Source organism: Macadamia integrifolia, chromosome 12 (genome assembly GCF_013358625.1).
Source record: "Macadamia integrifolia cultivar HAES 741 chromosome 12, SCU_Mint_v3, whole genome shotgun sequence".
Classification (NCBI taxonomy): Eukaryota; Viridiplantae; Streptophyta; class Magnoliopsida; order Proteales; family Proteaceae; genus Macadamia; species Macadamia integrifolia.
Genome location: NC_056568.1, coordinates 9,090,465 through 9,162,553, shown reverse-complemented (window position 1 = coordinate 9,162,553; position 72,089 = coordinate 9,090,465). Strand labels below are relative to the sequence as shown.

The 72,089-nt window shown below is 42.6% G+C and overlaps 1 protein-coding gene across 1 annotated transcript; it reads left to right on the top strand.

Annotated features, from left to right (window-relative positions):
• The first annotated feature begins 12,744 nt into the window (after window positions 1-12,744).
• Window positions 12,745-56,407, top strand: LOC122058004 (protein PFC0760c-like). The gene is made up of 3 exons (XM_042620377.1): window positions 12,745-12,963; window positions 55,700-55,863; window positions 55,939-56,407. Exons 1-3 carry the CDS (start codon window positions 12,745-12,747, stop codon window positions 56,405-56,407), a joined length of 852 nt encoding a protein of 283 aa, XP_042476311.1.
• The last annotated feature ends 15,682 nt before the right edge of the window (window positions 56,408-72,089 follow it).

Below are 72,089 nucleotides of genomic sequence, written 5' to 3'. Positions count from 1 at the left end.
ATGGTAGCATCTAATGTCGGAAGCTTGACATGTACCTTCAATGGAGTTGCCACTATGAGAGTTGTGGCTGAAAAAACACCTTTACCTTTATGGAGGGAAAAAGACTTGCATTTGGACTTCTCTTCTCTCTTTCTCTTTCTTAGGGAGGGGTGTGTCATGTGTGCTTACCTGCAAGCCCCGCACTGCTGTACCACCGCTCAGAGATACATGGAGGCCTATTTCGTAGAAATGTAAAGGTCATTACTGAGACGAGTATTTGATGATGGTCCGATATGGGGGACTGGGATCATACAAAAGGGGTTTGGAGCCGCCACCTAGGATTATAGGCCTAAGAGGGTGGGCCCAATTCCTAGGAAAAGGGCCTGAAAGTTAGTCTAGTCTAAAGATTTAGGGTACTTTTTAGGTTGTAGAGTTAGGAAGGTGTTAGGCACCGAATCTACCCGGTTCAACCAGTCTTCCTACTAGATGCTTGAGAACGAATATTTTCTATAATTATTCTTACTCCACATGCATGGCTAAGTTATCGCACATATATACATTAAATGAATTTAATTAATTATATACACAAGAATAAGGTTAATAAAAAGCCTACATTATGCTAATTTGGGTGAGAAATTATACCTGAGCTTGACCCCTGTTTCGGGTCAAGAGGGGTGGACCCCCAATTAATGCTGGCACGAACTTTCTTATGGATTCTCCCGGCTCAGGGGAAAATGGTCTTGACCTCCAACTTCCTTTTTCGAGAGATGCTGACTATGAAAATATTTAGACATAGTTCCTGCTTGGAACGGTTACTTTCGAATTTGAATTTTGGCGGAGCTTCAGCTAGGGAAGGCTACTTCTGGGCTTAGGTTGAGGTGTCACTTTGGCAGAGCTTTTGCTAGGGATGGGCTACTTCTGGATTTTGGCTGAGGTGGCACTTCGACAGAGCTTCCACAAGGGATAGGCTATTGGAGGGCTTGGATGAGGTGGCACTTCGACAGAGCTTCCACTGGGGATAGGCTATGGGAGACACTCCGGTAGAGTTTTCGCTGGGGATAGGCTATGGGAGGCACTCCGACAGAGCTTCCACTGGGGACAGGCTATGGGAGGGCTAGGAAGAGGTGGCACTCCGGTAGAGCTTCTGCTGGGGATAGGCTATGGGAGGGCTAGGATGAGTTGGCACTCTGGCAGAGCTTTTGCTAAGAATAGGCTATGGGAGGGCTATGCTAAGGCTTGATGAAATTCAAATGATTGAAGAACTTTGAAGGCCTGAAGAACACTTCGAATCTATGAAGATCACTTCGAAGACTTGAAGAACCTCAAAGGGGGGGAAACAAGGATAGAGTTTCTCTTACAATGGATTCTCACTTGAAAAATTTGGATGATTGAAGAACTTCGAAGGCCCGAAGAACACTTCGAATCTTATGAAGATCGCTTCGAAGACGTGAAGAACTTCAAAGGCGGAGAGAGAGCAGAGCTTCTCTACAAAGGGTGCTCACTAGGAGCCTTGAGTGTGAAAAACCAAAGGGAGGGGATATTTATAGATTTTTTCGGCCAATGGGGTAGTAATGGAGATTTCCTTGGCCAATGGGGTAAAAAAGTAGATTTTCTTAGCCAATAAGGTAATAAAGTAGATTTTTGGGCCAATGGGGTGAAAGATGAATTTTTTTGGCCAATGGGATGAAAATATGGTTTTCTTAGCCAATGAGGTGAAAAGATGCTTTTCTTGGCCAATGGGTGAAAGAAGTGATTTTTTGGCCAATAGAGTGAAAAAATGCTTTTTTGGCCAATGGGAGGTCGCGGTGTAGGGTATACTAGTAGGGGGCTTGAAGTACGTAAGCGGGTGAAGAGAGAATCTCATCAAAAATCCAATCATTGGAGTGAGGGAGCTCGTCAACGGTGGGGGTGCACGGGTGAGCACGGGACCGTATAGCATGCGAGTAGGGGTGCTTGCACATAGGCGGGGGCACCTGCATATAGGCGAGGCCACCGACATGCAGGCAGGGGTGCACACAGTGAGGGGTTATGGGGTGTGAGGCATGCATAGGAGGGGCTTATGGGGTACGAGTCACGCATGGGTAGGGCTTGGATGCTCATGGCAAGCTGTGGGGGTGCATGTTGTTCGTATGGGGCTGGGTTTAGGTGCTCATGGCAAGGTGTGGGGGTGCATGCTCTATCTTCTGGGAATGGTTGTGAGGGATCTGACGGTCCAATTTTGATGTATCATATATCCTTGGAATCATATTCCGAGTACTATCCATCTATATGGTTGATTTGGACTGGATTCCTTTGTATATGAAAAGTCATAATTGGACCCTTCTTTTCTCTCGCATGGAGTTTTTAGGGTTCTTGGGTGAGTGTGGAATGTTTCTGGGTTGGGTTACCTTAGTCAGTTGTCATCTCTATCGATCAAAAGCGAGAGGTCGCGTCCACGATCCGTAAGATCATTGCCAGGGGAGGGTGACAAAATTAGGTGTCTACATTTCTATATACTCTGATTCTGATCTATTTGTTTGTATGGTTTGGTGTTATGATTGTGATGGTTAAGGTACTGCTTTTGAGATCCTGGTAGAGATGTAAAACGGGTAAGCATCTTACTCACACCTCTAGTATCCTAGAATGGGGAGCAGGGTGTGATAGCTAGGTATCAGAGCGAGATGCTCTATCTTAACTCACAATCTACCCAAACCTTTGATTTTGGGGATTAGGATAAAAAAATAAAAACTTTAAGATAGTTAATTATATTAGTGCACAAGTTAGTAGATAAGCATAGGTGTAAAAGTTGTTTCATTAAATAAGGAACTTGAACACAAAGCATTTACATAGTTTACCAAATAAAATACTGAAAGTAGGGAAATCCTAAGCTAAACTCCTAAAGACTCATCACTGAAATAACATGAAGACAAGACATAAAAGTGCAAAAAATAAACCTAGAACATCACAATAGGAATGTAAAGCCGGCTATACCGGAAAGCATGAAAAGGGAAATCTTAAGACTACTGGGGCACACTGAGGCTATTACTCTTGACGGGTTGTCTAGTCCTTGTGCTGGTTCTGGTCCTGTGCATTGATCTGTCCCATGGGAACCCCGAAGTACAGAGCCATTTCCTTCATTTGTTGCCCCACTGCTGGAACGTGACCATCGATGAGGCAATAACTTCGGTCCACATTTTACAGCGGCTGTCCATTCTCCTTAGAATATTGTTGGTGGCATCTACTTGAGCCATCACATCATTCAGCTCATATCCTCGTGAGCCCCTAGAGGATGATGCCACAGAAGTCCCCATGGTCCTTAGGGGTGGTTGTGGAAATACCCATTGGAGCAGGTGGGGTAGGTGGATCAACATCATCCTGACCAACATGTCAACCCTCCTTGTTACCCTCTTGGTTGCCCTCCACATCCATGGGTTGTTGTTGTTCCTCCTCCTCATCCTCCTCAATCACTTTAGTGAGGTCAATGGTCATCTTTTTCAAAGACTCCTGGTTGAAATCAATTACATCAACCCCCAAGCCTTCCTCCTCCTCCAGATTCACCCCAAAATAGCTGAAGACTCTGATCAACAACTTACTATAGTAGAGATTGCCGGCCCTACGGTCTTTAGCCTTCTCCACCATATTGCATATGAGGAGATAGCAGAGATTGAGTTAAACCCCCATATAGGAATAGTAGGTGACATAAGCTTATAATATGGACACCTCATCATAATGCCCACCAATAGGGAGGATGTTCAGCTGAACAATCCTGCAAACAACCATAGGGGTAGCATAGCAGTTGACGATGCAGTGCAACCTAAAGGCATTCGTGGTGAGCATACAATATATATCCACCTGGACATCAGCATTTTGGAACTCGTAGGATAAAGTCCTAGGATGTCATAAGGCTAACTCCACATCATTAGGCACCCTTAGTATCTCTGCTAGCTTTTCCATGTTGAAGGAGATGTCGACCCCCTTCACCCTCAAAGTAATCCTCATGTTCTTGGTGCCATGGTTCTCACACTAAAGGGCACAATAAAAAAATTTCACTAGCTGGGGATAGTACAACCTATCTGGCTTCAGAATGTGGTACCAACCGAGGGCATCAAACCTTTGGCGAATACAGAATTGAAAGAAGTTCATCACATGCATGTACTTGCTTGGGTCGACATTCTTGTCTTCAAAGGAGTCCCAACAGTCTTGCTCTACCACTGACCGGAACCATTAATGATCGTACATCTCCTCCGGTGGGAAAGCATGTTATTGTGTAGTGGCACGATGGGGGAGAGCTCAGCGTCCCGACATTGTTGCAAAGAGAAGAGTACCTAGGGTTTTTGTGGTCAAAACCTAGGTTAGTGAATGAGAGGATAGAAAAACCCTTAAATCTTAGGTTAGAAATGAAGGAAAACTCATCGTGAACATGTAGGTGGTGATGATTGAGCGCGAAAACAAGTGCAAACGGCAAAAAATGGTTGGGCCAACCTTCCTTGGCCATTTCCTGTCCTTCTCCACAAGAGACAATAGGGTTTTGTGAGGAGAAAGTGACCCACAACCATATATATAACATGTTTTTGTCCAACAGAAACAATGTCACTAGAAACACTAGGCTGAATCCGGTAGCTATTTCCAATGAAATTTTTTTCAGGAAATTGGGCCTCCGTGATGTTCACTGGAAGCACCACTGATATTTCTAGTGGATTTCACCCTATTTCTGGAGAACACCCTCCCTATTTCTATTAACAGTATAGTGTGGGTTAAAAATAATAACTTATTATTTATTATTTGTTATTTATGCATGTACTTAATTATGCTTCCATGTGGCCCTCCTATGCACGTTTAAATATAACATGCTATTTGCACATGTATATTGGCTAATGGGAAATTCCTTAATAGGAATTATGTCACCATGCAGTACTAGATCCAACTCTAATGCATCTGTAGACATCCAATTTTGTCACCCTCCCTGGCTATGATGGCTCACAGATCATGGACACGACCAGTTACTTCCAATCTACAGAGATAATTGACTAAGGTGGCCTAAACCCCAAAACCCTAGCAACCCTAGAATTGGAGAAAAGAAGGGTTTAATTATGATATGGCATATACGAAGGAATCAGGTCGAAAGTGACCATATGGATGGATAGTGCTTGAAAATACGATTCCAACAATGTATGATACGTCAAAATCAGACCATCAGCTCTCCCACAATCACCCCCAAAAAATAGTACTCCCAGAGCACCCTCAATTTAGGATCATCTGTTGTGGCCCTGTAAATTGCCTATGGCCTCGTGAATGGTCCATGGCCTTATGAGACTCGAGGCCCAGCGAAGAACTCGTGGCCTCGTGAACTCCTCAGTAGAAATCTGAAAATTACTCCTTAGGATCCAAAAACCTATAAAATAGCACACTATTCACGTCCCAAAAACACACTTGGCTGGTATACCTACCCCTTCCCTTGGGTGAGTTAATCCCATCTCCCTCTTGCCCTTGTTGGCACTCCTCTAGCCCCTTCCCTTGCCTTGCTTGGCCTTTCTTTTGACGGCTAGATTTGTGGGAACCATGCTGGGATGCCAGTTACTAGACCTATGATCTAGTCAAATTTTGAAGTGCCTCCCAAGCCTTGGTCTCTTAGTAGCCCTTCCCTAGCTGAAGCTCAGCCGAAGTGCCACCCAAGCCTTAGCTTCCTAGTAGCCCTTCCCTAGTTGAAACTCTGCCGAAATATTGCCAAAATCTCAACCTTTTATTACATTTTCCTAGCTGAAGCTCTGTCCAAATATCTGAAGATCATCATAGTCGCCATCTCTAAAGAAAGGAAGTTGGAGGTCAAGACCACCTTCCCCTAAGCCGGGAGAATTCACGAGAAAGTCTATATCTACACCAATCAGGGGCCCACCCCTCTTGACCCAAAACAAGGGTTAAGATCCAGTATAATCTCTCACCCGAATTAGCATAATGAAGACTCTTTATTGACCCTGTTTTAGTGTACATATGTAATTAATTTTTTTATAGTGTATATATATGCCATAATTTATCCATGCATGCATTATAAAAATAATTATGCAAAATGTTCGTTCTAAGCATCTAGAAGGAAGACCGGTTGAACTGGGTAGATTGGGTGCCTAGCACCTTCCCAATTCTACAATTGACACATACCCTATTCTCTAGACCAAACCAAAGGAATCAGGCCCACCCCCGGGTCCTAGGCCTATTACCCTAGGTGGTGACTCCAAAACCTTTTTGTATGATCCCAATCCCCCATATTAGACCATCATCATCCATGGTGGATATACCTTCGAACCACTCCTCTCAAGAAAGAGAAAGAGCGGAGCCCTGCAAAATAGCCTCCCACGTATCTTTGAGCGGTGATGCGATGATGCAGGGCCAATAGAGGCCCAATCTGGAAGAGAAAGATATATAGAGAGAGACAGAGGAGAGAGGGCCAGGAAGGATTCTCTGGCCGCTACCCTCACAGTGGCGATTCTACTGTGGACTGTCAAGCTTCCAAAACTAGATGCTACCTTTAAATGCAAGAACTTTTTTCACCACACTTGTTTGAGAACGAGCTGGCTAACCCCATGTTTGTAAATGTATTCGCTAACCACATCATACATCGTGCTCAAAGTGAAATCATTTAGTGAGGGACTCTCTATCATGCCAGCACCCTCAGGTAGGTCAGTGCATGCCATGGAGAGTACTCTCAGAGCAAATGATAGCTACTTCTTGTACAAGGGTGTGTGGGATGCTATTAAATGATGAGGATGTTCATAATTGTGCCAGCACCCTCGGGGAGGTCCACACACTTCATGACATTTTGAGATCAGACAATAGTTGTCACACAGTCACAACCCAATTCCAGTAGTCCCAACTTATCAGTAGGAATACCAGTGGTGTGAGTAAGACGTGTGCCCCCTTACAATCTCACAATACAAACCAACCAATTTGTAGTGGAATCAGAGTATAATAGAATATCATAATTAAAATGGAGGAAACATTTAATATATAGATAACCAAGTTATTCAAATTACAAATATCCATAACTTAAAAGTAATAAGCCCAAAATATAGAATTCACCAGTTCTGTATCAGACTAATCAAAATATGCCAAGCATCTCATGGTGCCGGTATGCACAGAAGTCGCAAGCACAGTCCTAGTCATGCTCCTCGGCTTTTGGTATCCACCAGTCACTCACTTCGTACTCAGATCTGGAGGATAGAGAGTCACAAGCTATAGGCACGATCGTACCTGCATCATCATCTAAAACGTGGCATATACGTGAGGTGAGCTTCCATCTTTCTCAGTGAGGGGTGGGGTTCTTGCACAATCAAGCACAAGCATTCATACATAATATTTCATGATGACATGAATACAAAAATTAAACTCATAGTCCATGATGCGAATGATGCAGTCCATTTGATTATTAATCCACCTAACAGTACAACTAAGTCTGGTAAATGCTACTACGGCACATTAGGCTGTATCCTTGGTCTTAGAACTTCCATCAACTACACAATGATACAACCCCTAGCCATGATTAGAAGCCTGCTGAACCCAGGATGTGACCATTGGTCACCTAGCAAACCCCTGATAACCCCCTCTTGGCAATCACGACACTGGTATCACCATCGGCCATGCCAGACAAGTTCCTACCTTCTATAACTATCACATCATACCGCGGGTGTAGCATTCTACGAAGGTTCCTTGAACATACCACCATTGGGTTATCCAACACCTTACCCCCTATTGGCAAGGGGACGTAGCATGGGGAATGTCACCTAACCACAATATCCTATATGTGTTTCATAATGATATAGTTAGTATGGACCACGCAACACCGGTATCACCATTGGCCACAAAGCGGGTCCATTTCCAAGTGTAGTCCCAGGGTACACGATACCAGGAAGACATCGGCCATAAGGTATAATCCACGACTATATGCCTATCTAGCATGCATAGCAGTTAAGTATGGACTACGCAACACCAGGATTCCCATTGGCCACAAAACCTATCCATTTTTAAATGCAGTCTCAGAGTACACGATACCGGGAACACATTAGCCACAAAGTGTAATCTGTGACTACAACTAATTCTAATGCACATAATTAATGCATGAATGCAATGCACATACGAAAATCACGGTATCGGTACCACCTCAACCCACCAGATTCTGTCTCACAACATATATCTCATATCATTTCTATCAAAATATAACATATTATAGAACATCATCATCATTTAAGCAATTTAAATAATCATATGAAAATCCTACAAATATAAACAGTTCTATAATAATTAAAATTCCCAAAATAAAAGTCAACCATCCCTCACCTTAATAGTGTTTGTCAAATTATGTTCCGAGTGTGTTGAATGGTTGTTTAATTCACTATTGACCTTGAGGAACGTGCGCATCTCTGTCCTAGGCACAGAGGTAACCGAACATCAATACGTGTTAGAAACATCGGAAGGAACTCACAAGGGTTACCCCCAAAGGGTAGAAGACTATCAATTCTTAACAATCCAGGGTGTCACCGGATTCAATCATCGGAAACAGGGTTAGAACCCACCGGGTTCATCAGATGTGAATCCGGTGGCCCTGGCAGAGAGCTCCTAAAGCTCAGACACTTTAGTAGAAATAGCCACTGGATCCTGGCCTAATGTTTTCGGTTGAAACATAGAAACTGCCCATGGGTTTTGGGGCTTTCTGGCACGGGTCTAATCATTGGGGTTTGTTTCATAAAGCTTGTAGGGGGTGGTCCTAGCATCATTTTAAGCTAAAGAAATCTTGATTCCATCATGCCACTTGGGAGATACATCGATCAAATGATCAAAACCCTATATGGTCATTTGGTCACAAGTGTTGCCAAAGTTCATTAGACTTGGTTTGAGCTCGGCAATCACACTAGGGAGGTAAAATGATTGTTCCCCAATCTCCAAGAGGTGTCGGGTCAATGATCACCCCTTATACAACTATCCTAGGTCAAAATGAAGAAAGAGAATGTAGTAAGAGAAGTGGAACCTACATCTGGTAAGGATTCTGACAACGACGCGGTAGATGAGAACCAAGGTGAGCTCCAACTCCTTCTTCCCTTTCTTCTTCTTCTTCCTTCCTCTCCCTCTTTCTTCTTTCTCTTCTCTTCCTTCCCTCTCCCATGACTTGTACAAGTAAGAAATGAGGAAATGATTCCTCATTTCCACTTATATAGAAAGTTAGGTCCTTAGGGTCTGTTTGGTTGGGTCCCTTCTTGTCCAATTGGGTTAATCCAGCATTCGGGACATGTGGACCCGTCTCCTTGGACTCATAAGACCACAAGTCACAGGGAAAGTGTGGGAGGGTGCGTGTGCTCATCCGGGGCTATTCCCAATGCGGGAGGTGGGGTCCACAGGCATCAAAACTAGTTCAGCAGCATAGATGGCCATTGGATTCAGCTAACCGAATTCAAACCCAGGTGCTTCCGATGGCTTATTTTTGGTGGTCAAGATAGTTTGTTGTCTTGACTGCTTGTTGTCCAACCATTAGTCTTGCACAGGTAGTTACCCTAGGCTATGCTCATGGTCTTCTGAAAGTTTTGGTGCATGCCGGGACTTGGGGTGGGGTGTTGGATCACTTACCGTATGGGATTGGAAGGTCTGAATCCCCTCCAATTGGATTGGCAAGCAATATACGAGCATATGGGGTCATCTCTCCCCCTTTTGCAATGGGCAGCCACGAGCCAAAACTCGGTGGTACTTTCCACCTCTGGTCTGAGACCTATCATAATAGTTCAAATTAGACTGGGTTACGACACGGGTGTAACAATAGTAATCCCCTCATTATACTTTTGCACACAATTACTCACGGTTCCACCACCCCCGTGGCCAATTGTTTAACCTCATGTGTAGTCACAAGTAACGAGCAAGGATGCTACCTCCTTGATCTCGTACCTTCGGGTATATCAAAAGGATCACGTACCTTGCATATATAGATCCTATCAAGGAAGCCTGTTCGGCCCTATTGCATCCACTGCATACTCACATCATGTAGGAAATAGATGGATATCGCTAGGAATGCCACAAGCTAACTTATAGAACTTGTTTGAGGTCTTGGGAAGGAATCTCCCTACAACGCATTCTAGTTGGAAGGAAATGCTCTCCTATGTGGGTTTCGGATAAAAAGGTGTCCTTCCTCCTTAAAAATGATATGTGGATAACTTAGTAGATATGACTCCGGCGTCAAAAGTCATGCAAAGTCCCGAATTATTCAAAGACCCAAGGAAACTAGGAGGAAGGTCACCTAGTGGGCAAGATTAAGGAAAGCATGACTTTATCGACATAGAACGTTCTATAGGAATATTTTGTCCAAGCCATTTGTGTGTATTTTCCACTTAATAAAATTGAGTGGACCAGGGGCATCAACCCTGATCCACTCACTATTATCAAGTGGACTAACTTTGAATGAATTATTGGTTGATAAACGAATGAATAAGGGAATGGGAATAAAAGAATCCTAAAATAAATCTCTCATGATTCAGGCACAATTCCATGTCTCAAGGACTCTCCGTGGTCTGTCTGGACGCGACAAGGTGATCGGTTGACTCGCTTAAGTCTAGTGTCACCTCCATCATCTCTCTAGAATTGTCTTTCTCCTAGTGATCATGGATCAGTCCATAACGATCTACCCAACAATGAAACTCCTGAGCCAACATGGGTTCGTCTAGTAGAGATACTAAAAGTAGAAATGGCTGAAGTCAAGCATGGGTTGGCATGAGTGTTGCGCCTATTGAACCCTCCAAGAGTTGACACGATCCCTCACATAGAAGAGTCAGAGCCAACTAGGCCAATCGGCCAGCGGGGAGTCTCACCCATCCTAGTCAGCAAGGAGCTTCACCAACTAGACCAACTGGCCTGCGAGGGGCTTATAACTGATTTCCTCCACCACAAGTCATCATAGAGGATGAAGATGTAGCACATGCTCAGATGGAGCCTCCCGAAACTACAAGAGAAAGGCCAAGAAGGCCAAGGAATAGGATCTAATGATATGAGTTTCTTTTTCGGAGCAATAATTCCCAAAAAATTCAAGTGGTAGATAGATAGGTTTGATGGTTCAAGAGATCCTAAGGCCCATTTGAAGGTATTTATTAGCATTGCACGATCATGGCAGCTCGCTGACGATCAGATAGGGCATGCATCAATGTTGACATTATCGGGAGCCACATTGAGATGGCTCACCTAATTAGAGCAAGCATAAACCCAGAATTGGTCAGCCATTGTTAAAGCCTTCACTAAGCAGTACTCTTACAACATTGAGGTAGATGAAAAGCGAAGGAAACTTAAAATGTTGAGATAGCAACCCAAGGAGGGGTTCACCACCTTCTTAATGAGGTTTAGAGAAAAGGCTGCCAAAATGATAGATCAGCCCTCAAAAGTAGAAAAAGTAGAAATGTTGATTGAGAATATCTCCAGACCTTACTATGATGTTTTGCATTACTAGCACCTTCAAACCTTTGAGGCATTGATCACCACAGGAACTAAAGTTGAGAACAAGATCTTGAGAGACACTCAGTAGTAGGGGATGCCTTAAGATTCAAGGTAAGGTACCAAGATGGGATGAGGTAAGAGCCTTGAGACCAATGTGATAGGCATGGTCGAATAGTCATCAGAAAACACTTCACAGTCCCAGCTATTTGTATTATAATCAAATGTTCCCCAGAAGGCTCCCCACCCAAGAAGACAGTTCACAGAGTTGGGAATGCTTTTGACATCAGTATACGAGAAGTTGATGAAGCAAGGCTAGTTGGGAACCATAGCTCCAAGAGTAGTTAGTAACCCTCCTCCAGCTTGGGATAAGGATTATGAGTACCATGCTTACCACATTCAAAAGGGGCACACCACTGAAAGATGTTTGAGCCTGCAGCATGCGATCCAGGATTTGGTGGACAATGAAACCATTGAGGTTAAAGTCCAATAACCTCCCAATGTCAATACCAATCCACTTCTGGATCATGGTACAATTAGTATGTTGGAAGAAGAGTCAACGGAAGGTTAGCCCACTCAGCTTATCAGGCCAAGGATGCACAAAGGCCATTTAGATGCTCGCACTTACAGGAAAATCATGGGAGGAAGGGCCAAAGTCAAGAAGATCCCGAACAAAGAAGAATCATTAGGAGAAGAGTCAGAGTATGAAAACCAAGCACTCACATTTCCTCATTCATCACCAACTTCACTGGAAGAATCAACCGCCTCATATGATCCACCCTCGCCATTGTCCTCTTTCTCACCATATCACCAGAGACCGAGAACTCCATCATCATCCTATCACCCTTTATCTTCATCAGAATATCCCACCTCCTATCCTCCATCATCATCTTACCACCCTCTATCTTCATCAGGGTATCCTACTTCCCCATATCACATCTCCTTCCTACCATCCCACTTCGTATCCCTTATCATCCCCAACCCAGTCTTATTCCCTGGGAGGGGTAAATGATCCAGAAGAAGGGTGGATAGGTGGATATGATTGGAAGGACATGCTCACACTATCAAATTCTCTGGAAGCGAGTTCATCTATAGGATTAGTAAATGTTTTGGAAGAGGATCAAGAGGTAGACCCTACACCCCTGATCTGGACACCCCTCTCTGGAAACTCCTAAGGAAATTAAAGAAGTTACAGATGACATTATGAAAGCAGTAATCGCCTTAGCAGTGGATGAATAGGTCAAAGAGCGTATCTTTCTACTCCACATAGGGAGTGACACAGAAGATGATGAGTTTGGTATGGTTAAAATCCAAGCCAAAGAAACAAAGTTTGATCCTATGGAGATTTTCCAATCTATATGTTTTGAATACTATAAGCGTTTGGATACAAGGGAATTTGATGGCAACAAAGAATCTGATAAAGAGCCCAATGAGGGAGAAATCAGTGAAGAAGATGATGATGATGAGGATGAGAACTTAGATGACAGTGATGACTTTAAAGCCTGGAGCAATGATGAAGATGATGAGTCTGGATACTATGTACCTAACGACCCAAAGGCATACTCAATATATGCCATAGGGGGGATGACCCAATGATCATCCAACAGATACTATTTATTCGGCACTTTCAATAGTAGAAGATGATTCCACAATTGATGTAGATAATGATGAGGATCCGAAATTACTTTTTGAATGCGATGTAAATTCTGTAGCTGAGCTTGAAGAACAAATAGTCGATATCTATAGATGGTTGGGTGAAATGGTGCAACATTTGGTTGAAACGAGCAAGATGTTAGGCGAGGTTGCCATCAGTGAACGTTATTATAATAAGACAATGGACCTTGAAGAAATAGGAGAAGAGGTATTGGATGCAGGATTCCAGCATCTTTCTAACTCAGCTAAGAAAGTGCGAGCTAGAGCCCTTGACATTCTGTGGGGGACCTCGGCTTCCTACTCCCAGTCGAGAAGGAGAATCTAAAGAAGAGAATGATCCCATGGTTGGAGTCATCACAATAACAGATAGTGATGATGAGGATCAATATCTTACATAAATTGTTGTGAAAAAGCCTCCGAGTATAATGGGAACCCAAAGCGGGAAAGACTACAAGGGGAAGTCCTTAGTGGTAGAGCAACTAAAAACCAATGAAGCCGGGTCGAGCAACTCAAAGAAGGAAGTCAAAAACCCCATTTTGGCCCAACTCAAGAAGGCACAGGCCAACATTTCTATTTGGGGATTGTTGATGGCCTCTCCCTCACATCAGGAGGCTGTTTTCAAATCCCTAACCAATGTGCAAGTACCTATTGAGACCGATCTAGTGCAGCTCTCACAGATAGTGGGGGTGGCATATATAGTTCAATCACTAATGTTCACAGAAGCAGAGTTACCAGCAAAAGGAGAACAACACAATAGAGCTCTGCATATAACGGTCTAATGTTTTGAAAAGATCGTCCCATAAGTGCTTATTGACAATGAGTCCGCTTTGAATGCCCTACCCTTGAGGTCAGCTAAGAGTATCGGTATCAATATGGAGGATATGAGGCCGTCCAACTAGATGATACGAGCCACGGAGGTGTTGATTGGGCCTGTAAGGTTCAACGTCGACTTTCAGATCATTGAGATACCTACATCCTTTAACATGCTTCTAGGAAGGCCATGGTGGCATCAAGAAAAGGCGGTATCATCCAATCTCCATCAAAAAGTGAAATTCATATAGGAAGGAAAATTTATCACTATTACAAGGGATCCCGAGGTGGTCAATACTTTGGCTAACATTGAAAAAGGGGAAGTAGAGGACAATAAAGTCCAGCTTAGCGGGTTTGAGATAGAAGGAACCTATGCGATCCTCACCAAAGGAGCCCCTGAGGAAAATATTCCAGCCCACTATGAAGCCATTTAGAGTCCCCCGATTAGTCGAATGATGAAGAACATGTAGTATTTCCCCATAATGGGATTGGGAAAATATCACCAGGGCATCTCAAAGGCATCAACCTTAGTTATGAGAGAAGGAAAAAGTGGTATGGGATATGTTCCTCAACCTCCTGGATCGGACAACAATAGTACAAGAAAGGGGTAGAAGGTACTAAGGATGACTAGAAAGATAGTTGCGTCTTACTACCCCACTCTCAATGGGTACTTCGTAAAAGAAGGAGAAAGCTTTCCCTTCTATGGCAATGTTGAACCATGGTTTGAAGAGACTGTCGCCAAAATGCAACTGGGATTTGATGTCTTCTTCCAAGATGAGTTCAATTGGGTTACTTATGAGCTGGAGAAACTGTGGATTCAGGAAGGCAATAGATAAATCTACATCACTGGAATGTCAGAAGTGGCATTGGTTAAAGATGAGTTCTCCTCTGATAATCCTGCAATGTCAATTCGACCTAAGGAAACACCAAGCTTTCGAGTCCTCTTGAAAAGAAAATGGGAAGAAAAAGTGAGAACTATTTAGTCCTTGCATCTCCCTACTGATTTGAAGAACCATATTTGTCACTTCTTGCGAGTAGCGCATGTGCAGGAATTTCATGAGCTCAAACCAAGGCCTTTCTAAGGAAGGAGTGTGCATGCCAAGGAGAGAAGGGCACGAAGAATGATGGTGTATATGCACTACACCAGGTTCAATTATCACCGAAGAATCCATGCCAAAAGTCAAGGATGTGACCAAGGGGTCGGAATGGTTTTGCATAAAAGGTTGGAAAGACTAGATTTCATCGAGAGAGGATTAAGCAGCCTGCATTGTTTGTCACCTCTCAGGAAGTTCGGGTTCAAGGAACATGAGACCAATCAATTTGTCTTTATACATAAGCAGCCTAAGGAAGAAGTAGGTAACCACAACAGCATTGAGGATATAGCCATGATAACCTTGGAAAAAGAGGAGGGGTCGTTACCTCATCTGCTCATTCATCAAGCCAAAGAGCCACTCCTGAACTAGACAAGCATGGGAGAAAACTTTAAGTTTACTCATGCTACTGAGTCAACCAACCTGGATACCACTAATAAAAGCATCAAGTCAGTCGATGAGCCAGTCATCGAGTCTATTTTAAAATCCTCTATTTATGAATATGTGTCTGTTTTCCCTTCTGAGGAAAGTCCAAAGTCTGTGTACGTCTGAAACTCTTTCTTTCGTTAATGAAATTTCTAATTCCGAGTACGACTTACCTCCTTTCTCTGATAATGATCTTAATAAATATCATAACTTAATAAAACAATGCAAGAAAAAGAAGCCAACCCATCCATGAGGATATCCGGGTCATTAATTTGGGAACCGACCAATGCCCTCGAGAGGTAAAAATTGACGCTACCCTAGATGATCAAGAAGTAGAAAAAATGATTAGTCTTCTGAAGGAATTCATAGAAGTCTTTTCCTGGTCATAGGAGGATATGCTTGGGATAGATCTCACCATTGTACAACACTATCTACCAACCTACCCTGGTGCAAAGCCAATCAAGTAGAAGCTAAAAAGAATTTGTCTAGAATGGAGTGAGAAGATTAGAGAAGAAGTTATGAAACAATGGAATGCAGAGTTTCTACAAGTAGTGAAGTACCTCCAATGGTTGGCAAACATAGTGTTGGCTCCTAAGAAAGATGGAAGGGTGCGTATGTGTGTCGGTTTCTGGGATCTCAACAAAGTGAGCCCAAAAGATGATTTTCCACTGCCTCATATTGATTTGCTAGTCGATAACACAACAGGGCATGCTGTGCTATCATTTATGGATGGATTCTTAGGATACAATCAAGTGAGCATGCACCTAGATGACCGTGAAAAGACAAATTTCACCACTCTATGGGGAACTTATTGCTACAAGGTGATGCCCTTTAGATTAAAGAATGATGGGGCAACTTATCAAAGAGCAGCTATAACCATCCTACATGACATGATGCACAAAGAGGTGGAAGTCTACGTAGATGACATGATAGTAAAGTCAGTAGATCGACAGGGGCATGTCCTAGCACTAAAGAATTTCTTCAAAAAGATCAAGAAGTATCAACTGAAGTTGAATCCTCATAAATGTGCATTTGGGGCAATAGTAGGGAAATTGTTAAGATTCTTGGTAAGTGAAAGAGGCAACGAGGTTGACCCCGTCAAAATCTAGGCAATCCAAGAAATGCCCACACCTCACACTAAGAAGGAGATCCGGGGATTTTTGGGTCATATTCAGTACATCAGCAGGTTCATAGCTCAGCTGACTATGATTTATGAACCAATCTTCAAGCTGCTGAAGAAGGATCAACCAACAGAATGGAATGACCAGTGTCGACAAGCTTTTGATAAAATAAAAGGATATCTCATGAACGCACCAGTATTAAGACTTCCGATGGAGGGTGAACCACTTTTGTTATACTTATCGGTTGGGGAATTTTCAATAGGCTCCCTACTGGCACAAAAGAAAACAGAGAAGGGGGCAGAGCATGCCATATACTAACTCAGAAAAAATTCTTGGAATATGAAACGTGATACACGTCTTTGGAAAGAACTTGTGCCACATTGATATGGGTAACAAAAAGGCTACGACACTACATGGTGGCATATCCAATACGGTTGTCCTCAAAGATGGATCCAATCAAGTACCTCTTTGAGAAACCAGCTCTCACCGAAAGGATGGTTCGATGGTTACTATTACTATTAGAGTTCGACATCACCTATGTTTCCCAGAAGTCTATTAAGGGGCAAGCTATAGCCAATCATTTGGCTACTCACCCCATAGTGGATGGAAGAATTTTGGACAATGCCTTTCCAGATGAAGAAATCACAGCAGTTGAAGAAGAAGATACAACCGATGAGTGGCAATTACACTTTGATGGAGCATCCAACTAGAAGGGATGCTGTGTGGGAGTATTACTTACCACTCGAGATGGTCTTTATTTGCCTTCTTCATTCCGTCTTGACTTCCCTTGTACCAACAACATTACTAAATATGAAGCCTGTGCATTGGGGTTGGAAGTAGCTCTAACCATTGGGGTGAAGAGGATCAAGGTATATAGAGATTCAGCCATTGTCATCTATCAAATGCAAGGGAAGTGGAAGACCAGAGATGAGAAATTGAAGCCTTACCAAGAGCACTTCGAGTAAGTGATTGAACACTTTGATAAGATATCCTTTGAATATCTCCAAAGGAATAATAATGGTTTGCCGACGCCCTGGCAACCTTGGCTTCTATGGTAGAATGCAATCCCATGGCCCGAATTTGACCCTTCCTAGTAGAACACAGGAGCAAGCTTATTTATTAGAATACAATGAATTCTCTTAGCATAGATGGATGGCCCTAGTTTGCTCACACAATGGACTTCATTAGGGAAAGGAAATATCCATTCGAAGCTACAAATGGGGAAAAGAAATTCCTAAGGAGATATGCCACCCATTTCATTCTCCAAGGGGACTTATTATACAAGAGGTCTTATAATGGGATACAATTGTTGTGTGTTGATGAAGATCAAGCAAGAACAATCATGGAGGAAATTTACCAAGGACTTTGTGGGCCTTATATGCTTGCCAAGATGCTAGCCAAGAAGATTCTTAGACTAGGATACTACTGGAACACAATGAAAGTAGACTGTGCAAATTTTGTCAAGAAATGCCTTAAATGCCAAATATTCGCCAACATCATACATATCCCAACAATAGAATTGCACTCACTTAGTTCACCTTGGTTGTTTTCTATTTGGACATTGATGTTATAGGAAAGATCAACCCCCAAGCATCCAACGGGCATGAATTCATCCTAGTGGCCATTGATTACTTCACCAAATGGTTAGAAACTCAGTCATATACAATCCTCATATCTGCCAAGGTGGCACAAGTTATCCATGAAAATATCATTTCCTGATATGGAGTGCCACAAGAGTTGATATCAGATCAAGGATCCCATTTTTGGGGCAAGGCTGAAAAAATCTGTACAAAGTTCGACATCAAAGAGGCATCGCTCTACCACCTATAGGCCATAAACCAACGGGGCAGTGCAAGCAGTGAACAAGAACATCAAGGTCATCCTCTAGAAAATGGCTGAAACTCACAAAGATTGGGTAGACAAGTTGCCACTTGCCTTATGGGCATATCAAACTTCTATAAGATCCTCGACATAGAAAAATGTAAATTGGTTCTTCGAGAATAGAGGGCTCCCATTCATGACCCAAGGGGAAAGTTTAGGCCAAACTGGAGTGGCCCCTTCACTGTCAAGGAAATCCTACCAAGTAAGGCTGTGAGACTCATGGACCTTAATGGCGAGGAAGTACCTGGATTGGTCAACATGGATCAACTTAAGAGACATTATGTCTAAAAAGGGTGTACAATCTGAACTACTCTAGACCTCATTCCTTCAAAAGAGATATGTAGGCACCTTGACATGTGCAAGTGCAATCTCAATAACCTCAGGGCAATGGAAAATTCCTAATTAATGATCAGGGTGCCAAAGAGGTCATCATGGTTCGTTTCCCCAAAAATTACACTTAGCATTTTTTATCCTTGGGTATCTGTCATCCACCCATCAGCCTTCCAATCATTATCTAGAATTGAACCTCTCCAAAGATTGCCATTTAGCCCCTAATGTCAAGGCCAGTTCATTACCCTCCTTGACCACTTCTTTTTTTGTAATTTCTTAAAAAAAAAAAAGGAAAAAACATAAAGTGATGCAACAGTGGTAGAGCTTGGTAGAATCAGTAATTAATGATCAATACCTCGAGAAATTATCCCCTATTTATAATGATTTTAGGAAAGGCAATTGTCACACCCCGTTCACATAGAGCCGGACAGGTGACTGGGTTCTCTCTGGGTAACTGAAAACCACTAGGATCATCTGATAGAGTAACCACAGCACAACAAGTCAAAAGTAACATGGAATATAATAATGTAATTCAACGAAAGTCATGTGGTATATAAATACCTGTAAATCCCCATATACTCTTGATATCCAAATTATTATACATAGTATATTTACATGTAGGCCCGTAGGGATGATATTTACACAAGAAATAATAATTTAATTATCGAGAATATAAAAGGGGAGTATACCAAAAGAATAAAAAAGGAGAACTACAATTAGAAATCTGCCATTGTTGCCCTGCAAAACAGTTCTTGCACGGGCATCTGTCTCCGTGGTCAATTCCTTCTGGGACCCACCAATCCCCCACTAGAGGTTTATTGGTCGACCCCGATATGGGTTCCTCTACGGAATATCCTACAAAATCATCTCAAAAGATGTGTGCATGAGGGGTTAGCTCAGTAGCTTAGTAAATAGAAAAAAAGACTCACACAAACAATTGCAATTCAAATGGTACTATATGCATGAGATTCATTTTAATCCTATTTCACCTAAGCAACATTATTAGGTCATAGGTTATGTGCTACTCACAACCACAGTGAGCGTATGCCCAGGGTACGAGATGTGTTCTCCATCCAATGATACACCCATAGAATTGTCGGAGAAGGCCAACTGTGAGCACTCAAAAAAGTAAATCATGGCTGAACCACAACAGAAATGTAAATCGTGGCCGAACCACAGCAAAAAATAAAAACAGTACGATTGGCCCTCTGAATATATCACCAAAGTTGCCGACTGTCCTAATGATTCGCCAGACATACTTCTAACCGCCACAGCAGTCTATGACCGGTGTTTCCCCTAATGATAACCCAACACATAAACCCCTGTTGAGAAGGGTCGTAGCACGAGGGAATGTAAAATCCTAACCCCATGCTCCTATATGAGATAGTATGACTACATAGTACTTTTGCGTCCCATTCCATGGTGTACCAATGCATTCATTTTTAAGCCAACTACGGCATCTATTCTAGGAATCCCATATATGTTCGCCAAATTCTCATCATAATCCATCCATGAATAAATCCATGCTCAAGAATTCACAATAAGTAACAAATAATTGGAAATCTAAAGATACCACATGTTCATTTCTAAATGCATCCAACAACAATCAAGCATATGCATGAGAATGGCATTCGTAATGTCAAGATATTATATAAATGAATAAGATGTGAAAATCACTCTCAAAATAAGATCAAAGTCGTCTCTCCACTTATCTATTATTATAGGAAAAAATACACTCGTGGTATGGGTAAGATCTAGAGTGAAGATGAATGTCTCAAACCTAACATAGATAAGAATTTTGAATACATCTATTTCAGAATTATAAAAAGACGTAAGATATGGTAATGATGCATTTAATAGCGTGAAGAAGGTTATCAGTAAGTTTGAGTTCCATCGAAGCTCATTTGGGCTACAGATGGGTCATACAGGCTGGTAGGTGAACCCACATGTCCAGTCTTCCCAGACCGGTGGGTCATACCAGTGGGTCTAGCACCCGCCAGTACCTACCCAGACCAGTAGTCTGCCCAGACCGATGGGTCTGGTACCCACCGATCTTACTCTCCTGTTGATCTAGATGCCCAGGTAAGACTGGAGGGTCACATTGGTGGGTCTAACTACCTGCCGGTGGTACCCACAAGTGTTCTACGGGTTTTTTTATTCTTCTTCCCTTCTTCATTCCTCCTCTTGGGAACCTAAGGGGGGTAGTTCCAACTTCATTTTTCACACATTTTATGCTTCATCTACTTGAGTATTCCATGGATCTATGTTAACATCAAGGTTTTAGGGAATGAAATCATACCTTGGCAAAGGAAACCCCAAAAATTAAGATCCTCTTTCTAACTCAAAATGTCACCTCAATACCTCCAAATCTTAGTTTCCCTTCCTCAAACCTTCAAAGAAATCACACAAGGATTCCATTATCTTTTTGATTTGACCATACACAAAAGGGTTTCATCACATTCCAAGAGTTTATGGCATTACTTATCTCAAAATGTAGATCTCAAGGCACCGGACACTATTCCGACAACAAAAAGGTAAGATGCGGCTTCGGAAACCAAGGGGGGAACCTTCTTCCCTCTTCCTTCCCTTCTTCTTCCTCTTTTCTCCCTTTTCTTTACTCATCTCACCAAACTTGCTGAAATTATAAATGGGAGAGAGAGAGAGAGACATAAATGCTATTTATACCTTGGTTAGTAAATATCTTCTAAGGCTTGTTTGGTTTTGTCCCTTTATGGTCCAAAACACATTAAACCACGACTCTAGATGATATAGCCGACATTACCGAACACACATGACTTCATTACTACACGGAATCCAAAATACACGTGCTCACCCAAGTTGGGCTTACTGGGACCCATGTTTCCTTACAGGTGGGTCACACTGGTGGGTCTCGCACCTACCAGTGACCACCCACCAGTTGGCCAAAATAAGGCCAAGCTGGATATACTTTGGTGGGAAATGAAATCTTAACGCATATCTAACTCTTGCCACTTGTTGTGGACTAAATTCTCATCATCCAATAAGATCTCATACCTTTCCTAATTGTATATGGCTTTGTGATACGTGCAAGGGCACAACTTTGGTGTTGGAATCATATCTAGTACCGGCTCAATCTTATTCGACCACCCTGCATTTGACGTCACTCTTGCTGTCATGCACCATAGCGTACCTACGTCAACCCTATCCGATTTAGACCTTGTAAAACCAAACCGAATCAACCGGTCAATAAACTGGGTTTAGGGAGCAGGGCTCCACAACCATGGGCTCCTTGGATGCAATATTTTAGAAGATGGACATTAGACATCAACATGGAAGCACCAGGGTTGCGATCCTTAAGAGCAAGTCTCCATCAATAAAATTTCCAAAAATGGCATACAAAATAAATAAAAAGTGAAAAAATAACAAGATAAAAGGGGGAAAAAGAAAGAAGAAAAACATGTGTTTGTCATGCAGGAATGACAAGAAAATTAAGGAAAAAGGGAAGAACTCTAAGGGTGGGATCCACCATGATCTGTGCCAGCCTCATCATGAGCCTTATCAAGGCCATCCACTAGAACCATTATGTCACCTATGATTACAAAATCGTACTTCAGTTGCAGTAACAGCAGCTGTTTCTTGAAGTCAATAATCCGATCTGCCTGAGACTTGAGTTGTGCATCCTAAGAAGTAAAAAAGGAGGTTAGAATGGTAACAATAAAAATAAAGTAGGCAAAGGAAAAGAATCATACATACACCTCCAGGGAGACTTGAGAAGAATTATATTAGTAAAAAAAAAAAAAACCCTTACGCAGTCATATTGAATTGGAAGGCCAATAGAAACATCCCAGTCCAAGTTCCTTAGTAACATCCTAGGAGCAAACGGGTAGGCCACGTTAGGATAGGTCCAAGAAGGGAACCCTGGGAAAGGAATAGTGGCCATGTTGTGGACTGGCCTACCCTCGGTGGACAATGACTCTATGGTAGAAGAACCAGCAGTGGCTAACTATGACTGACCAGGAAGAGGGAACTATTCCCTAAGTCCTCCACTGCAATCATAATCAAGGAAGTGAGAATAGAAAAGACCCTAGTATCTCAGAGAAGGGGAGAAGGTACACACCACGGGACCCTCAGAGGTCACGGGAACACAGACTGTCTTTGTGTCCAGGAAGGGGTCATAATCTGCGGTCAGGTCCAAAAAGTCATTGTCCCATACTCCCTCAGAAACCTACTTGGCCTCACCCTCAGGAATGTCCTCTGAATGGTGCATGGTAGGAGGAGGAAGACAGAGGATGACATGTTGATCTAAATCTGACCACTGGATAGTGAAACACTCCCCTAGGTACCAAGTTTTACCCTCATACCCCTAGAATAAGACCCTCCACCTAGTTAGAGATGTGGCTTGCTCCAACTTGTCCTTATCAAGGAACTTGATCTGCTGGAAATGCTTTCAGTCCACCTGCATAAAGCATATGATTAACATTTCAAAAAAAAAGTGAATAGAGAAACCAGAAGAATAAAATAAAACTCATCATCATGAGGCCATTCAAAAGAGAAAAGGGCAGTGGATCAGCTCGGAAGGGCAGATTATCCCTTCGAAACTCATTTTTCCCCCATCTCTTGCACGCTGGGAAGAAAAGCTCATGGGGACTGTGGAGATCCGGGCATATGAACATCAAGTGCTCATAAATCCAAGGCTATTCCATAAAATTGAGTGGCAGGTTAGCAAAAGATGCACAGTTAGGAAGAGGAAAAACATACGAATAGAGGAAGATACTTAGATGATGTAGCCCACACCGTAGATACCGTGGTCCCCATATGACAAGTGATCCAGGGTCTACAGGAGGTAAGCATAAGCTGCTTCACCCCAATCAATGTGGTCAATCTCCTCGATGTTTTGGAAAACCTGTGCCAGGCAAATGTCCACATCACTGCAAAAGTTGCTAAACAAACATTGCCCCACAGCATAGAGGAGGAAAGAGTGAAAGCACTGGAAAGTCTCAATGGGATTTAGGAAGCCCTGGGAAGTTGCAAAGCAGTCCACAATTGGTCTGGAATGTTTGCCAACTGGATCATGTTCTGGGCCATCCTAATCCTAGTCAAAGCAAAGAAGTTATCTAGCTCCAAGGACTTGGACATAGTAATGGGTCAACTACCAAAAGGGACCCCTGTCAAGGCATAGAAGCAGAGGGGTATGATTGTCATCTCACCAATAGGGAGGTGGAAGGAATGTGTACTTGGACACCATCACTCGATCAGGGCCTTCATTAGCCCCGAGTTTAGGTTCTTGGTCTCCAATTGGACTAAGCAACGCAAGCAAGTGTTGTTGATCTTGCGTCTCATCCCTACAGGGAGCACATCGAACCAATCCCAGACCCTGTTGGGGTACCCATACCTCCTAAGGTTTGGGAAACCGCCTCTAGGGGCACCTAAATAAAAGACAAATTTCTAGTAAAAATAATAGTAATAAAAGAAATAAAATGACACAAGCAAAAAAGTAGAGGACTTACCCACATATCCCACGTAGAGTTGAATATGTGCCCTTGCGTGCCTTAGAGTGTATGCCCTGTGTACCAAAAGGCAGGCTCCTCTGCTCCCTGAGCCTGGATGAACATGCCTCTTAAGACCCGACCCCCATGGCTCCTCTTCCTCCCTCTCCCAGACATGACTAAGGATAAAAAACAAGAAAAGCCCAAAAAACTCAGTAAAAAAAAATCTCACTGAACAGTAAGTCATAATGAGTCAAATGAATGGGGACCACTCTTTCTACAAGAAGACCTCAGCCTTTGTGGCCCCATAACACTGGCGGCCCCATAAAGAATCTACAACCCCATTGGTATATGGAGAACCTTCACCCATATTTGGAAAGCTCGACGATTGTCCCATGAGATCCTTGGTTGATTGACATCATGATCATGCACGATGGCCAACTTGACTATCATGGATAGAGTCATCTCCCATACTGAGAATCAAATTCAAGAGAAATTCAAATCTCGGAGTTCAAATTTCAAATTTTATAATTCAAGATTCGGTTCAAATTTCAAGAAATTAAAAATCAATTATTTTGAAAAAACCCATTAGATTGGCCTAAAGCGACCCAAACCCATTACATTGGCTCCAGGTAGCCTCAATTCAACCCAAATCTATTACATTGGCCCTAGGTGGCCCAATCAAAAGACAAATCGGTCCTATGGTCCGAGAAGCCTAAGACCAAACCCCTAGACTAGTCTGTGGAGACCTAGCCTGGGAAAACCAAGACCACGACGCTCGATCCTAGGTTCTGAGGGACCTAAGACCAAACCCCGAGACTACTCCATGGAGACCTAGCCTAGGAAAGCCAAGACATGTGTTTGCCAACATCATTTGCAAGGACGGCTCAAATCTCTACAGATGATGACCCAAGAACAAAATAGACGCTAACACCTTTTGTAGGGAGGGCTCAAATCCCTGCAAACAATGGTTCAAGAATCGAATCAAATTTCAAGAATGGCATGAAAAGGGATTACTGAACCAAATCAAATTTTAAGAATGACATGAAAAAGGATTTCCGAACCAAATCAAATTTCAAGAACAACATGAAAAAGGATTGCGAAACCAAATCAAATTTCAAGAATAGTATGAAAAAGGATTGCCAAACCAAACAAAATTTCAAGAATGACACGAAATAAGGATTTTCGATCAAATTGAAGGATAGGGAGGGCTCAAATCCATTTCCTATAAAGTAATGATTCAAGAATGGCATGACCAAGGATTGCCGAAGATACTAACACCTTTTGCAGGATTGGAAGGACTCAAATTACTTTCCTATGATTGATAGTCTAGGAATGGCATGAATAAGGATTGCTTCCCAAATATTCCATGTAAATGCTAACATCTTTTGTAGGATTGGAAGGGCTCAAATTTCTTTCCTATAATCAATGGTCTAGGTAAGATGTTGAGTTTAAAAAGTAACCGCAAGTGTACGGATCAATGTAGCTAACCGGTCAAACACAAGGAGAGCAGCCACTTTATTTTTTGGTTTCTTTAATAATGCAAAAGTTTACAGATTAATTAGGGATATCTATTTCTAACTATCGCCCTAACACAAATGCATCTAAAAACATCCTAACCAATAGATCTAGGAATTTAAATACTTCAAACCACATAGATAAAAAGGAACTAACTGAAAGTAAGAGTGCTGAAATAAAAGCAATAAAGTGAAGGGCTGAAGTAAAGTAATAAAGTAAAGGGAAAAAAAAAGTGCCAAAATTTAAAGTGCTGATATTAAAAGTGAAACTAGAGAAAGGCACACAAGTAGGTTTCTCTGCTTAGTCCGAGGGATGCACTGCAAATAATGCAAGCTTTCCTACTTGACTAAAGAGTAACTCTTATAAGGCCTTTTCTACTTAGCTTAAGGGGAAGGGATGATTGAAAATTAATAACTGAAATAAAAGGATGGTTCTATGGCTAGGAGGGGCAGAGCTGACGCATCAGCTAGCCATAAACCATAGGGGAAAGGGAGAGCAATATAGTAAAACTGAAATTAAAAACCTAAGTTAAGAATGAATGGGTAGCAAGAAGGGGGAATGAGAGGGGGAGAAGACTTATAATAAAGCCTACCTACCTTACTTCAATCCTTGAACTTGAAAACTTGGTTGAGATTTGAAATACTACCAACCCTAAAAACCAAATTTGAAATAAACCAAATCTGAAATTGCTAGGACTAGTGAAGAGAAATCTGAACTTGAAAAGAGAAGCTCCACACTTGGTTCTTGTCACCTAGAACTAGAATTCAAAATTACAATTGAATACCATAAACCATAAACATGAACGAAAACTTACATTCATTAATTAAAACTCCATCACAAAAGTGTTTAACCAAAAAGTAAGAAGAACTAAAGAGAGACTAAACCTAAAGAAGAGAACTAGAGAAAAAGATAAAACCTACAATAGAAGTGCCCCAAGGAGAGAGAAAAGAGAGTAAAAAAATAAAACTAGCCATTCTCTCCCCTAGAACGTTTTTTATTTATAGAGAAATAGGGAGAGAGACCAACGATTAGGGTTTGGGGGGCCCACAATTGTGAGGTGGAGGAGAGAGAAGAGAGAAAGGGAGAAAATCGTAGGAGAGAGAGTATAGCCCATGATTTTCCTATTTTTTTTCTATTTTTCTCCTTATTTTCTATTTTCTCTCTCTTCTTCACGTTGGCGGCTCTCTTGCTTTGAATTGATTAGGGCAATCTTTTAATTGAGTTGGAAATTCCGTCCATGCCCCTTGTTCTTTAAGTAAGTGGAAAGCAGGAAATCTTCATCAAATCTCCACAAAGAGAAAATCTTCAATCCCTCAAGGGGGGTACATCGATCCTTGTTGGCATCTTGGAATGTCTCTGTTATCCATGGGAAAAATTCAGAAAGGCTGGACTGCATCTCGGTTCTGTTCTGGTCCATTATTCTTTTTTTGGCCCAAAACGAATAATCACTTGTACGGGTGCCAAAATAACTGTGTACTTTTAATGCAGCACATCCATCTTGCTCAAAATTTCATCCTCTTCGCAACCATAAGAAGAAACAAGACCCCTTCATGTGTAAAATTGGAGATATGACACCCGACAGTCCTTAAGGCCTTTAAAATACAAAACCTACAAAAAGAGAGTAAAACCCAAGGTAGCTCTGTTCTAAGCATGTAAAAATGCATGCTTTACTACCTAGATTTCACACATAAATGTGCTCATCACAAGGCTCTAAGACCTTGAGTAGGTAAAATAATATTACCTGTTGCATTTGCACCTATGTCACTCATGAGCAAGGTGATAGCAATACATGCTCCGAGTGACAAAATGTTGTTTTTCTTTTCTTTGCCATACGACTGTGGCACAAGACTCTGTAGACACCCAATTTTGTCACCCTCCCCCTACTATAATTACTTATGAATTGTGGACATTACCTCTCGCTTTCAATGGACAGAGATGACAATTGAATGAGGTAACCCAACCCAGAAGCATTCCATACTCACCCAAAAACCCTAGAAATCCCAGGCGAGAGAATGAAGGGTCCAATTACGACTTATCATATACGAAGGAATCTAGTCCAAAGTGACCATATGGATAGATAGTACTCGGAATCATGATTCTAATGATATATGGTGCATCAAAATTGGACCATTGGATCTCCCATAATCAATTCCAGAAGTTACACCTTGAGCACCCAAACCTTACCCATTCAAGCACCAAAAGGTCACCCATGTAAGCATCCACACCTTGCCATGAACACCCAAACCCCACCCATGCAAGCACCCACACCTAGCCATGAGCACCCAAACCCCACCCATGTAAGCACCCACACCTAGCCATGAGCACCCAAACCCCGCCCATGCAAGCACCCATACCTTGCTAAGAGCACCTAAACCCCACCCATGTGAGCAACCACCCCACAGCCTTGCATGCCCTCACGAGCACCAACCTTGCCCAGCCTTGTGCATCCCGCATGCACCAGCCCTAGCCTTGTGCACCCCCGCGTGCACCAAACCCTGGCTACTACCTGGCGCCCATGCCCACTGCCCGACGCCCCTACCTACTGTCCAGCACCCCGACCCACTGCCCGATGCCCTCGCCCATTGCCTAGCACCCCCGCCCACTGCTCGGTGCCCCTGTCGGTGATTGGCATCCTCACTCTGATGATCGGATTTGTGAGGAAATTCCCTCTTCACCCACTTGTGTACTCCACGCTACCCAGCTAGTGTACCCTACACCATGATCTCCTATTGGCCCAAAAAAGCATCTTTTCACACTATTGGCCAAAAAAGCATCGTTTTCCTCCATTGGTAAAAGATTACCTCTTTCACCCTATGAGCCCAAAAAAGCCTCTTTTCACCTCATTGGCCAAAGAAATTCACCTTTCAGCCCATTGGCCCAAAAATTTACTTTTTTTATCCCATTGGCCAAGAAAATCACTTTCTAACCCCATTGGCCAAGGAAATCCCCTTTCCCCCCCATTGGTCCAAAAAATCTATAAATACCCTCTCCCTTTTGTTTTTCACACTCAAGCCTCCTACTGAGCATCCCTCATAGAGAAGCACTGCCCTCTCTCCTCCCCTTCCCCCTTAAGGTTCTTCAAGTCTTTGAAGAGATCTTCTTAAGATTCAAAGTGTTCTTTGGGCCTTCAAAGTTCTTCAATCATCCAAAATTTTTTGAGTGATCATTTGTGTAGGAAAAACTTTGCCTTCATTTCCCTCCCTTTGAGGTTCTTCAAGTCTTTAAAGTGATCTTCATAGATTCAAAGTGTTCTTTGAATCTTCAAAGTGTTCTTCGGGCCTTCGAAGTTTCTCAATCATTTGAGTTTTATCAAGCCCTCCCATAGTCTATTCCTAGCAGAATCTCCGCCAGAGCGCTACCTCAGCCTAGCCCGCCCATAGTCTATCCCTAGCGAAAGCTCTGTCGGAGTGCCACCTCAGCCTATCCCTCCTATAGCCTATCCCCAGCGGAAGTTTTACTGAAGTACCACCTCATCCTAGCCCTCCCATAGCCTATCCCTAGCGGAAACTCTGCTAGAGTGCCACCTCAGCCAAAATCTAGAAGTAGCCCCTCCCTAGCGAAAGCTCTGCTGATTTGTCACCTCAGCCTAAGCCCGAAAGTAGCCTTCCTTAGCTGAAGCTCTATTGAAATTCAAATCTAAAAGTAACCATTCCTACCATAGTCAGCATCTCTTGAAAAAGGAATTTGGAGGTCAAAACCATCTTCCCCTGAGTTGGGAGAATCCACAAGAAAGTTTGTGCCAGCACTAATCGGGGATCCACCCCTCTTGATCCGAAACGGGGGTCAAGCTTAGGTATGATCTCTCATCCAAATTAGCATAATGTAGACTTTTTATTGACCTTGTTTTAGTGTACAAAATAATTAAATTCAGTTATTGTATATATGTGTGATAACTTAGCAATGCATGCTGAATAGGAAAAAATTATGGAATATGTTCGCTCTCAAGCATCTAGTAGGGAGACCAGTTGAACTGGGTAAATTGGGTGCCTAACACCTTCCCAACTCTACAACTTAACACGTACCCTAAATCTCTAGACCATACCAACTTTTGGGCCTTTTCCTTAAGAATTGGGCCTACCCTTGGGTCCTAGGCCATAATCTTAGGTGGTGACTCCAGACCCTTTTGTATGTTCCCAATCCCCCATATTGGACCATCATCAAATACCTGTCTCAATGATGACCTTTACACTCTTGCGAAATAGGCCTCCACATATCTTTGAGCGGTGGTACGGTAATGCAAGGCCCGCGGGTAAGCACACATGACACACCCCTCCCTAAGAAAGAGAAAAGGAGGAGAGAGAGTCAAATGCATAAAGTCCTTTTTCCCCCCACAAAGGGGAAGAGATTCTGGCTGCTACCCCCACAGTGGTGACTCCACTGGGGACATGTCAAACTTTTGACACTAGATGCTACCATTAAATGCAAGAACATTTTCCACCACATCAGTTTGAAAACATGTTTGGCTAATCCCATGTTTGTAATTGTATTCGCTAACCACATCTTGTTTCATGCTTGAAGTGAAATCATTTGGTGAGGGACTCCCTGTCATACTTGCACTCTCAGGGAGGTCAGTGCATGTCATGTAAAGTATTCTAAGGGCAAATGGTAGCCACTTCCTATATAAGGGTGTCGGGTATTGTTAAACAGTGAGCATGTTCATAATTATGCCAGCATCCTCGGGGAGGTCCGTGCACTTTATGAAATTCTGAAATCGAATAATGATATTCCCACATTACACTTTTGTACGCAATCACTCACGGTTCTACCACCCCCGTGGCCAGTTGCTTAACCTTGTGTGTAGTCATGAGTAATGAGCAACGAAGTCACCCCTTTGATCTCATACCTCTGGGTATATCAAAAGGATCATATACCTTGCGTATATAGATCCTGTCAAGGAAGCCTTGTCGGTCCTATTGCATCCACCACATACTCGCATCATGTAGGAAATAGATGGAGAATGCTAGGAATGCCACAAGCTGATTTATAGAATTTGTTTGAGGTCTTGAAAAAGAATCTTCCTATAATGCATTCTAGTCATAAAGAAATGCTCTCCTAAGTGGGTTTCGGATAAAAGGTGTCCTTCCTCCTTAGAAATGAGATATGGATAATTTGGTATATGTGACTCTCCCGTTAAAGTCCCACAGAATACCAAATCATCTAAAATACATGAGGAAACTAGGAGGAAGGTCACCTAGCAGGATAAGATTAAGGAAAGCATGACTTTATTGGCAGAGAATGTCTTATTGGAGTATTTTGGTCAAGCCATTTGTGTGTATCTCCCACCTATGACATTGAATGGACTAGGGGCATCAACCCCTATCACTCCCTATCATTATGTGGACTAATTTTGGATGAATCATTGGTTTACAATTGAGTGGATGAATGAACAAAGGGTTGGGAATACAAGAATCCTAAAATAAACCACTTTTGGTTCAGGCACAATTCCACATCTCAAGTATTATCCACGATCCGATTGGACACGTTAGGATAACCGGTTGACTCGTTTAAGTCCAATGTCACCTCCATCGTCTCTCGGGGACTATCTACTTCCAAGTGATTATAGTTTAGTTCACATGGATCCACCCAACCCTGAACCAATTGAGCAAGCATGGGTCCACCCAATAGAGAACTTGCAAACAGAAATGGCTAAAGTCAAGAATGGATTAGCCTAGATATTGTACATGCTATGAAACTCTCTTAGGAATGATCCAAGGGCTAAACCAGCATAGGCTATAGGAGAATTAGAATAGAATGGACCTACGAGTTATCATAGAACTTCTTCCCGAGTTAACTTAGGAGAGCTAGAGCCAATCAGGCCAACTGGTCAACGAGAAGTTTCACCCACTCATCCAAATAGCCAATGAGGAACCTATTCCTGAGTTCCTCCACCTAGGGTAGTGATTGAAGATGAGGAAGAGGATTTTATGGCACATGTCTGAATGGAACCTCCAGAGACGAAGAGAGAAAGAAAAACCAGAGAATAGTTGGAAAAATTGGAAAATATGATCCGAACAGGAAAGAGTTCAGAAAGTTAAGTGGTGGATTCTAATGAGATGAGTTTCTTTTCAGGGCAAGGATTCCCGAGAAGTTCAAATGGCAGATTGATAGATTTAACGGGTCAGGGGATCACAAGGCTCATCTTAAAGTTTTCCTCATCATCACCAAATCATGGTAGCTTGCTGATGAGCACATTTATGTGTGAAATCTAGGGTAGTAAAACATGCATTTTACATATTTAGAATGGAGCTACCTTGGGTTTTACTCTCTTTTTGCAGGTTTTATATTTTCAAGGCCTTAAGGACTATCGGGAGCTACATCTTCAATTTTACACGTAAAGAGGTCCTATTTCTTTTCATGGTTGCGAAGAGGACGAAATTCTGAGCAAGATGGACGTGTTCAATTAAAAGTACACATTCGTTTGGTCACCCGTACAAATGATTATTCTTTTTCGGGTCAGAAAAAGAATAATGGATCAGAACTGAACCGAGATGCAGAACCAGCCCGTTTGCAATTGTCCCAGAGGTACAAGGAATACTCCAAATGCCAACAAGGATCGATGGACCACATCTTTAAGTGATTAAAGATTTGTTTTTGGTAACAACAACTACCTAGCTTAGTTGGTGAGCTATGGTGTACAAAATTCTCTTGCTCACCAAGAGGTCTCAAGTTCGAATCTTATGGTTGTTTTTTTTAGAAGATTTTGTTGAAGATTTCCTGCTTTTCACTCACTTAAAGCACTAAGGGCATGGAGGGGATTTCCACATCAAGTTAGAAGCAAGCAAAATCATGGAAGCAAGAAGAGAAGAAAAAAAAAGGAAAGAGAAAAAAAGGGGAGAACCAAAAATTGTCCAAATCTTCTCTCTCCTCCACATCATCACCAAAGATTGTCCAAATCACACAAAGGAAGAAAAAAAAATCGTCCCTAGGAGAGAGAAAAAAAAGAAGAAAAATAAATTAGAAAAAAAAGGAAAGAAAATAAGCAAAAAATTTTAGGAAATTTCTCAAAATTTATTTCTCTCTTCTCTCTCCTCCATCTTAGCACTTTTGGACTCAAAAGATCTCACAATCAATTGTGGGTTTCTCTCCTTTTAGGAAAGAGAAAATTGTTACCCTACCTCTCCATTCCCTATAAATACAACTCATGTAAGAGGAGGAGACACAATTCATTCTTCTTCTAGTTTTCTTTAGTTGCTCTCTCTCTTCCTCTTTCTCTCTTTAGTTTCAGTTCTTCTCTATTTTTGCTTTAATTACTTTTGTAATAGTTTTTTTATTTCAATTAATGCAAGTACTCTTTTATTTTTATTCAGCCTTTTTATGTTTACGATTTATGCAATTGAGTTGTAATTTTTTAAGTTATAGTTCTAGGCTTAGATCTAGGTGACAAGATCACGAGCCGTGGAGCAATTTTTTTTCAAGTTCAAGCATTGATTCAAGTAAGTAGGCTCCTTCAGTAGTCTTCTCTCCCCCCTCTCATTCCCTCTTCTGACTACCCTTTCTTTCTTAATTTAGGATTTTTATTTTCAGTCGTTACATTATTGCTATTCCTTTCCCCCAAGGTTCATGGCTAGTGTATGTGTTGGCTTTGCCCCTCCTAGCCATAGAACCATCAATTTATTGCTTTTATTTTAATTGTCTCCCTTTCCCTAAAGCCAAGTAGAGTAACCCTTGTAAGAGTGACTCTCTGGTCAAGTAGGGAAGCTCATATTATGATGCATCCCTCGGGCTAAGTAGAGAAACCTACTTGTGAGTCTCTTTCTAGCTTTATCCCCTTTCTTTTACTTTATTTTTATTTCAGCATTTTTTTCCTTTATTTATTTATTTATTTTTTTAATTGCGTGGGTTGTTTATTTTTAGTTATTTATTTATTTAATTTTAATTGCGTGGCTTGCGTCTTTAAATTCTTAGATGACGAATGGTTAGGACGTTATTTTTAGGACGGTAATTAGAATTAGATCACAACCATTAATCAGTTCACTTTCGCATTATTAAAAGAAATAAAAAATAAAGTGGCTGCTCTCCCTTTGTTTGACCCGTAGCTACACTGATCCGTACGCTTGCGGTTACATTTTAAATCTCAAACAAGTAACAATAAAAATAATAATAAAAAAATGAATGAATGAGCAAACAATAAATGAAATGTAAAGACTTACCTAAGAACCTCATGTGGAGTTGCAGATATGGTTCCAGGTGTTATGCAAAGTCTGTCCGGAGTACCAGTCTGCAAGGCTCTCATCCCTTTGAGAAGAACTGCTACAACCATCCAGTTGGATTTCTCCACAAGTCTTTCTCTTTATTCTTTCAGCCATATTTTCCAAAATCATAAAAAACCCCAAGAAGTTTCCCAATTTGCATAAAGCCCACAAAAATGTCAAATTCTCCAAATAACTCCCTCCTCAAGAACTATGAAGATCTTCAAGGAGAAGATAAAGAACTTTAAGGAAAACTCGAAGATCTTCGAAGACATTTAAAGAAACCCGAGAAAATGCGAAATGGTTCGGATCTTCGAGAAGATTCTAAAAAACCCAAACTCACTCACTCACAAATTGTTCCTAACTCAGAAAAGTCAGAATGGGGAATAAACAAAGGAGTGGGCTCCATTTTATGGAGAAAATTTGTTTTCCTGAAAAAAATAAAAAATAAAAAATAATAAAAAAAATTGATTTCGATTCTAAGGTACAAATAAAAAATTCTTACCAAAAAAAAAAAAACAAAATTCAAAATAATTTGTGGTAGGTAAAAAATCAAAATAACATGGAAAGTAAAATCTACTTGGTAGATAAAAACACATGAAAGTGGAAGGTGAAAATTATATCACATGGAAAAGAGGAAGGTAAAAGTCAAAATTTTTTTGACGGGTAAAAGAATTTTTCATAGTCAAAATCAAAAGTAAAAGCAAGATTCCAAATCAAAAGTAAAAAATTCAAGGTTCAAGATTCCAAATCAAAAGCCAAAATTCAAAGTTCAAAGATTTCAAATCAAATCCAAATCAAGAGCAAATCAGGATTCCAAATCAAGGAGCCAAAAATCAAGAATCAAAGAAAGAAAAGAAACAATTGCATTCACCCGCCCCCAGGTGGCTCAATTGCATCTACTCGACCCCAGGTGGCCTAGTCTGTTTGAATTGGTTCCGAGTGGACCGATCTCATTATTGATTCCCTAAACTGGCACATGAAAAGCCCAGCTCGGGAGAATCCAAGAATCAAATATTTTTGTCCGCTACTAGATTGGAAGTGCAGCGAATTTCTCTCTTGTAACCATTGGTCCCAGATAGTCCAGATTAGCTCAAAAGACCCCAGCCTGGAGACAAATTTCCATAAACTGACACATGGAAAGCCTAGCTCGGGAGAATCCAAGAATCAAATATTTTTGTCTATTGCAAGAGTGGAAGAGCAGCTAATTTCTCTTTTATAGCCATCAGTCCCAGATAGTCCAGATTGGTTCGAAAGACCCAGCTTAGAGACTAAATTCCTAAAAGTAGCACATGTAAAGCCCAGCTAAGGAAAAGTCAAAGATCAAAGTACTAACATCTTTTGTAGGATTGGAAGAGTAGTGAATTTCTTTCCTACAATTGGCAGCCCCGGTAAGTCCTAAAACTCTAAAGTAATTGAGAGATATTATCTGTTGCATTTTCAATTCCATCATCAATGAGAAAAATGACGACAGTACATGCTTTGGGTGACTAAATGTGGTCGTTCTTTACTTTTCCCTTCGGCCATTGGCATAGGCCTCGACCAAAGAGGGGCATTCTGTAGACACCCAATTTTGTCACCCTCCTCTGGCTATGATGAATTACAGATCTTGGACGTGACTTCTTGCTTCCGATCGATAGAGATGATTGATTAAGGAAACCTGGAAACATTCCCCACCTACCTAAAAACCCCAAAATCCCATACGAGAGAATAGAGGGTCCAATTTGTAACATTTTATATATGGACGAATATGGTCAGGATGACCACACAGATGCATAGTACTTGGAATTGTGATTCCAATGATATATGGTACATCAAAATCAGACCATCGGATGTCCCACAATCATCCCAAAGGATCACATTTTTTTGCGTGGATGTCGCACGTGCTGGCTAGCTTGTTGGAAACCATGAAACATTCCCCACCTACCCAAATACCCTAAATTCCCTTAGAAACATCCCCTACCTAAAAAACCCTGGTCAAAATTGGACTGTCAGATCTCCTACAATCGTCCTCAGAAAATCATATTTTCTACGTGTATGTTGCGCGCGCTAGCCAGCCAGCCAGCTAGGAGGTTAGGCTGCACGCTTGCTGTGTGCACTAGCCAGCTAGCCACCAGGCTAACAGGTAAGCCTTATGCACCCCCGTGGACCCCTATAGCACACCCCATGTACCCCCGCCGTAAGCCCCGCGTGCCCCCGTAGCACACCCTACGCGTGCCTGAAGGCTAGCCTGCGCCTACGTGCATGCAGGCCAGCTTGTGTGCAGCAACAGGGCAACCCACGTGCATACCCTGTGCACCTCGACCCCGCCTCATGTGCCACCGTCAATGACTGGGATTTGTGTTCCACTGACCCGGTTTCTCTCTTCACCCACTTGTGTATATACACTACCCCACTAGTGTGCCCTACACCACAACCTCCCATTGGCCAGGAAAAAGAATCTTTTTACCTTATTGGCCCAAAAAATTTTGCCTTTTCCCAATTAGTCTAAGAAAATCCCCCTCCCTCCCTTTGGTCCAAATTTTCATACTTACTTTCCATTGGTCCAAAAAAATCATTTTTTGCCCCCTATTGCCTAAGGAATTCCCCTTTCCCTCCCCATTGGTTTAAGGATCCTATAAATACCCCCTCCCTTTGGTTTTACACACCAGAATCACAACCCCACAACCACCCTTAGAGAGAGAAGCTCTGCCCTCTCTCGTTCACCCCTCCCCCTTTGATTTTCATCAAGATTCGAAATCCTTTTCGAATCATCAAAGTATTCTTCGGGCCTTTATAGATTTTCAATCCAAGTTTTTAGTTCAATCCATTTTTTGCCAAAATAATATTTTTTTAGCTTCCCTCCTTTGAGTATTCTTAGTTTTTACCAAAAGTAGAAATCCCTCCCCCCTTGAGGTTCTTCGGGTTTGCGAAGAGATCTTTTTCAAGATCTAGAGTTCTGTTCGGATCTTCAAATTTTGGAATCTTCAATCCATTTTTAATTCAATCTATATCTTTCCAAAAATAGCCGTTCCTAGCGGAAGCTCTGCCCGAGTGCCCCTGGAATCTTTTCAAAAATAGCCATTCTCAACGAAAGCTCTACCGGTGTGCCACCTCAGTCTAGCCCTTGAATAGCTTATCCCCAGTTGAAGCTCTATTAGAGTGTCACCTCATCCTAAGCCCAGAAATAGCCTTCCCTAGCTAAAGCCCTGTCCGAATCCAAATCCAAAAATAGCCTTCCCTAGCTGAAGCTCTGTCCGAATTCAAATCCGAAAGTAATCGGTCTTAGACAGAACTCTATCTGAATATCATCACAGTTAGCATCTCTCCAGAAAGGAAGTTGGAGGTCAAGAACATCTTCCCCTGAGCTAGGAGAATCCAAAAGACAGTTCGATCCAGTACTAATCAGGGGCCTACCCCTCTTGACCCGAAACAGGGGTTAAGTTTAGGTACAGTTTCTCAACCGAATCATCATCATGTAGACTTTATATTGACTTTGTTTTAGTGTATATAATTATTTAAATTCAATTATACATATGAGTGACAACTTATACATGCATGTGGAATAGGAATAATCATGGAAAATGTTCGTTCTTAAGCACCTAGTAGGAAGACCATTCGAACCGGGTAGAATGGGTGCCTAACACCTTCCCAATTCTACAACCTGACACTTACCCTAAATCTCTAGACCAGACCAATTATCGGGCCCCTTTCTCAAGAATCGGGCCCACCTAAGGTCCTAGGCCCATAACCCTAGGTGGTGACTACAAACCCCTTTTGCATGATCCCGATCCCCGTATTGGATTGTCATCAAAACCCAATCTCAAATGATGAATTTTACACTCTTGCAAAATAGGCCTCCACATATCTCCACGCGGTGATGCAGTGGTGTGGGGCCCACAGGATAAACACACATGACACTCCCCTCCCTCATGAAAGAGAAAGAGAGGAGAGAGGACGGGATGCAATTCCTTTTCCCCCCAAGGGAAGAGAGATATCTCATCTCTGGTCGCTACCCTCACAGGTGGCTGGACGAGGAGTATCTTGCTGAAACTATGCCGGTAAAGGGACATGTGGCAACATAGCATAGGCGGGGCAAAAGGTTGATTGATGCATGGATGGCTAGGGTAATTATCACCCAGAGTCCAAAAAATTTTGAAAAAAGTTCCACCAAAGGCCATAATCTATGGTAATATGATCCTAAAAAGAGGCCTATACACGTGGGGCATTTAAGAGAGACCACGAGATGATTTTATCCGATGGTATTCTGGTTCTGGAAATCTGGATGTGAGAACCGTTACCAAGTGGCTGTTGACTATTGATAACAACATAATCCACCCCCACTTTCGGCCAAGTAGTGGCATCATATGGTGGATTATGAGGGGAAATTTTTGGCACCAAAAATTTGAAAACTCACTCCAAATGACATGGCAGTCCATGCATGAGAGAGAAACGTGGGCTGGCCAAGAGGTCTAAGGGGGTTTGCTACCCGCAATGACATAATACTGGCACGTGAAGGCAGTTATAGTCATGGGGACAGGTCTCATGAGTGCATTGGGAACCCAGCTTAGTGAGGAAAGTGGACTAATGGCATATGTGGAGGGATAGATGGATCCACAAGCTATATAAAGTAGATGGAGTTGGCTAAAAAGGGGGACAATCAACAAATTATACGCAAGCCTAATAACAATGCAACTCTTTTTTCCATTTATTTTTCATTCTCTAGAGTCAGATGTAGCATAGAACTCTTTGTTTTATTTCAAATTATCTTCACAACGTCCATCTATTGGACCCTAGTATCGTATATTTGAAACTTCCCTTAAGGAATATACCATTTGTTTTATTCCTTTGTCCTATTGGTGGTTTTGTTTTGTCAAAGTCCCTGGAGCAATCGAGGCAAGAGGAGAGCTCAAATCGCTTGATCGAAGTCAGATTTATCAATGAATCCAATCAAGAAGGATTCTAGCATGCCCACACACTCACCAACATGCTCAATTGGCCGTAACGTACTAGGGAGGATTTCTTGCCAACAAAATTTACTGCCCAATGTGATTTAGGTTGAAGCTTACTGGATGAATTTTTAAATCCATTTGTTCCTTCGCAGAAGCCAGTGAAATTTTTTTTTGTATGTAGCATTGATCAAGGAAACCCATTCCTCTTTCTTTTATACATGCTGATTATCACTCCACTGATAAGATTAAAAGAGCTACATTTTGTAAGGCTTTATATGGTGCTTCTCTAGCCTGAAAGAATTTCTATAACCTTAAAATAAACTTGTAGGGATACTGTTGGCTAGGATCTTCTAATTAGCAGTTGTAAACTTCTTTAGTAAGAGATGTCTCATGAAAGCCTAGAAGGCTAGGTTTTGATTCTCAGATGGATGAATCTAGATTAAATCAAGCATCACAGGTTGAAACAGTTTCAATCAGATTTGGACCAACCTAAAACCAAACCATTAAGGAAGTTTTTGGTTTCAATCGGTTGAGGTTTTCATTTTTGTCTGAGTTGATCCAATTTCTTATCATTTTTTGTTGATTATGGAATACTTTCGGTCTAGTCCGATTTGGGGTTTATTTTAAGTTTTTAGTTTCTTATCAGAATTCTATAAGTCCAATTTTCAGTTTCGGTTTGTACATTCAGTCCATCCGGTTTGAATTCAGTTCCTACTAGTTCCATAAATTCCTTATCCGAAACCAAAATGGTTTAGTTTGGGCTGAAGTAGTCAGTTACAATCTATCCAATCGATGCGGGTTGAACTTTGGCACTCTTATTTGATGTAATCCAATTGTATATATATCTTTAACTATGTCTACATAGTTACTTTAAACATTTTCTTTTCTAACCCATGCCAAATTAAATTTTTTAGAGGCTCTAGTAAAGAAAGACCATATGGAGATCCTTCTAACATTCTCTTAAATTTTCCATTAGAGAGATGCCCTCATGTAAACATTATTCAATGGGGACACGAACCACCCATTGATGCCCACAATTTTAGGAATTGGTATCGATATGGCTATATTGGTTAGATTTGTATAGTTATCAGGATTGATACAGATCAACCAATACGATACTAATGTAAAATTTTTATAATAAAATGGCGTTTTGATCCAATATTGGGTCGATATACGCATTGTTGCCTCAGAATTTGTTCTGATGGCGTGGATGGCCTGTACTAGGAATATTGCACAAGAGAGACCCAATGCGTATTCTGAGGAGGGACGCTGATGCTTATGTAGGATCCGTGTAACATTAAAAAGTAGAAAAGAAGAGAAACTATTGCCAGTGAGTTGTCGAATGCCTTACCTTGGGATTTACACCCCTCTTTATAGCATGAGGCGTGGTAGTCCCGCTTAGAGATGACTTCCTTGCTGAGGTCGGTCATGAGATATGTTGCAGTAAGAAATCATCTTAGGCTTTCAGTACATCCTGCAAAAAAGAATAAACATAAGAGAGTGATTGCTGAGCTGTTCCAGCAAGGGACTCTCCGATGCCTAAGTAAGATCTCTCTGCAAACAGTATTTCCAAGAAAGAATGGAAAATATTTCGATCCCTTTTAACGGGGGCTTACCTTGGTGCTTATAGTTGTGGAGTGGCAGTAGTGAAGAGTCTCAATTAGGCAATCTCCTAGTTCTACCAGGAGTCCGAGTATAGTAAGAGTTATACTTATAGAGTGCGTATCTCCCAAATGGGAACCTTATATTTCTGCATGATAAGGGGATCTCCTTCCTTCTGGGGAAGATTAGGAGTCCTAGTAATTGTCTTTTCTTGATCAAGATAGATCTTCTTATGGCTTGAGGTTATGTGTTTGACTAGGAGTGAGTTTCCTTTAATCGACTAATAGCCCACCAATGAGGGCCAAGCAAAAGTGGTTCAACAGCTCGGTTGCCGAGCTACTTCTCCAAGTATCGCATTGATGATTGCCTTTTTAACTGCTAGTACCATTGACGCAGTGGCATCTCGCTAGCTCGTTTGTTGCCCCTAGTGAGTCTGATGTGGCCCATTTGCTCAGATGTGGCTCGAATGGTGGTTCCCTGGCCACACGTGGGGATATACCTTGGTCACCCTGTAGTCGGCCTATGACCCGGCTTATGATCATAGGAGTGTCACTCGGTCACTCAACAACAGATCCTTCAACATAGATAGATATAGCTCCGCCATTAGAGGGCTGAACCCAGCTGGTTGACTTTCCTGATTTCGAGACTAGTTGATCTTGGAATGACTCAAACCAGCTGGGTCTTTGTGTCATACCAATATTGGGGGTAATTGTTTTTATAACAGAATATGTTGGGAAACATGCCCAGGCTCCTAATCTTCATAAACTGGTTTTGATGATAACAAGAAAATAGTATATTTCTAACAAGTGACTTTTAAGCATTAATTAGCATGTTGAAAGTAAAGAATGGAAAGATCAACTAAAGAAGTGAATATCAAGTTCCATAAACAATGCACGTTCAAGCAAGGCTTAAGTCTTAAAAACAAGATGAAGAAATGACGTCATTAAAGGACTTGGAGCTAAGAAGAATGAAGACTATACACATGATGTCTTTATTTGTAGTCCTATTTACTTGTAATTGTACACACACACACTCATGCATCATACATACATGCATCATGCTTAGGATGACCCTAGGTCATATTATTCTAGCAAGGACCAAGACCCGTAGCTATGAGGAACACATCGGATTTAAGAAGCCCTTTATTTACTGAGAAAAATAGTACTTTTGAGTTCAAAGGCATTTGGGGTATTTAGGGAGCTGGAATCAGTGTAATCAGATTTATATTTTTGCGAGTTATGGAACCAATGGACCTGGAATCAGACTAATCGGAGTCCGGATGACCAAGTTATGCTTATTAGAAGTTCGCTTCATCAAAATCAACCCAAAAGAATGACTGTAGAAGTGATTCTGGAAGAATCCTCAGTAGGTCGACTGTAATACCCCGCTTCTTAAACCCGGTCTGATTTCGCGGTTGAACCGGTTTAACCATGCAGGAACCGAGCCAGAGGAAATTAGAGCGGGTTCCTTATGGGCTATGATGGCACGGGTGACCTTAAACACCGGCTGGCCCGACAAGTCCGAGCCAGTGCCAGAAGAGACGGGAGTGCCCAAGCCGTGTACATGCACCTACCATAAGGCCATGTACAGATAAAGCAGGTATTATATCCGTATTTTTAGGTATATATGTATGCTACATCGTATGCCAGGGGTGGGGTTCGTGCCGAGGCCCGAACCCTGTCAAAATCCCAAGTTTTGGCCCTCAGGTGGGCGGACAGGTGGGTGCACCCACCCACCTGAGTGACCCATCCATGTGCACTATTCACTTAATTAGGAATTATATATATAGCTTTATGTTTTTTTCTTTCTTTCCATTTATGTCACCCGTACGTTGGTGAGGATAGTAAAGAGGAGAGAGAAAAGAAAGGGAAGAAGAAGGGAAGAGAAGGAAGAGGAAGAAGAGAAGGATTTCAATGGTGCCGAAGCTCGATCTTCCAATTTCGGCGCCGGGAGAGTGATCTTCAACTCTAGATCTACAGTTAGAGGTAAGCAAAGTTGGGTTTTGTGAACATTCACCATACCCAAGCTTTAAACCCTTGATTCGGGTATGGTTTCTTGAGATCTTGTAAATCCCCTTTGAAATGATGAATCTAAGGTTTAATAGATGATTTATGTGTTGATCTTGAAGGATTTGAAGAGATATTGAAAAGGTGGAAGAAGCATGGTGGGTTTGAAGTGATTTGGAGGGTTTGAAGTTGTTCTTGAGCAAAGAAGGTAAGATGGTTTCCCATTACTTGAATCTAACCTAGATCTAAGTTAGAACCATCCTATAGGACCTTGAAGGTGTGAGGAATGGGTTGGGAAAAGCCCCATTTGAATCCCCAAAGAATGGAGAAAGTTGGGAAGAAACAGGGTGTTTCCCGCCAAGACCGGTGGGTGCAACCGGTGGGCCCCTATCCGCCTGTGGGCACCCACCTGAGAAGGCAGGGGGGCCTTCGGGCACAACCGGCAGGCCCAATCGGCGGGCCATCCTACCCGCTGGTCCTAGCAGGGGCCCCTGGCCCAATCGACGGGTGGAACCGGTGGGCCATACCAGTGGGCCCCTACCCGCCGGTCCCAACCGGTGGGTAGGACCGGTGGGCCAGATAGCCCACCTGTCTGACCCACTCGTGTGGCCCCGAGGGTGATCCTTATGTCCGATTGGACCCAAATCGGACGTGTGACCTTATTTTGATGTTCTAAACATGATTTTGTCATCGGATTTCATTAATTTTGATCCTAAAAGGGTGAAGTACTAACCCCGCTCAATTATGTGAGGTTCACCAAATCCTACCCGATTCGCACCGGATCTCACCCGTCCCGAACGGGAATCCTTGTACACTACAAGTAAGTGGGGAGAGGACGTTTGGCCTTGTTTCAAGGCATTGTTTGGCATTCATTTAATTATATCTAGTCTAGTCATGCCATCATGAATATGCTATGTAGACTATTCATTCCACACATTGATGTGCATATGTGCTATGTTTACTTTCCAAATGCCAATTGAATGAGATGTTTATATGTTGAATGAGGACATCATTGCGCATGTTGCATGGATAGACTAGATGCCGTAGTCGGCTTGGAGACGAGTGCATTGGTGGCCCGTGGAATGGGACACGGGGGCACTATGCAATCGTACTATTGTCATATAGGAGCATGCGGTATTAGGATTTTCACCATCCCGTGCTACGACCCTTCCCAACAGGGGTTAAGGTGTTGGGTTATCATTTGGGGGGAAGCAGTGGTCGCGGTCGTCGGGTCACTGTGGCGGTTAGACATAACGCCCGACGGGTCATGTAGGATAGTCGGCAACCCCGGTGGTACATTCAAGAGGGCCAATCGTACTGCTTTTAAATTGTTGGAGTCAGCACCTTTATTTTCAGTCATTTACATTTCTATTGAGAGCCGGTGGACGGCATTGTCTTTACTTTTCTGAGTACTCACGGTGGGCCTTCTCCGACAGCCCTATGGGCGTATCGCGGGAGGGAGTTCGCGGCTCGTACCCGGAGTATACGCGCACTGTGGTTGTAGTAGCACTAAAACCAAGGACTTAGTAATGTTGCTTAGGTGGATGTGATTTAAAATGTATAGCATGGCATGTAGTGCATATGACGTGTTGTGATGTGTGGACTGCTGTCTGGTCCAACTTACCACTTACTGAGCTAGTGAGCTCATCCCACGTATACGCCCCTTTTTAGATGATTTTGCAGGTCATACATCTGAGGAGCACGGGGTGGGTCCCACAGTCGAGTTTCCTGAAGAGGACTGGTGGACCCCTGAGGAGTTAGAGCATGGCACCGACTATTCATGCGAGAGTTGTGCTACAGGATAGCAGTTCTGAGGCCGTGCTGAGCTCCACTTCTGAGGCCGAGCTGAGCTCTACTACGTGATGCCGAGCTGGGCTCAACCCTTGATGCCGAGCTGAGCTCTAGCCTTGATACCGAGCCAAGCTGTGTACTCTGATTTTTTTGTGGATTTCCTTACGTACTTGATAATTGAATTTTATTCTTTTTGTGTAAATATCATGCCTTCGGGCCCAAATGTATATAATTATTGTATCACTATCCGGGTATCAAGTATTATGGGATTATTCACAGGTAAAACTTAGTCTTCCACTGATCTGATGAGTTTGTATTAGTTGTGTGTATGCTGTGGTGGAATACAGTATCTGATGATCCTGGTAGGTTTGGGTTAACCGGTGTTAACTTGGTCACCGGCCCGGTTCTGTGAGAACGGGGTGTGACATCGACTGCCACAAGTGGAGGTCGATCGGCTGATCACTGGTTTGTTTGGATCACCTTCCAACGGCTAGTGCAACAACTATAATTTGCAATGGCTATTTTTTGGAGGTCCATAGGCACACCTAAAAAATGATCGTTTGGTAGAGAATTTTCAACTATTTTAGTTCCCTAATCTCACCTATAAATACCTGTAATGCTAGTAATTAAGGATAATAAATTCCTAAGAAACTAAAAGTGAATATTAAAGCATTTGAGTTGTCATTCAAACAACTGTCTCCTAGAGCTATTGGGTGAATTATGCTACACAAGAAAAATCCTAGGGAGAATCTTTTTCATCATCAATTTTCTTGCATAGAGATTAAAGATCAAGTGAGGGTGCATCATTCTTTTACTGTATTGCATATCATTTGCACCGCACAGAGGTAAATTTATTGCACTACTTCTTATTTCTTATCTGTCCCCAAGTTAGGTAACTCTAGGTTGGAAAGCTTTATGTACGCAATACGATAGTTGTAAGTATGCAATACACTAGATTATACTTAGTTATTGCGAGAATCCTCTTATTCTTAAAAGAGTAGTAAGGTCCCTCTCTACCTAGAAAGAGATTGTAAGGGTCTCTCTTTATCTGTGAAAGAGATTGTGTCACACCCCACTTCCAATAGACCCAACCTACCATTAGGAATACCGGCGGTGTGAGTAAGACACGTACTTGTCTTACAAACCTACCAAGATCTCTAATAGCAATACCTTAACATCTCACAATCTCACATCACAAACCAACCAAAAGCAATGGAATCAGAGTATAGTAGCGGAATCATAATAAAATGGGGAAATTATCTAATGATAACATTGTATCAATAATTGAGTTATTCTTTTTACAATCCTTTAAGACTTATACATATCGAATTTAAAATATACTATTCACAGACCTGTATCAAAATAATAAAAAATATGCCAAACACCTCATGGTGCCGCGTATGCACAAAAGTCACAAGCACAATCCTGGCTATGCTCCTCCGCTTCTGGCATGCACTAGTTGCTTACTCCGTGCTCGGCCCCGGAGGAAAAAGAGTCACTAGCCATAGGCATGACTGTACCTGCATCATCATCTAAAAAGGGTGCATATGTGGGTTCCATCTCATACTTACAACCAAACACACGTCGATCACGGTACAGGTACCACCTCGGCCACACTGGATCCCTCCATACATATCTATAGACATCTCATATCATAACTGAAAAAAATGTAACATATAACATGTCATCATCATACTTGAGCAATTAAAATAACTATGTACCATCTTACACATGTGAGCAGTTCTATAATAATAAAACAATCTAAAAAAAATAAAGCAACCATCCCTCACCTTGTTGATCTTTGCTTGTGTTAGGGTTCAAATAAGGCCATCGATCAATCCACTCAGTTTTAGTCTCGGGGATCGTGCGCTTCACTATCTTAGAAACAAGGGCAATCGTACATTAGTATGTGTCAGAAAGATCGGGAGAGACCCCCTTGGGTCACCCCCAAAAGGTACAGACAAGGTTTCCAAGTGAAAGTAATGTCACTGGAAACATCCATCAGAAACAAGGTATTTCCATTGGAAATATCAGTGCTGTTTCCAGTGGTGGTGACAGAGAGCTCATTGAGCTCTATGGTTCACCAGAAACAACCCACTGGAAGTAGGCCCAGTGGATCCGGTGGCTTGCTTCCGGTGGTAGTGCAGACTGTACACTCGAATTGGGGCTTTTTGGCTCAGACTCGATCGTTAGGATTTGTTCCATGGAGGTTGTAGGGAATGGTCCTTGCATCATTCTAAGCCAATAAAATCCCAATTCCACCAAGCTATTTGGGAGATACATTGATAGAATGATCAAAATCCTAGTTGGTCATTTGGTGATACTTATTGCAGGAGCTCACCAGGCTTGGTTTGAGCTCAACAACAACATCGGGAGGGTGGAATACGCATTTCCCAACCTCAACATGGTTTGTACACTAAGATTCCATCCAAACCTAGATTAATCTAGGTCATAATGAAGAAAGAGAGTGGTGAAAGTGGGTGCACTAACCTCAGGCAACAACTCTGGCGACTAGGCGGCAACCGACACCAAGGTAAGACCTCCTCCTTCTTCTTCCCCCTCTTCTTCTTCCTACTTCCCCTCTTTCTCTCCTTTCCTACATTGGACACAAAGGAAATGAGGATTTCAAGAAATGAAATCCTCATTTCCTTCTTATATGTTAAGTTAGAGCTTAGGGTCCGTTTGGTTGGACCTTATTCTGACTGATCGGGTTGATACAACTTTTGGAGCCTGAGAACCCGACTACTTAGGTTTGTGAAATGCTCATGACACAAGGATAGTATGAAGGATGATTTAGGATCATCCGAGACTGTCGATGATGTGAGTGGCCAGACCCACGGGCATCAGAACCTTGAAGCAGCCTGTATGGCTCACCGGAAATAGACCACCGATTTAGGCCCAGTGCTTTCGGTGGCATAGTTCTGGTGGTCAAGATAGCTTTCTGTCCACCAACTAGCCTTACACGAGTGGTTGCTCTCGACAGTGCTCATGGTCTTTTGGCAACTTTGGTATGTGTTGAGATTTATGTGTGAGGAGTCGGGTCACTTATCGTCTGGGATCAAAAGGTACGAACCCGCTTCAGTTAGATTGACATACGATGCATGAACGCTTAGGGTCATCTCTCTCCCTTCGATAATGGGCGGCAAGCCAAAACTTAACCGGCACATTAGGTTGTATCCCTGGTCCCAGAATCGCCATCGATTACATAGCGATACAAACCCTAGCTATGATTAAGAGCCTACCGGTCCCGATATATGACCATCGGTCACCCAACAAACCCCTTATAACCACCTCCTAGTAGTCATGACACCGGTATATCTATCGGCCATGTCGGATAAGTTACCACATTCGAAAATAATCACATCGTATAGCGGGTGTGGCATTCCGGGAAGGTTCATCGAACATACCACCATTGGGTTATCCAACAGCTTACCCCCTGTTGATAAGGGGACATAGCATAGGGAATGATACCTAACCACAAATATTCTACATGCCTTTATAAATATACAATTAGTATAAATTACACGATACCGGGAACACATCGGCCACAATGTGTAATCCATCTCCAAGTACAATCCTGGGGTACACGATACCAGTAACACATGGGCCACAAAGTGTAACCTGTAACTATTTACCTAATCTAGCATGTATAATAACAATTGAGTATGGACTACAAAACACTGCTATATCCATCGGCCACAAAGCATATCCATTTTCAAATGCAGTCCCGGAGTTTATGATACCGATAACATCGGCCACAAAGTTTAATCCACAACTACAACTAACTCTATTGCACATAATCAATGCATGGATGCAATGAACATACAACAATCATGGTACCAATACCACCTCGGCCACATCGGATCCCACAATACATATCCACAAACATTTCATATCATTTCTATAAAAATGTAACATGTGATAGAACATCATCATCATTTGAGAAATATAAATAATCATGTAACAATCTATACATGTAAGCAATTCTAAAATAATTAAACATTCCCAAAATAAAAGCAACCATCCCTCACCTTGATTAGGCTTGTGCAGATTAGGGCTCAAGTATGGCGACCAATCGTTTGATTTAATTTTGGCCTTGGGGTAAATGCGGATCACTGCCCTAGGGACAAAGGTAACTGAACATCAATACATGTTAGGAACATCGAGAGGGGCCCACATGGGTCACCCCAAAAGGGTAAAGGCAAAGTCCCACAGTGATAGTACTGTCACCGGAAATAGGCATTATCCACCGAAAATATCAGTGTTGTTTCTGGTAGACAGGACAGAGAGCTCCTAAGGTCAATATGTTCACTGAATACAACTAGCGAAAATAGGCCCAGGTTGTTTTCGATGGCTTATTTCCAGTGGTAGTGCAAATACTGCCCGTGAGTTTTGGGGCTTTCTTGCTCGAGCCCGATCACTGGGTTACAGTGGAGTTTTTAGGGGATGTTCCTAACATCACTATAAGCTATTAAAATCCCAATTCTACCAATCTGTTTGGGAGATATGTCGATAGAATGATCGAAACCCTAGGTGGTTATTTGGCCAATCTTATTGTCGGAGCTCACCGAACTGTGTTGAGCTCGGAAATGGCACCTGGGAGATGAAATACACAATCCCCGAGCTCTAGAAGGTATATGACTCAAGATTCCACCTATACCTAGCTTGAACTAGCTCAAATTGAAGAGAGAAAGTGGTAGGAGAGGTTGCACTTACCTCAGGCAAGGATTCCGACAACGATGCGGTAGCCAGGAGCCAAGGTGAGTCCTTCCTTCTTCTTCTTCCTTTCTCTCCTCCTTCTCCACTCCCACATTTGTGCATAAGTGAGAAATGAGGAAACGAATTCCTCATTTCCACTTATATGGTAAGTTAGGCCTTAGGAGCTGTTTGGTTTGGTCCTAGTAGGATCCGAATGGGTTAGTCCAAATTTCGAGGCATGTGGACCTAACTACTTTGGTCTGTAGGGTGCTCATGTCATAAGGAAGGTGTGGGGGAAGATTTGAAATCATCCAGGGCTATTTACAATGCGAGTGGCAAGACCCACGGGCATTGGAACCCAACCAGTAGCCTAAATGGCCAGGGGAAAAAGCCAGCGAAAACAAGCCTAGGCTGTTTTCAATGGTCAAGACAGAAAATTTTCTTGATTGCTTGTTGTACACCAGATGGTATCACATAGATGGTTGCCCTAGTTTGTATTCATGATCTTATGACAATTTTGGTGTGTGCTGGGATTCAGGTGTGGGGTGTCGGGTCACTTACTGTCTGGGATCAGAAGGTATGAATCCCCTCCAGTTAGATTGGTAAGAAATACACAAACATATGGGGTCATCTCTCCCCCTTTGGCAATGGGAAGCTACGAGCCAAAATCTGGTGGTACTTCCCACCTCCAGTCTGAGACCTACACAACAGATCAAATTAAACTAGGTCAGGACACAGGTGTAACATCCGATGCCTGTGGGTCCCACCACCCACATCAGGAACAACCCTAGATGATCCTATACATTCTCCCACACCTTCGTCATGACTTGTATTCCATATGAGTCTAAGGAGGTAGGCCCACATGTCCCAAATTGCGGAATAACCTACTTGGACCAGACAAGGATCAACCAAATAGACCGTAAGGAGATGACTTACTATAAAAGGAGTGAGTTCATTTCTCACTCCTCACTTATCCAAAACGTGGGAGATGAAGAGAAGAGGAGAGAAAGGAAAGAGAAGAAGAGGAAGAAGAGGGAAGTGTAGACACCCAATTTTGTCACCCCCTCCGGCTGTGATGAATTACGGATCTTGGATGTGACTTCTTGCTTCTGATCGACAGAGATGATAATTGATTAAGGAAACCCAGAACATCCCCTGCTCACCCAAAACCCAAAAAATCTCATACTGGGAGGAAAAAGGGCCCAATTATGACTTTTCATATATGAAGGAATATGGTTAGAATGACCATACGAATGGATAGTACTCAGAATCATGATTCCAATAATATATGGTACGTCCAGATTGGACAGTTGGATCTCCCACAATCTTTCCTGGAAAATCACATTTTTGCACGCGTGAAGCCCTGCTTGCCTCATGCACATAGCCCCACGCATGCCCCATGCACAACCTCGTGCATGCCAACCAGCCAACCCTGCCCATAGCATCGTGTGCGCCTACCAACCAGCCTCGCATGCCCCTACACTCATGCTACGCACCCCCACCAACTAGCCCTATGTGCCCCGGCACGCACATCGCATGCCCCCCATACACACATTACGCTCCCTCGTAAGCTAGCCCTGCACCCCTGTACGCATGCCATGTGGCCCCGCATGCATGTAGCTTGCCCCTTGCCGTGTGCAGCTCTGCCTATCCCATGCGCCATGTGCCATACACCCCTGCTAGCCCTGTGCACCTATGACTGCCCCAGCCACCCCTATCCAACCTTGTGTGCTGCCGTAGTTGGCCAGAATATGTGTTCCATTGACTTATTGGGTGAAGAGATTCTCTCTCCACCCACTTATGCACTTTACACTATCCCATTAGCATACCCTACGTCGTAACCTCCCATTGGCTCAAAAAGGTATCTTTTTACCTTATTGGCCCAAAAAAACTTACTTTTTCCCTATTAAACAAAGAAAATCACCTCCCACCTCATTGGTCCAAAATTCTATATTTTTTCCCCATTGGTTTAGAAAATCCACTTTTTCCCCCCATTGGCTTTGAAAATTCTCTTTTTCTCCCCATTGGTTCAAGAATCCTATAAATAGCCCCCTCCCTTTGGATTTACACACTAAAAAGCACCAAGTCTCTTAGGAGCATCCATAGTAGAGGAAGCTCTGCCCTCTCTCCTCTCCTCCCCCTTGAGGTTTTTCAAGTCTTCGGAGAGATCTTCATAAGATCCGAAGTATTCTTCGGGCCTTCTTTGAGTGAGTTTTTGTGTGGAAAAAGTTTTCCCTTAGTCTCCCTCCACCTTGAGGTTCTTTAAGTCTTCAGAGAGATCTTCATAAGATTCCTTCGAATCTTTAAAGTGTTCTTTGGGCCTTTGAAATTATTCAACCATTTAGGTCTCATCCCATTCCCAATGGAAGCTCTGTCCACCTCGACCAAAATCTAGAAGCAGTCCATCCCTAGTGGAAGCTCTACCGAATCGATACTGCAGTCAAACTCTGAAAGTAACTATTCTTAGTTGAAACTCTATCCAATCAACATCTCTCAAGAAAGGAAGTTAGAGGTCAAGACCATCTTCCCTTAAGCCATGAAAAGCCAAAAGACAGTTCATGTCGGCACATATCGGGGTCCAACACTTCTTGACCCGAAACAGGGTTCAAGCTCAGGTATAATTTCTCACCCAAATTAGCATAATGTAGACTCTATATAGACCTTGTTGTAGTGTACATAATCTTTTAAATTCAGTCAATGTACATATGAGTGATAATTTAGCTATGCACGTAGAAAAGGAATAATCGTGGAAAATGTTCGTTCTTAATCATCTAGTAGGAAGATAGGTTGAACAGGACAGATTGGGTGCCTAACACCTTCCCAATTCTGTAACCTGACACGTACCCTAAATCTTTGGACTAGACCAGCTTTCGGGCCCTTTTCTTAAGAATCGGGCCCACCCTCAGTTCCTAGGCCCAATCCTAGGTGGAGACTCAAAACCCCTTTTTACATGATCCCAATCCCCCATATTGGACCATCATCAGACCCCCATCTCAATGATGAACTTCACACTCCTATAAAATAGGCCTCCACATATCTCTGAGTGGCAATACGGTGGTACAGGGCCCACAGGAAAGCACACATGATACTCCCCTCCCTCAAAGAAAGAGAAAAAGAGGAGAGAGGGCCGAAGGAAAAAGAAGGCCTTCTTCCTCCTTTTTTTTTTTGCCACTACCCTCACAGTGGCAATTCCACTGGGGATAATGTCAAGCTTTCGACACTAGATGCTACCTCTAAATGCAAGAACATTTTCCACTACATCTATTTGAAAATGTGTTTGGCTAACCCTATGTTTGTATTTGTACTCGCTAACCGCGTCATGCATCATGCTCAAAGTGAAATCATTTGGTGAGGGACTCCCTGTCATACCCACACCCTCGAGGAGGTCAGTGCATATCATGGAGAGTACTCTGAGAGCAAATGGTAGCCGCTTCCTGTACAAGGGTGTGGGTTATTGTTAGACGGCGAGGATGTTCACAATTGTGCCAGCACCCTCAGGGGGGTCCGTGCACTTTATGACAATCTGAGATCGAATAATGATATTCCCGCATTGCACTTTTGTACACAATCACTCACGGTTCCACCACCCCGTGGCCAATTGCTTAACCTCATGTGTAGTCACGAGTAATGGGCAAGAAAGTCACCACCTTGATCTCATACCTCTAGGTATATCAAAAGGATCACGTACCTTATGTATATAGATCCTATCAAGGAAACCTTATCGGTCCTATTGCATCCACCGCATGCTCGCATTATGTAGGAAATAGATGAAGAATGCTAGGAAAGCCACAAGCTGATCTGTAGAAGTTGTTTGCAGTCTTGAAAAGGAATTTTCCAATGATACATTCTATTCATAAAGAAATGCTCTCCTATGTGGGTTTTGGATGAAAGGTATCCTTCCTCCTTAGAAATGAAATATGGATGATTTGGCATATGCGATCCGGGATGATTTTTGTCAAAGTCCCACGAAATGCCAAATTATTTAAAAGACCCAAGGAAACAAGGAGGAAGTTCACCTAGTGGGGAAAGATTAAGGAAATCATGACTTTATTGACCGAGAATGTATTAATAGGAATATTATGGTCAAGCCATTTGTATGAAATTTCCCCTTATGACATTGAATGGACTAGGGCCATGGATCCCTACCCACTCCCTATCATTAAGTGGACTTACTTTTGGTGGATCATTGGTTGGCAATTACATGGATGAATGAATAAAGGGTTCGGAATATAAGAATCCTAAAATAAACCACTTTTGATTCAGGCACAATTCCACACCTCAAGTATTCTCCACGGTCCATCTGGACACGTTAGGGTAACCGGTTGACTCGATTAAGTCTAGTATCAGCTCCATCGTCTCTTTGAGATTGTCTATCACCAAGTGATTACAACCCAGTTCACATGGATCCACATGACTTTGAAGCAAGCATGGGTCCACCCCATAGAGACCTTGTAGACAAAAATGGCCGAGGTCAAGAGAGGAATAGCCCAGATACTGCATGCCCTCCAAACTCCTCCTAGGGTTGAACCAGCACAAGCTAAAGGAGAGTTGGATCAGAATGGACCTACGGGTTATCGCGGGAATTCTTCCCCAGTTGACTCAGGAGAACCGGAACAAGTCAGGCCAATAGGTCAGAGAGGAGTTTCACCTACCTATCCAAATGGTCAACGGGGGGCGTATTCTAGGGTCCCTCCTCCCAGGGTAGTAATTAAAGATGAAGAAGAAGAGTTTGTGGTGCACATCTGAATGGAACCTTTGGATACGGAGAGAGAAAGAAAAATTAGAGAGCGATTAGAGAAATTATAAAATATGCTCCAAACAGGAAAGAGTTTGGAAAGCCAAACAATGGATTTTGATGAAATGAGTTTCTTTTCTGGGGCAAGGATTCTCGAGAAGTTCAAATAGCAGACTGACAAATTCGATGGGTCAGGAGACCCCAAGGCTTATCTCAAAGTCTTTCTCAGCATCACCAAGTCATGACAACTTGCTGACAATCAAATGGGACAATCCTTCATGTTAACCCTATCAAGACCAGCACTTTAGTGGCTCACACAGTTGGAGTCTACCCAAACTCAGAATTGGACAATAGTGGTGAAAGGATTCATTGCCTTTTTGATGAGGTTGAGGGATAAGGCTGCCAAGATGGTAGATCAGCCTTCAGAAGCAGAACAAGTAGAAATATTGATTGAGAACTTGTCAAAGCCTTATTATAATGTTCTCTACTATCAACATCTGTAGACTTTTGATGTCCTAATAGCCACTGGTACACGTGTGGAAAATAGAATTCTGAGAGAGGTCCAATATCAAGGATCATCCCAAGATGTAGGAAAGAACACCAGAGTTGGATGTGGAAAGGGTCCCAAAACCAATGTGGTAGGTGCAGTCCAACAGACAGTCTCACCTATCACCTCTTCACAACCATTTGTGATTCATGCAGATGCCCTTGCTTCGAAGGCTTCCCGCCCAAGAAGACAGTTCACTGATTTGGGAATGCCCATGACAGCGGTGTATGAAAAGCTAAAGAATCAAGGTTTGCTAGGGATAGTGGCTCCAAGAGTAATCAGCAACCCTCCCCCAACTTAGCATATGGAACATGAGTATTGTGCTTACCACACCCAGAAGGGGCACACTACTGAAAGATGTTTGGGTCTGTAACATGCAATTCAAGACTTGGTAGACAACAAGTCAAGGTCAAGCAATCCTCTAATGTCAATACTAATCCACTCCCAGACCATAGAACCATCAACATGCTGGCAACAATGAGTGACCGAAAAAATTGGGACCTTTGGTTCTATGATCCAACCCAAGAGGAGAGGCATATTGAGTGGAGAAAGAAGTTCTTGCCTATGCAGAAATTGTCTCTTCCTCCGGAATTGGTAGGGCACATCAATGCTCTTGTTAAGGATGCTTGTAAAAGGAGTGCGACTCCTTCCGAAGGGCCATTCACATGTATCAGTTGAATAAACACTTTTGTCATCCCATGTTCTATGATCATGTGAACAACCTAGACAAAGAAGTAATAGAAAGTGATCCCACTCAACTCATTGCTTCCTGAGCCTGAAAGAATCACATGAATGCCCACGCTTATAGGAAGGTCATGAGTCAAAGGGCCAGAGTCATAAGGACTCCCAAAAGGAAAGAATCATCAAAAGAACCAAAAGATCAGTCACCTACCATTCATCCTTCCTCATCAACAAAAGAATCCACTGGACCATACCTGCAACCTTCACTATATTACCAACCTCTATTATATTACCAACCTCCACCATTTCATCAACCTTCCCCACACCATCAAGGGGAAGGGACCTTATCATCTTATCACCCCCTATCTTCCTCACAATGCCCTATTTCTTATGTTACATCACCTTCATATCATCCCACCTCATATCTCTCATCACTCTCATACCAATCCCATTCTCAATGTTCAGTGGATAACCCAAAAGAAGGATAGATGGACGGGTACAGCTAGAAGGATATACTTGCATTACCAAATTCCCCAAAGATAACATCATCAATAGGATCGGTGAATGCTTTAGGAGAAGGCCAAGGTGATGATCCCACTTCTCTAATCCAGACAACCATATCTCCAGAGGATAATTTGGAGATAATTGTAGAGATTACGGGTGATCTTCTTAGAGCAGTAACAACATTGGCAATAGGGGAGCAAGTCAAAGAACATACCTCCCTAATCCATATAGGGAGTGACACAAAAGATGATGAATCTAGCCTAATCCGACTTTGAGCCAATGAAGTCAAGTATGGCCCTATGCAAATCTTTCAGTCCATACGCTCTGAAGACTACGAGCATTTGGATGCAGGGGAATTTGATGTTCAAGTGGAATATGATGAAGAATCTAGCGAAGAAGGGGATGATGACGATGACCATGAGGTTGAGAGTGAAGATGAGAATGATAGAGATGACTTTGAGTCTCAAGGTGATGATGAGTACCTAGATTGGGATGACTACCAGGGGCCTTGGGACAATAATGAAGATGATGAATCAGGGTACTATTCACCTAGGGATCTAGGAGGATATTCGGTATACGGAATCGGAGAGGATGAGTCGATAGTTGATCCCACATATGCTATTCAGTCGGCACTCATAATCCACGTGGAAGGGGAAGATCCGACATCAGATTTAGAAGATAGTGAAAGATATGGGATCACTTTTGAAGGTGAGGGAACTCCTGTGGTAGAACACATGGCTTATGTCTATAATCGCTTGGTTGACCTCAAACTTGAGGCTGATGAGATTGATCAAATGTTAGGTGAAATAGCCATTAGTGAACAATGCTATACTGAGCAGTTGAGAATCCTTAAAAAAATAGGGGGACATGCGACACTTACAAAAATGGTGGATACAACAATTGTGTGGCTTTTGAATGCAGTTAAGAAGGTGCGACCCAAGGCCTTGACATTTACGGAGGACCTCGACTTCCCACCCCTAGCAAGGAAGGAGAATCAGGAGAGGAAAATGATCCTATGGTAGGAATAATTATCATAACAAATAGTGATGTTGAGGAGTGTTATCCTACGGAGATCATCATGAAGAAACCTGTCAATGTGATGGAAACTCGAAGTGGAAGAGACTACAATGGCAAGGCCCTAGCCGTAGAATAGTCAAGGATTAATGAGGCAGGAACCAGTGGCTTGAAGAAAGAACTAGAGAATCTAGTCTTAGCTCAGCTCAAGAAGTCCCATATCTCAAGTTGGGGATTGTTAATGGCCTCCCCCACACATCATGAAGCAGTCTTGATGTCTCTCACCAGTGTGCAAGTGCCAATTGAGATAGATCCGGTACATCTCTCGCATATAGTAGGGGCAACTTATGCGGTACAGTCATTGATGTTCTCAGACTCTGAACAACCCAAAGGAGCCTAACACAATAAAGCTCTACACATCATGGTAGAATGTCTTGACAAGGTGGTTACCTAGGTTCTCATTGACAACGGGTTCGCTTTGAATGTTCTACCCTTGAGATCTATAAAGAGTATTGGCATCAACCTGGAAGAGATGAGGCCATCAAACCAAACCACACGGGTATATGACAACACCAAGAGGAAAATCCTTAACATCCTTACCATCGCCGTAATGATTGGTGCGGTGAAGTTTGATATTAATTTCTAGATCATTGATATACCGATATCTTTCAACATGCTCTTAGGAAGGCCTTGATTACATCATACGAAGGCAGTGTCCTCTAGTCTCCATCAAAAATGAAATTCATTCATGAAGGGAAGGTGATTATAGTAGCTGAGGATCCCGAAGTGGTGAACACCTTAGCTAATATTGAAAATGGAGAAGAACAAGACCAGGAAGTTGAACTTAGTGGTTTTGAAATAGAGGAAACTTGTGCATCACTTGCCAAGGAATAGCCAGATGAAAAGATTTTGGCTAACCATGAAGCTATATGGAGCCCTCTGGTGAATCAAATGATGAGGAACATGCAGTACTTTCCAGGGATGGGATTGGGGAAGTACCATCAGGGTATTTCAAAATTACCTACTCCAGTGGTTAGCAAAGGAAGGAGTGGTCTTGGGTACATTCCTCAAACCCCCGGACTAAGGAACAAGAATGATAGCAAAGGGTAGAAGGTACTAAAGATGATCAGGAAAATCTTCGCCTCTTACTACCCCACTCTCATTGAGTACTTCGTAAAGGAAGGAGAGGATTTTCCCTTTTGCGAAAATGGTAAGCCATAGTTTGATGAAACTGCCGCAAAGTAGCGACCAGGATTTGAAGTATTCTTTCAAGATGAGTTCAACTGGGTAACTTATGAGGTAGAACAATAGCAAATACTAGCCAAAGGAAATGATCAAGACAGTTGCATCACCAGGATAGCAAAAATTGCACTGAATAAGGATGGGTCTTCCTCTAGTAACCCTACAACATTGATCCAATCAAAGGAATTGTCAAGTCCTCAAGTACTTTTGAGAAGGGAATAGGAAAAGAAGATAAGACTCATCTGGAGTCTGCAACTTCTTGTGAATCTTAAAAGTCACATCTGTTCCTTTCTACAAAAGCCATGAGCTCAGGATTTACATGAGCTCAAGCCCAGGCCTTTCAGAGGAAGAAGCACGTATACAAAGCAAAGGAGAGCACAAAGAATGATGTTCTTCATGCACTATGCCTGAATTAACTGCAACAGGAAGACCCGTGATGGTGGGATGGCTTCAATCAGTAGACTTGAAAAATTTGACTACATAAAATGAGGATTGAGCAGTCACTAGCGATCCTCACCCCTCTAGAAGTTTGGCTTTAGAGAATATGAGTTGGATCAACTCATCTTGGTGAAGAAACAAGTGTCTGATGTCAGCACCCATGAATTGATAGTGGTGACTTTTCTAGAAGAAGAAGAAGGTCCCTTGCCACATCTGCTCATCCACTGAGCCGTTGACCCACTCCTGAATTGGATAAGTATTGGAGAAGACTTCAAGTTTACTCATGCTACTGAGTCAACCACCTTGAATACCATTGATAGAAGCATCAAGCCAGTTATCGAGTCTGTAGTCGAGTCAGTTGTTAATTTTTCTGTTTATAATTGTGAGTCGGCCTTCCCTCTCAAGGAATGTCCAGAGTCTATTACTCCTTCTTTTATGAATGAAATTTTTGATTCTGAGTATGACTTACCTCCTTTTTTTTTATGATGATCTTAAAAAATATATAGAGTTAATAAAACAATGCAAACCAAGGAAGTCCCAACCCATCCATGAGGATACTAGGGTTATTAATCTAGGAACCCACCAATGCCTGCGAGAGGTAAAAATTGGCACTACCCTTGATGACAAAGAAGCAGAATAGATGATTAGTTTTTTGAAGGAATTCGTCGAGGTCTTTTGCTTGGTCTTATGAGGATATGCCTGGTATAGACCCCAACATTGTATAACACCATTTGTCGACCTACCTTAAGGCAAAGCTAGTCAAGCAGAAGCTCAGAAAGATACATCTAGAATGGAGTGAAAAGATTAGGGAAGAAGTTGTAAAGCAATGGAATACAGGGTTCCTACAAGTGGTAAAATACCCCCAATGGTTGGCCAACATTGTACCAGTACCAAAGAAAGATGGTAAGGTACGAATGTGCGTAGACATCCGGGATCTTAACAAGGTAAGCCCTAAAGATGACTTCCCATTACCTCCCATTGATGTATTAGTGGAAAACACGACGGGGTATGCCTTGTTATCATTTATGGATGGATTCTCGGGATACAACCAAGTGAGCATGCACCCGGAGGATTGGGAGAAGATAGCCTTCACCACTCCATGGGGAACCTATTGTTACAAAGTGATGCCTTTTGGACTGAAGAACGTCGGGGTAACTTACCAAAGAGCAGCTACTACCATATTGCATGGCATGATGAACAAGGATGTAGAAGTCTACATAGATGACATGATAGTAAAGTCAAAGGATCTATAGGGGGAGGGAAAAAGAAAAAGAAAAAGAAAAAAAGATATACATGTGTTTATGCTTGCGGGAACTATAGGAACAGATCCCTAAGAGTCAAAGTCCTTGTCTGAACCAGACTCAAGGTTGCCCTCATGGAATGGCGAGGAGACCAAGGGTGCCAATCCCGAATTTGCCAACCTTCAGGTTAGATCCTGAATCTATGCTTACTGCTGGGCGTTCTTCTGCTAGTAGGAGCTGACTTAGCTCCCTAAGGCAAAAATCCTTCCATCCTGAGGAATATAAGATGGTTAAGAAAAAAGAAGAAAAAAGAAGGGGAAAGATACATTGTCAATCACCACCTCACACAAGCTCTAATACATCCTCCTGATCTTGGTATAGATCTTCGGAGCCACCTGAGACGGAGCATATTAGCCAAGGGAGGTCGAAGGCAAGAAAATGAGGGATGATCAGATACTCACATAGTCATATGGAATAGGCACCCCAAGAGAAGCATCTATGTTTGTTCTCCGCCCCAAAAGATAAGGGATGCTAGGATTGGCTGTATTGGGATATTACCAACCTAAGAAGCCGTGGAAGGGAATGGTGGCTATCCTGAGGGATCCACCCGTACTAGTAGAAGGTCCAGCTTGGGATGTACCAGTTGCACCAACATATGATTGAATAGTAGGAGGGTCTACATGCCGTGTTCTCCCCTGAAAGAACATCAATCAAGGCTAAACAAAAATAAATTGAAGCATAAATGTGATACTCAAGGAAGAACAACATACCACTGGACCATCAAGACCAAAAGGGGTGCATACCGTCTCCTCCTCAAGGAAGGTCTTGTAATCCCTATCCTAGTCTAGGAACAAATCATCCCATGTTCCATTGGCCAATCTCTTGATCTGATCTGGAGGAATGCACTCCAGACAATGCACGGTCGGTGGAGGAAGACAAGGAGAGAAGCGTGTATCAGAATCAGACCATTAGGGTATGACTTTCTCTCCTAAATACCAGGTATGACCCCATAAACCATGAATATGACTCGATTCTCTGAAAAGTATCTAGCTCGGGTGACTTTATCAAGATCTGGGAACGTAAGAGGATAGAATGGTTTCCAAGTGACCTACAAATTCAAGAAAAAGTAAGTATAACAGGACAAAAGGAAATTTAATGACAAGCATGGCTTACCTCTGTAAGAATGTTCAAGAGAGAACGAGCAGTAGTCCCCAGAGGATGACGCCGACCCTTGAGCACTAGGCTATCTCCCCATCATGTGGCTATGGGAAAAGGTGATGCTCGAGTATCTTTCAATATGGGAGCCATGATCTCTAAATGCTTATAGCACCAGGGCTGATTTAAAAAATCAAAGTAAGGAAATAAAACCAAATGAAAAGAAATGGGTACAAGGCTGAGAGATTACTTGGAGGATGTAGCCCGCTCCCTGAGACCTCTTTCTCCATATGATAGCAGGTTTAGAGTCTGCAGAAAGTATGCATAAGCAGCCCCGCCCCAATCCTTGGTGCAGGTGTCAACTTCTCGAATATTTCAGAAGAAAGTAACGATGCGAATGTCAACCCCACCCCGAAGGTCACTAAAGAGGCACTGACCCACAGTAAATATATGGAAAGAATGGGTCACCTATGCAATGTTACCAGGGTTCACTTGCAAGTCTGACCCCCATCAGCGGGCACTAATCTTGCTTAAATGGATATCTTTTTGGTCAGCCTGGATATCAATGCTTGTCAGATGCGTGAACTCTCGTGCTATCAAAGTCTCTGGAAAAGACAAGGGTCTCCCTCCAAATGGTATGCTCATCAAAGCATAGAAGCATAGAGGTGTAATGGTAATCTCTCCAATAGGAAGATGAAAGGTGTGAGTGCTCGGCCACCACCTCTCCATCAGGACCCCTGCCAATGTCAAGCTAAACTTCCTAGTCTCTATGGAAGCCAATCGACTGAAGTATGATGAGTTAACAAACTCTTTCACTTTGTGGGGGAGCATCTTGTACCAATCCCGAGCTGTGTTCAGATGACCATATCTGACCAAGGTCGGTGGTACTCCCCATCGTGCTCCTAGGATAAAAAAAAATAATAATCATAAAAAAAAAATAGAATAATAAATGAATGAGGAGAAATGAATAAAAAGACTATCCATTTGCCCCATTCTGAGTTGCAAATATGATCCTGAGTCCTGTGAAGTGTTTGTCCGATGTACCATTCCGTAGGACTCTCTTCCCCTTGAGAAGAATTGCTTCAACCATCCAACTGGACCTCTCCATGAGTCTTTCTCTTTCTTCTCTCAGCCATATTTTCCAAAATTATAAGAAACCCCAAGAAGTTTCACAATTTATGAAAAAGCCCAAAAATATGTCAAATTTTCCAAATAACTCCTTCCTCAAGAACTATAAAGATCTTCAAGAAGAAGATGAAGAACTTTAAGGGAAACTTGAAGATCTTCGAAAAAATCTAAAGAAACCTGAAAGAATGCAAAAAGCTTCGAATCGTGAAGGAGATTAAAAAAACCGAGCTCACTTGCTCACAAATTGTTCACAACTTAGAAAAATTGGAATAGGGAATGAATAGGAAGGGGGACCGTTTTATGGATAAAAATTTGTTTTCTCAAAAAAAAAAAATTGAGACTACAATTCCAAAGGTCCAAATTAAAGATTCTTACTACAAAATGCCAAATTCAAGATAATTTCTTGTGGTAGATGAAAATTATATCACATGGAAGCGGAAGGTAAAAAACAAAGGGAAGGTGAATTATAAAACAAATTTGTGTGGTAGGTGAAAATTATATCACATGAAGAGGGAAGGTGAAAGTCAAATCCCATTGGTAGATAAAATTATAGTAAAAATGAAAAGCCAAAAAGCAAGATTCCAAATCAAATGCAAAAAAGCAAGATTCAAAATCAAAAGTAAAGAGAAAGATTCCAAATCAAAAGCAAAGAGCAAGATTCCAAATCAAAAAGGTAAAATTAAAGACTCCAATCTCTTGGGTCAAATTCAAGAATCCCAATCAAGGGACATGAAAGAAACCAAGAAAAGAAAAATCTCATAGACCCGGCCCCAGGTAGCCCAATTTCATTGAATTGGCCTCGGGTGGCTGAACTTCATTAGACTGGCTCTAGGTGGTCCAATTTTATTGACCAGGCCCTAGGTGGCCCAATCTCATTGAATCGGCCCCAGGTGGCCCAATCTCTTTGAATCGGCTCCGAGTGGCCTGATCTCATTGATGAATTCCCTAGGCTAGCACATGAAAGCCTAGCCAAGGAAAATTAAGGAATCCAAATATTTTTCTTTTATAAGATTGAAAGAGCATCGAATTTCTTTTTTATAATTGATGGTCCCAAATAGATCAGATTGGGTCGAAAGACCCAGAATGGAGACCAAATCCATTAGACTGGCATATGGAAGCCCAGCATAGGAAAAGACAAAGATCAAGTACTAACGTCTTTTGCAGGATTGGAAGAGTAGTGAATTTCTTTCCTACAAATCAATAGTCTAGGTAAGTATCAAACTTTAAAGTAGCTAAAAGATATTACCTGTTGCATTTTTCAACTCCGTCATTAATGAGAAAAATGACTGCAGTACATGCTCTGGGTGAAAAAATGCAGTCGTTCTTCTCTTTGCCCTTCGGTTGTTGGCACAAGCCTCAGCCATAGAGGGGCATTCTTACCCCCCTCTAGCTATGATAAATTATGGATCTTGGACGTGACTTCTTGCTTCTGATCGACAGAGATGATAATTGATTAAGGAAACCCAGAAACATCCCCTGCTCACCCAAAACCTCGAAAATCCCCTATGGGAGGGAAGCGGGCCCAATTATGACTTTTTATATATAAAAGAATCTGGTTAGAATGACCGTACAAATGGATCGAACTCGGAATCATGATTCCAATGATATATGTTATGTCAAAATTGAACCATCAGATCTCCCATAATCTTTCTTAGAAAATCACATTTTTATTCGCGTGTAGCCTTGCCTGCCTCGTGTGCATAACCCTGCGCATGCCAGCCAGCCAGCCCCGCATAGAGCATTGCATACCCCCACCAACATGCATATCACGTGCCCCAAGTATGCCATGCACCCCCGTGCCTGCCTTCTTGCCACGTGCACCATGCCTGCACCATACGCCCTCTATCGTGCGCAGCCTTGCTTGTCCCAAGCGCCATATACCGCACACCCCTGCCAGCCTCCCTGTGCACACCCTGCATACCTTGTGCACCCATGACTGCCCCAACCACCCCTGCCTAGCCTCGTGTGCCATCGTCAAAGGCCAGAATATGTGTTTCCCTGATTTTTTGGGTGTAAAGAGAATCTCTTCACCCACTTTTGCATTTTACACTCTCCCACTAGCATACCCTATGCCGCAACCTCCTATTGGCCCAAAAAGGTTTCTTTTTACCTTATTAGAAAAAAAAAAACTTACTTTTTCCCTATTAGTCAAAGAAAATCACTTCCCACCTCATTGGTCCAAAATTCCATACTTTTTCCCCATTGGATTAGAAAAACCACTTTCCCCCCCATTGGCTAAAAAAATTCTCTTTTTCTCCCCATTGGTTCAAGAATCCTATAAATACCCCCTCCCTTTAGATTTACACACCAAAAAACACCAAGTCTCTTAGGAGCATCCGTAGTAGAGGAAGCTCTGCCCTCTCTCCTCCCCTCCCCCCTTGAGGTTTTTCAAGTCTTTAGAGAGATCTTCATAAGATCTGAAGAATGTATTCTTCGAGCCTTCAAAATTCTTTAATCCCTTGCCTTCTTTGAGTGAGCTTTTGTGTGAAAAAATTTTTCCCTGAGTCTCCCTCCTCCCTTGAGGTTCTTGAAGTCTCCCTCCTCCCTTGAGGTTCTTCAAGTCTTTAGAGTGATCTTCGAAGTGTTCTTCGGGACTTCAAAGTTCTTCAACCATTTAGGTCTCAGCCCATTCCCAGCAGAAGCTCTGTCAGAGGGCCACCTTAACCAAAATCCAGAAGTAGTCCATCCCTAGCGGAAGCTTTGCTGAATCAATACCGCAATGAAAATCCAAAAGTAACCATTCCTAGTCAATACTCTATCCAATCAACATCTCTCAAGAAATGAATTTGGAGGTTAAGACCATCTTCCCCTGAGCCAGGAAAAGCCAAGAGACTATTCATGTCGGCACAAATCGGGGTCCCACACTTCTTGACCTGAAACAAGGTTCAAGCTCAGGTATAATTTCTCACCCAAACCAGCATTATTAGACTCTATATGGACCCTATTGTGGTGTACATAATCTTTTAAATTCAGTCAATGTACATATGAGTGATAATTTAGCCATCCATGCGGAATAGGAATAATCGTGAAAAATGTTCGTTCTTAAGCATCTAGTAAGAAGACCGGTTGAACCGGACAGATTGGGTGCCTAGCACCTTCCTAATTCTATAACCAAACACGTACCCTAAATCTCTGGATCAAACTAAATTTCGGGCCCTTTTCTTAGGAATCAGGCCCACCCTTGGCTCCTAGGCCCATAATCCTAGGTGGTGACTCCAAACCCCTTTTTGTATGATCCCAATTGCCCGTAGGACCATCATCAAACCCCTGTCTCAATAACAAACTTCACATTCCTATGAAATAGGCCTCCACGTACCTCCGAACGGTGATATGGAGGTGCAGGGCTAGCAGGAAAGCACACACGACAATCCCCTCCCTCAAAGAAAGAGAAAAAGAGGAGAAAGGGCCAAAGGCAAAAGAAGGTCTTCTTCCTCCTTTTTTTATCTGGCCACTACCCTCATAGGAAGAAGCTCACCATGGCTCCCGACTTCACATCGAGTTTCCAGAATCCATGCCAGAGGACATTGCTACCTCCCATACCACTCTTCTTCTTCATTTTGTACTTATGTAGTTGAGATAGGGAGTGAATCACTGGGTTAAGGGGTAAGCCTCAACCCTGGCACCACCTGAAGGTCGGGTGAGTGTACATTTCACTCCATGTGATTGTTGAGCTCACACCAAGCTAGGTGAGCTCTGGCAACACTTGTGACCAAAAGGGCTTCCTCCGTTTGATTGCCATATCTCCCAAATGGCTCAACAGAATTGGAACTTCTTCAGCTCAAAATGGAGGCGGGGATAGCCCCTATAAACTCCATGGAACAAATCCCGATAATTGGGCCAGAGCCAGAGAGCCCTAAATTCGTGGGGTCATTTCTGGGAATCCACCGAAAACACCCATCGAAAATAGCCAAGTTGTTTCCTGTGGCATATTTTCGGTGAACCCTGGGACCTTAAGAGGTCTCTGCCAAGGCCGCTGGAAACACCACTGATATTTTTGGTGGATTTTCTATAATTTTGATGGCATATTTCCGGTGACCTGTCCAATACTGTCTGAAATTAGGAATACCTATGCCCTTTGGGGGTAACCCCTGTGGGTCCCCTCCGATGTTCTGACATGCATTGACATTTGATAATCTTGTATCTAGGATTGAGACACACACGTACATCGAGATCGAAAGTGAATTGATCACCGGTTGATACACTTGGAGCCCAATCCAAACAAATATAACCAAGGTGAGGGATGGTTGACTTTGTTTTGTGGAATGTTTAATATGTAGAAACTTCTCACATGTGTTAGGAATTTTAATTAACTATTATATTGTTAACATAATTATGTTGATAATTGTAAACATGCTATTTATTTGGATTCATTATGTTATGAATTGTGGACATTGGATATGTGATGTTGAGATATGTGACGGGATCCGGTGTGGCCGAGGTGGTTCCGGTACCATGATCTCCATGTGGATCCTGTATTCATGTATGGATTATGTGCATTAGACTAGATATAGTCATGGATTACACTTTGTGGTTGATGGTGATTCCGGTATCGTGTACTCCGAGACTATACTTGGAAATGGGTACGCTTTGTGGCCAACGTTGATTCTGGTATTACGTAACCCATACTCAAATGCATATATTCTAGATCGGTATATAGTCGTGGGGTACACTTCCTGGCCAATGGTGATTCTAGTATTGTGTACCTAGGGAATATACTTAGAAATGGATATACTTTGTGGCCGATGGTGATTCTGATATCGCATAGTCCATATTAACTGTATCATTATGCAAAGCATGTAGGATATTTGTCGTTAGGTGACATTCCCTATGCTACGTGCCCTTGCTAATAGGAGTGAGGTGTTGGATAACCTAACAGTGGTATGTTCGATGAACCTTTTTGAAATGCCACACCTGCGGTATGATGTGATTGTTGTCGGAGGCAGGAAATAGTCTTGTGTAGCCGATGGTGATTCTGATGTCGTGACTACCAAGAGGGGGTTATTAGGGGTTTGCTAGGTGACCGATGATCGCATTTTGGGACTGACAGGCTACTAATCATGACTAGGGTTTGTATCGCTGGTTGACCGATGTACGAGGTCCAGCACCAAGGTTACAGCCTAATGTGTCATAGTAGCATTTACCAGACTTAGTTGTATGTTAGGTGGATTAATAATCAAGTGAATTGCTTCATTCGCATTATGGACTATGTGTTTATTTCTATACTTATGGCATCATGATTTATTATATGTATGTGGTTCATTGTACTTGATTGTCCATGGTCATCTTCTTCAGGGACTCCTAGTTGAAGTCAAGGACATCAACCCCCAGCACCTCCTCATCATCCAACTCCACCCCAAAGCACTTGAAGACATTAGTTAGGATCTGGCCATAGTAGAGGTTCCCAGACCTGCAATCCTCATCTTCCACTACCATAGTCCACATTAGCAGGTAGGGAAGATGATTTGTCACCCCCATGTAAACACAATAAGTGACATATGCTTGTAGGATAGATACCTCATCATAGTGTCCATTGGTGGGGAGAACGTTCAACTGAATGGCTTGGCACACGACCTTCGGGGTAGCACGATAGTTGGCAGTTTGAGACCACCCCACTTTGTGCCTTATAAGCATGCGGTCCATCTTTGCTTGAACATCAAAATTTTGGAACTCATAGGATAGGGTCCTAGGAGGACAGTAGGCTAGTTCCCCTACATTGAAAATCATTAGATTGTCAACTAACTCAGCTATATCAAAGGATAAATCGACCCCCTTCACCCTTGAGGTGATCCTCATGTCCTCGGTACCACGGTTCATGCACCATAAGTTGTAATAGAAGTACTTCACGAGTTGTGGGTAGTACATCTGTCCGATTTTAGTGTGTGGTACCACCCTATAGCATCAAAACAATGACCGAGGTGAAATCGTCAAAAATCCCTTACACGTACATACTTTCTAGGGTCAACATTTTGGTACTCAAAAGTCACCTAACGGTCTTGCTCCTCCATAAACTGGAACCAGAAGTGATCATATTGCTCCTCAACAAGGAGAGCCTGTTGTTGTTGAGCAGCGGCACGATGGGGAAGAGCACGATGTCTAGACATGGTAACAAAAGAAGATAACCATGGGTTTTGGAAGATCAAAACCTAGGTTAGAGAAGAACATCAACCAAAAACCTTAAAATTTATGTTAAGGAAATGAGAAACTCACCGTGAGTACGAAGGTGGCGGTAATCGATCATGAAAATGTGTGCAAAAGGTTGGGAATGGCTGAGGTAATCTCCCTTGGCCGTTTCCTCCTCTTCTCCAAATAGAAAATAGGGTTCTGTGAAAGAATGTGGACCCCCGACCCTATTTATCTTGTGTTTGGGCCCACCAAAAATAGCCCCGTCGGAAACACTGGGTTGAATCCTTCCAGTGAACATTTTCTGAGAATTTTAGCCTCTATTTAGTCCACCAAAAATAGACCTGATGTTTTTGGTGGAAAGGCCCTATTTTTTGATGACTTTTGGTGCTGTTTCCGGTGAACAGTTTAAAGGAGGATTTGATTTTTATTTTTCATCCTTAATTGAATGATTGGCTTCTAATTATGCATGTGCTCAATATTACGATACCATGTGGGACCTCTCTTTGCATGTTAACTCTAACATGCTTACTTGCACATGTATGATTGACTAAAAAAATTCCTTAATAGGAATCATATCATGATGGAACACCCGATCTTGTTCCAGTACGTCACCTCCCACTTCCCTTATGCGAAGCCGAGGTAGACCACGTAATGTGCCGACGGCCCCACCCATGATGCATAAAGTGGAACAAAGGCAAGCTCAATTTATGGTCTGGATTTATACTTGGATCCAGGCAGCTATAGAGGCCCAAAACGCACCACCTACACCCCCTACTCCACCGGCATCATCCTCGGTGCCTACGGGCTTGGCCACCCCTCAAACATCCGATGGGGTGCAAGGGCAAGTGCAAGGGCAAGTACAAGCCTAAGCCCAAGTGCATGTCGAATGGTGGACCGATCTAATGAAGATGGTGGAAAAGTTCCAAAGGCTTAGACCTTCATACTTCTCCATTGTGGGTTGAGATCAATTGTTACCCTCGAGATGGATCGGAGGTATGGTGAAGGTTTTTGGGTTGATGGGCTCCAATGATGAGCAAAAGATACTATGCGCTGGCTACTAACTACAAAATGAAGTCGATGCTTGGTGGAGGGCTATTGAGCCCATTCTGAGGGCAGACAACCCAAACCCTACTTGGGAGATTTTAAAGAAACATTCTTCAGAAATTACTTTCCTGAGAGCTTCAGAGACATAAGGGAGAGTGAGTTTTCTCACTTAGTGCAAGGGTCCGATTTGGTACTGGAATATCAGCAATACTTTAAGGAGCTATTCTACTCTGCTCCTGAGCACATCCGAAGCGATCGGGCCAAGGCAATGAACTTTGAGAAGGGGTTGAGGCCAAGTATTAGTTCAACAATGGTTGGGTTGAAGTTGCAAATCTATGCTGAGGTGGTCCAAGTGGCCAAATCCATTGAAAACTGGCACAGAGACAGCTTCAAAGCACAACAAGGAATGGGAAAGAGGTCCATAGGGTCTACTAATTCTAAGGGAGCCAGTAAGCTTTCCAAAGGCCCTTATATCAACCCAACTCCAGTCCAGTCTAGAAAACCAGAAGCAAGTCAAGCCTCCTAGTGCTCCTACTCTAGTGGTGTATCTCAGTCTATGGATTCAAACCCTAGGTGCTTCCACTATGACCATCTAGGTCACCTAGCCAGGATATGTCCCCACCACCTACTGGGTGATGCACCTTATACACTACCACCTAGGCCCCAACAAACATATGCAACCAATAGGCTAGTATAGCCACCATAGGGCTAGAGACCCCAAGGAAGGGTTTTTCTTATGATAGCCGAGGATGCGGAAGCTACACCAGCTGTGGTGATAGGTACCCTATTGATTGCATTATTGCCTGCACATATGTTGTTTCATTTAGGAGCCTCTCATTCATTTGTGTCTCCATTATTTTCGAGAAATATAGGGATTCACCCAAGAGCTTGACTCAGTGTCAGATGTTAGCACACCCACAAGAAGTGTGGTAGGTTTAAACTATATATATGAACCATGCCTGGTAACTGTACATGGATATGATTTAAATGCACACTTGATCGAGTTGGATATAACTGACTTTGATAAGATTTTAGGGATGGACTTGTTGTTCGCTTATAGAGCCAGTGTTCTATGTGCAAAGAAGGTGATAATTTTCAAACCCCGTGATGAGGAAGATTTTATCTTTAAGGGAGATAAACGCAAGAGACCTAAGAAGATTATTGTATCAGCCCTTCAGATGAAGAAGCTACTAGATAATGGATGCCAGGTCTACTTAGCATATGTGATGGATACTAAGGTAAAAATCAAGCCATTGGCCAAATTGGATGTGGTAAGGGAATTCCCTGATGTGTTCCCAGATGATTTGATGAGATTGCCTCAAACCAAGAGACAGAGTTTGTGATAGACTTACTCCCAGGGTTGGCACCCATATCAAAAGCTCCTTACCGCATGGCCCCCACAGAATTGAAGGAATTACAAGTACAACTTCAAGATCTTTTAAAGAAGGGATTCATTAGACCTAGTGTGTCTCCGTGGGGAGCACTGGTATTGTTCATAAAAAAGGACGGGAGTATGAGATTGTGCATTGATTATCGAGAGCTTAACAAGCTAACAATCAAGAAATGATATCCTTTGCCAAGAATTGACGATCTATTTGATTAGCTGTAGGGTGTTAAAGTATTTTCCAAGATTGACCTTAGACCGGTCTACCACTAGCTCAGGATCAAGGATAGTGATGTCAGCAAAATAGCCTTCAGATCTCAGTATGGACACTACTAGTTTTTGGTGATGTCATTTGGGTTGACCAATACAATTGCTGCATTTATGGATTTAATGAACCAGGTATTCTAGGATATTTTAGATAAGTTTGTCATTGTGTTTATCGATGACATCTTCGTATACTCTAAGAGTGCTGAAGAACATCCTATCCACCTAAGATTGGTACTGCAACGTCTAAGAGAGAAGCAACTCTACGCCAAATTTAGCAAGTGTGAGTTATGGCTTTCACAAGTGGCATTCCTAAGCCACATTGTCTCGGATAAGGGTATAGAAGTTGACACAGGAAAAGTGAAGGTAGTCTTAGAGTGGGACACTCCCAAGAATGTGGTAGATATTCATAGTTTTGTAGGATTGGCTAGATAATATAGGAGGTTTATTGAGAACTTATCCCGCATTTCTACAATAATGACCCGACTCACACACAAGGTGTGAAATTTGACTAGACCAATGCTTGTGAGAAGAGCTTCAGGGAGCTAAGGCAAAAGTTGGTATCAACTCTAGTCTTGACTATTCCAGCCGGTATAGGTGGTATGGTTGTATATAGTGATACTTCTAAGTTGGGATTAGGTTGTGTATTGATGCAGCAAGGGAACGCCATTACCTATGCATCCTGCCAGCTGAAGGAGTATGAAAAGAACTACTCTACCCATGACTTGGAGTTTGCAACTGTGATATTTGCCTTGAAGATTTAGCGGCACTACTTGTATGGTGAGAAGACTGAGATATATAGTGACCACAAGAGCATTAAGTATTTCTTCACCCAAAAGGAGCTCAACATGAGACAGAGGCGTTGGTTGGAACTGATGAAGGATTATGACTCTACTATCTGTAGACACCCAATTTTATCACTCTCCCCCAGCTATGATGACTTATGGATCGTGAACATGACCTCTCGCTTTCAATCAACAAAGATGACAATTGACTGAGGTGGCCCAACCCAGAAACATTTCATACTCACCCAAAAACCTCAAAAATCCCGTGAGAGAGAAAAGAAGGCTCCAATTATGACTTATCATATATAAAGGAAATCGGTCGAAAGCAATCGTACAGATGTATAATACTTAGAATCATGATTCCAACGATATATGATGTATCAAAATTAGACCGTAAGATCTTATGCAATCATTCCCATAAGCTACACCATGAGCACCCAAACCCCATCCATGCAAGCACCACACCTCGTGCCCCCAAGCCCCATCCATGCATGCCTCGCACCCCAAGCCTCGCCCATACGATCACCTAAGCCCCGCCCATACATGCCTCGCGCCCCAAGCCACACCCATGCCATCACTCAAGCCCCGCCCATGCATGCCTCGTGCCTCTAAGCCTTACCCATGTGATCATCCAAGCCCCGTCCATATATGCACGACACCTCCTTTGGCCGACGCCCCCGCCCATTGACCGGTGCACCCGCCAGCTAATTTGTGCCCCCGCCCACTGACTGGTACCCTCGCCCACAGAGCGGTGCCCCCCCATCGATTGGCATCATCACTCCAATAACCAGATTTCTGAGAAGATTCCCTCTTCACCTTCTTGTATACTTTGCGCTGCCCCGCTAGTGTACCCGACACCACGACATCCATTGGCCCAAAAAAGCAT

Excerpts from the sequence above, each read along its gene's own strand:
- LOC122058004 (XM_042620377.1), top strand. The coding sequence starts at position 12,745 with ATGGAGATTTTCCAATCTATATGTTTTGAATACTATAAGCGTTTGGAT. Across the intron at positions 12,964-55,699 it reads ATGTACCTAACGACCCAAAG|TCCATACGCTCTGAAGACTA; the intron begins GCATACTCAATA and ends CAAATCTTTCAG. Across the intron at positions 55,864-55,938 it reads GAGTCTCAAGGTGATGATGA|GGATCTAGGAGGATATTCGG; the intron begins GTACCTAGATTG and ends CTATTCACCTAG.